A 72,089-nucleotide genomic window follows, 5' to 3' on the forward strand; every position below is an offset into this window, starting at 1 on the left:
CATAAATGAATACACCAAGGGCCCAATCGTGATTGCGCTTGGTGCCAATGTCAAAACACCCCCTGACTTCAATGGGGACAAAATCAAGCACCAAAGATTGAAATAAGTCCATGATGCAGAGGCCCTTGGCACAACCCATGATCCACATTAGGGCAGATCTAGGAGCCGTACCAGGGAAACTGCATCAGACACTGTCAGGGTCTCCAAGCTAACCTAAGGAAGCCACTGTGGACTGTAGCAGTGATGGCCAAGGGAGGACCCAGCAGCTCCAACTGAACACAAGAACTGGAGCTGCTAACCAAGCTCAATTTCCTCTCTCCGACTCCACCCATGTTCCCACATTTCTCCTCCTGAAAGCTGTGTGTGAAGTGGGTTTGACCCAAAGGAAACATATCCATTATTTCACACTTGGGTCAACGTACAGCCCAACTGAAAGCATCAGAACCCTCTGCAAGTCATACAGCTAAGTGCCAGTTACCCCAGGGCCTGATTCAACTCTAAATCACACTGGAGTGAATGCAGATAAATTCCATTGGTTGCCGTGAAATTACTCTAGATTCCCAGAGCAGAATTTGATCCTACCGGCAACACTGAAGTCAAAGGCAAAACTCCCACTGAGATTGAAGAGACCAGGATTTGGTTCAAACTGTTCTGTAAAGATATTGGAGTTAGATGAATAATTCCGGTCTTGATAAGTTGGTTCTGGAACAGTTTTTAGTCCCATTGAAGCCAATGACAAAACTCCCATTGACTTCAGTGGGTCAGAGTGGGGTAGAATCATAGAATATCAGGGTTGGAAGGGACCTCAGGAGGTCATCTAGTCCAACCCTCTGCTCAAACCAAGACCAACACCAACTAAATCATCCCAGCCGGGGTTTTGTCAAGCCTCGGCTATATTGGGTTGGGTTCATGTTCATGGGAAGCAGAGCTGCCTTGCCATTTTCACTACCAGCTCTGTAGAGGGGTAAAACATAACAGACCGTAGGTTCTCAACCTGAGAGTCAAAGCTGCCCTACTCTTCCCACTAGCTACATGTGCTGGAGCGAGTCCTGGGCTGGAAAAAGGAGAGGAAGCATCATGCAATGGCTAGGGCACTAGCTTCTGCCTTGGAAGACCAGGGTGCAATTCGCTGCTCTCCCTGTGCTTCAGGTCCCCATCTTTAAAATAGGGCAACAGACCTGTCCTACCTCACTGGGGTATAGTGAGAATTAATTCATTATGGATTATAAGGTGCCCAGATATTATGGAAATGGGGGCCAGAAAAGCACCAGGAGTAGCAAAGGTGAAGAACCACTGTGATATGCAGCATTGTGGTCGGTGTGCCAGCCCCAGGATTAGAGAGCGACAAGGTGGGGGAGGCAATATGAATCAGTGACTTCTGCTGGTGAACGAGACAAGCTTTTGAGCTACGCAGAGCTCTTCCTCATGTTTGGGAAAGGTCCTCCGAGTGTCATAGCTAAATACAAGGTAGAACAGATAGTTTAGCAAAAGTAGTTAGCACGTATTCTAAGGGCCCGTTTGAGGTGATTATTCCATTAACATTCCTGTAGTCAAAGGACAAAAAGGGGAGTTACTGGGTTACAGATGGTTGTATTAAGCGATAAACTTTGCTAGACACTAAAAGTCATGGTCTTCATAGGGATTTGTAGCTTATTACAGCAATCTGACAGAAGTTGGTCCAATAAAAGATATTTCTTCACCCACTTTGTCTCTCTAAACCACTGTGATGGACTATTTCCAACTACATAATATTAGCAGTCCTTTGATGATGATGATGCTACTTGAAAATCTAAAGATTTCTAGGGGACTTCTCTGTCTGTATTTGTATTTCAGTAGTATTTAAAGGCCCTGGTTAGGATCAAGATCCTATTGTAGTAGGGACTGTATTATATTCACATATGAAGAGACGATCCATGCCAACCAAAAAAAGTACAATCCCTTTCCCAAATTCCTTAAAATAGGAATGAATGAGGACTGTCACATGTTCTCTCTGAATGTGTTCATTTCTTCACAAAACTTGAATGGAAATCACTGTGACAGGTGAAGTCCTAGAAGCTAAGACCTGTTGCATCATTTCTGCAGTGCTGATCTGTTGAACACTGTGACTTTTCTGGTGCATGGTGAATATGGCAAAACATTCAATGAATTAAAAGATGCTGTTAGTCCAATGCTCATTTGGGGCCTGATCCAAAGGCCAGTGAAATCAATGGGAGTTTTGTCCATTGAGTTCACTGGGCTTCGTATCAGGTCCTTGATTCAAGCTTGAAAGCCAAGTTCCAAAACTTTTGCATCTAACACAGATGTGCGAGTGTGTAGGCTTTACACGCAGGAAGCTGTGAATGAATCTGTCCTCATGCCCTGCCAGTGTGACAGGGCAGCACTACTGCAGATGGGAAACTGAGGCATGGAGATCACATGGCTTGCCCAAGTTCAGTCAGGGAATCTGTGGCAGAGCTGGGAATTCAACCTAGATCCCCTGAGTCTCACTAGAGTGCCTGAACCACAAGACCACCTTTCCAAACCGAGAGAAGCTGATCAGTACTGCTAGAAAAACATAAGTCAACTGCAAAAGGAACTAAACCAAGTGGCAGAGCCGCAAAAGGAAAGACAAGTGAGAGAGTCTGAGATCCTTTGCTGCTGAATTTTACAAAGCTGAGTTAGGAGAAGCAGAGGAAGCGAAAAAAATTAGTATCAAGGATTATTTTTCCTGCAGTGCATAAGTGGTAGAACACAGAAGAAACTGGAATATTTTATGTCACCCCAGGAACTAGAGAGCAGTGCCTAGAAATACCCGCATTCCTGGGCACTTCTGCAGCCTTTTGTCTTTTGGTAAGTCTCTTCAATGTGCAAATAACAAAATCTAAATCGTCACCCACGTGTACAGCTACCAACCTTTAAAAGAAGTGGCTGGATCATTTTCCAGCAATGAAATGCTTTTCTCAAGCCAGCCAGCATCCCACAGTGTTTCCAATGAGCAGAGAGAATGTAAAAATCACAGGGAAGACCATGCCATAAAGGAATCTTAGGAAGGCAGGTATATGGATTTGTTCTCTGTGAATTTAAGCAGAACAGTTGCGAAGCCATAAAGGTTTATTTCCTGCTAAATTAATCCACGAGTGAATTTCAAACAAAGTTCCCCACCACTGGGACTAGTCATTCAGGCACCAGTTCAAGAAAGTACTTCAGAATGCGCTGAAGGCCATCCCTGTTCAGCAAAGCACATGCTTAACTTTACACATATGCGTGAGTCGGATTGAACCATGGCCTGACTGACTGACGTGATGTTTAATACTAAGGTTGGTCAAAAATCTTCCATCTATGCTGTTTCTCAGCATAACAGTTCTCTGACAAAATAAAATTCCTCACAAAAAGCATCAGCTTCCTGTGGAAAATTATGATTTTTTTTGGTCAAAAATCCTAAATGCCCCCAAACTGAAACATATTCCTTTGGAAATGCTGCCATTATGCCTCATGGGAGTTGCAGTTCAGTTACCTCATATGTCCCCATTCTCTTCTGTGGGCCAGGATCCCCAGCCAGACTACATCTGCCGTGCTGCACCATGGCCAGCAACTCCCGTGATGCACCAAGAAGGGAGACCATGGGGCATCATGGGAGATGTAGTCCAACCAGAGAGCTCAACTTATAGAGGAGAATGGGAGCTTGTGGCAACCAAACTACAACTCCCATGATGCACCACAGCAGCATATTTAAATTAGGGCTGTCAAGTGATTAAAAAAATTAATCATGATTAATCGCACTGTTAAACTATAATAGAATACCATTTATTTAAATATTTTTGAATGTTTTCTACATTTTCAAATATATTGATTTCAATTACAACACAGAATACAAAATGCACAGTGCTCAGTTTATATTTATTTTTATTACAAATATTTGCACTGTAAAAAAAACAAAAGAAATAGTATTTTTCAATTCACCTAATACAGGTACTGTAGTGCAATCTCTATCATGAAAGTTGAACTTACAAATGTAGAATTATGTACAAAAAATAAGTGCATTCAAAAATAAAACAATGTAAAACTTTAGAGCCTACAAGTCCACTCAGTCCTACTTCTTGTTCAGCCTATCGCTCAAACAAGTTTGTTTACATTTGCAGGATGTAATGCTGGCCACTTCTTGTTTACAATGTCACCTGAAAGTGAGAACAGGCATTCGCATGGCACTGTTGTAGCCAGCGTTGCAAGAGATTTATGTGCCAGATATGCTATGCATATGTCCCTTCATGCTTCGACCACCAATCCAGAGGACATGCGTCCATGCTGATGACGGGTTCTGCTCAATAACAATCCAAAGCAGAGTAGACCGATGCGTGTTCATTTTCATCATCTGAGCCAGGTGCCACCAGCAGAAGGTTGATTTTCTTTTTTTTTGTAGTTCGGGTTCTGTAGTTTCCAGATCATTGTTGCTCTTTTAAGACTTTTGAAAGCACGCTCGATATCTCGTCCCTCTCTGATTTTGGAGAGCACTTCAGATTCTTAAACCTTGAGTCAAGTGCAATACCTATTTTTAGAAATCTCATATTGGTACCTTCTTTGCATGTTGTCAGATCTGCAGTGAAAGTGTTCTTAAAAGGAACATGTGCTGGGTCATCCTCTGAGACTGCTATAAAATGAAATATATGGCAGAATGCAGGTAAAACAGAACAGGTGACATTCAATTCTCCCCCAAGGAGTTCAATCACATTTAATTAACGCATTATTTTTTTAATGAGCATCATCAGCATGGAAGCATGTCCTCTGGAATGGTGGCTGAAGCATGAAGGGGCATATGAATGTTTAGCATATGTGGCAAAAATACCTTGCAATACTGGCTACAAAAGTGCCATGAGAATGCCTGTTCTTACTTTCAGGTGACATTGTAAATAAGAAGCAGGCAGCATTATCTCCCGTAAATGTAAACTAACTTGTTTGTCTTAGTGATTGGCTGAACAAGAAGTAGGACTGAGTGGACTTGTAGGCTCTAAAGTTTTACATTGTTTTATTTTTGAGCGCAGTTATATAACAAAAAAAATATACATTGGTTAGTTACACTTTCACGATAAAGAGATTGCACTATAGTATTTGTATGAGGTGAATTGAAAAATACTATTTATTTTGTTTATCATTTTTACAGTACAAATAATTTTTAATCAAAAATAATAATATGAAGTGAGCATTGTACAGTTTTTATTCTGTGTTGCAATAGAAATCAATATACTTGAAAATGTAGAAAAACATCCAAAAATATTTAATAAATTTCAATTGGTATTTTATTGTTTAACAGTGCAATTAGTCACGATTAATTTTTTGAGCTAATCATGTGAGTTAACTGCAATTAATCGACAGCCCTAATTTAAATCAAAATATTTCAGTTTTCCACTGAATTTTTTTGGTATGCAAATATCCAATGAAAACTGAAATTGTCTATGGGAGAAACCTATTTTTTGACAAGCTCTCTGTAATATAAGGAAATATGGATGTTTCCATTCTAGCTTCGGCCTGAGTGATAAATACGCAGTAGAGTTCCGAAGAGCATCTAAAATCGGCAAATGTTCACCAGAGGTCTTATCCAAAACACGCTGAAGTCAATGGCAAAATTACAACAGGCTTTGGATCACACTCTAAATTAACATTTAGGAGTTCTTGACATCCCTCAAGTGTGAAAACTATCCTAAAGAAAATGAATACGTATTGAATGTTTTTTATTTGTGTATTTCTCCAAGTGAGCTGAGAGGATTCAGATCTGGACTTGCACTGCAAGCTAGTTGTTGGTAGATGACACCATAAGTCAAAAAAGGATGGAGTTTAGCTCCTTAAGCAACATTTTCCCCAGGTCGTGTGTTCAGATCAGCAGGGATATATTACAGGTAACGGTACTCATGGGCTTGTATCACTGATAAATATAGCTGGGGGGACAGGTGTCAGGGTGTTCTGGTTTAGAGCATCTTAAACAAGTCACTTCACCTTTTTGTCCTTCTCATTCCCCTTGGTCTGGCTTGTCTATGTAAAGCACTTCAAGGTAGGGATTGTTTTTCCACTATGTGTTTGTACAGCTCCGAGCACAAATGGGGCCCTGATCTTGACTGAGGCCTCTGAGCACTCCCATAACACACACACACACAAATAATATCATCGACCTGTTGTAACCAAACTTTATATTCCATCCACACCACAGACTTCCCTTGCATTCTTTCCGCTATCCTCCTTACCAGGAACCAGAGGCTGAAAAAAATTGATCTTTTGGCCTGAGTTCTCCTAATATTCTTGGTATATTTGAAATAATAGGGTAAAGTAGCAAATAGTTTATTTCTGTTACAAACTGAAGCTAATGGCAAAAATCCTCTTGACTTCAATTGGGAGCAGGATTGGGCCCATAATTCATTTTTTTATTAATAATAATAATAATAATGCTGCAGGATTTTGCTGAAAACATAAAAATAGCCAAACTATTGTAATTAAGCAAAAACAGAAAAGCAAGAAAGGGGGAGGGGAATCAAGCTTTCTCCATGTTTCATGACATTCAGCTCACCTTATGTTGGAGGATCAAAATTATAAAAGACGTGACATTGCAATCAAAGTATAAACTTTCTGTAGAGAGTTTCAAGTTGGGAGAGCTCTCTTGTCATGAATAAAAGGATTTGAGAAGACTCCAAAGAGGTGTTAAAAAGAAAGAGAAAGGGGGTGGTCCCTTTAAAGCAGGTACCTAAATCTGATCTGAACAAAAAGAAAAAAAAGAAAAAACCTTTAAGATGAAGGCTTTGCTAATAACATGTCCAGAAGATGGCTCCTGGCAAATTGCTTTGTTATTCTTGTCAAAAAAGTCCCTTGGAAGCAGTCAATTTTAAACCATATATCAAAATGATTAATTGCCCTTAAATGAGCAGATGTTGAAGTACCCTTGAATAGAGGCACAGAGGCTACAGCCTTTTTGGATTGCAAACATAATGTATTCATGGAGTTGGGAAAATATCATTAGGGCTATTAATTAGCTATAAGCACCCAAGGTTTGGTGACTCCAAGGTGTTCACATGAAAAAAAGCAAAAAAAGCTTAAGGGAGAACTGGTTGGCTGGAATAAGGTTAGCAGGTGTTTCCCACAGGGTTATATAGTCCAGATTTTAGGACTAGGGCAGAGAAGCCTTGCTCACTTCTGGGGAACTGTGTAGAATCCAGCATCAAGCAGATAATAGGTCCAGAATTCATGTCAAGGACATAGGATTTAGCAGAGGGACAGTACAGGCTCCAAACTACAGTGATCCCCATGGGGCTCACTGGAAGGGGAAAATAAAAGGACTAAATCTGACATGACATGGGGCTTTTATTTTTTAAAAAAATCAGTTCACATTAAATATTTGGAACACACTAAAGGTGAAGCAAATGTGGTATGAGAGTTGTGGGTGGGTGGTTGTATTGGGGAGCAGGTTTTTTTTGTTTAGAGATGTGTTGTGTGTTCCAAATTAGGAACTTTTATGGCAGTGTGGATCCTGGCGAAATATAAATTCTCTCCCCCTCCACTAATCTTGGACTTGCCTCCAAGTCTCCAAGAGCAAAAGAAGAAATACAGCAGCTATGGCTTGAGACATTTTAGTAACAGAAAATCCTTAAAAGTGAGCCTGTTTAGGACTTTTTCAAATACTGCATGGAATATATTTTCAATGAATTCATGGGGAGGGGGAGGGGAAGAAGGCAGGGGAAAAAAACTTTTAAAATCTGTTTAAGTTTATAAACAAGATTAAAGAAACAATGTCAAGGGTCTTATGGAAATGGTGACAGTGCCCCTTTAAATAACAGCAAGTGGAGATTTTCTATATCACTGTGCAGTTTAAATCTTTCTTGATGGACTGGACATTAGTCCTCCTTAAATCCTTCAGAAAGCTGCTTTAAGGGAAAAGGCTGAGAGGAATTTCTTCTCGCTTTAATTGCTTAAGAAACGGTTCCCACAATGAGCTGTGGCCTAGATTTGCTTCTCATTTGAGTTCTTATTTTTAAAAGTTCACAAGTTAATCCCCTTTCAGTCTCACACGAATGCAGTTGGCATAGAGGACAAAGTACTGGACAATGTCTGGAACATTTCAAACCAAAAAAAGATGCCCCGTCCCGAAAAACAAAACAAAACAAAAAGAAGTGGCCTTGATTTGGTTAAGTAGCTATTTTAAGACCCTGTTACCATTATAATTTGAGGTGACTATAAATCATTTTGAACTGTACCTGCCACAGATGCAAGGAGAGAGAGCTTGCAGTTGTTTGCAGTTTTCTATACGGTCCATATTCCAAGGGGTTAGACAAAAAAATAACTTTGGCGATCTAAAAATTAATTTGCGAACATATTTAGAACCTCTTGCTCCCCTGATTAGGATGCAAATAATTTACCAAAACTATGAAAGAAAGAGAGAGAGAGTTAGTTGTGTGTGTTTAATGCACTAACTGTTGAAAGCTTGAACAACTTGGGGTGTTTTTCTCCAGCTGATGCTGAACCATTAACACAAAATAATTTTCTCTTCAACATATGATTTTTATATTTGCTGGGTTAAAAAAAAAACAACCACCACCACCACCACGAAATAGGGAACTTATGTCAAAATTCACTTACAAATGGGAGAAAAGCACATACATTTCCTCTAACCTCATGCCGTGCTTATTCCACTGAAACTTTAAATGTAGCAGTTTCAAACGGAAAAGAATCAGTTGTATTTAACTTCTAGCTATTCAGGTGGATGTGGATTAATATTTACACGCACACACAAAACCCCCCGGAAGGGTCTATAATCACTTAGCAAAGATGGAAGGAATAGTCTTGAAAGGTGAGGTTTTTTTAATGACTAGACCCAATCAGTTAACCAAAATATTCCAGTTAATATTAATAAAATATTCTTTCCAACTGGAGAATGAATAGATTTTTTTCTCTCTCTCAAGCTTAAGATCAATAGCGTTTGGAGCGTGTGTGTGTCTCTCTCTGTGTGTGTTTCACTTTGGGTTGCAGAGGAAAACGTTCTAAATGAACATTTGCAATATTTGCTCCGCTCCTGTTTTTTTACAATGCTTGAAATAGAGATGCATATTTTTTTCCCCCAAGAAAAACAAAAATCCTGTCGCATGGACTTTAAACTGAAACTTTGTAGAGCAACTTATTTCCCTGGGTAAATAAAAGGGGAGGGGAGAATCGACAGGGAAGAAATGTTTTACCAAGTGACCCAACAAAATGAAATCATTTTTCAAAACGAAAACAAAGTATTTCTGACATTGTGTTCTTCTTTACTGTATAAATCGCATCCCTAGCGAGCTACAATGTACCAGTGTTTTAGAGGCAAACTGTGTCTATTTTCAATATAACTCTCTTTGGTTTATTTGTGCGTTGATATATTGCCCACATCTCTACATTAAAGCAGGGCATAAATACAATAGATCAGGTAGAAAAACTAGCCAGAAAGAACTATTTAATCAAGGTTTCAGAGTAGCAGCCGTGTTAGTCTGTATCAGCAAAAAGAAAAGGAGGACTTGTGGCACCTTAGAGACTCAAGTTACTCCCTCCAGTATATGCTAAATATATTGTTCATCTATTGGTCTAAATACGCAAAGAATTAAATGGAGCTGGTTACTTGTAAAGGTTGAGTTAAAAGCAGAAATCTGTTCATTTGATTTGTGATGCTGCACGTACACACTGGGGCGATATTTACTTTTCGGTTACCCTTTTGTCATTTCTTCTGCAAGAAAAAACTTAAAGCCAGCTAAAAATATCCTTTTGTCAGGACCTCCAGTTGCTAGGGAGGGAGAATATCGGGGATCCTATGCAGGGAGAATTGGGAACTGGGCATTATTATTCTGAGCTCTATGCAACAGTTCCGCCACCATCGATTAAACCCGTGTCATGGGCTCCCCACCTTACCCTCAATATTCAGTGACAGGAAGAGAAAGGGGACGACACCAAATAAATGAGAGGGCTCAAGTAAGTTGTTACAAACTTCCCAGGCGCTGTTATGCCCAGGAGAGAAGGTGGTTTGGAAAAGAGGGGGAGGACAGTGTCTTCCCAAATCCGAGATGCCCCTGGCACAACTCCCATTAACTACGCGTCCCCAGACAACCAAAAGTTCCTTCACCAGGGATTTTCTTGGGGCTGGTGTGGAGGAAGGGGGGGGGGAAGGGTCATGGCGATTTCGTGTGTCGTTTTGAAGAAAACGATTGATTGGGACGTGTCATATCTCTTCGTGCTCCGCCTATGCCATTGCCAGGGCATTTGATGAACTAATTTTATTTCACTTGAGTTGAGAGGAGACTGTGATTTAAAAACCGGGGAGAAACCCTGGGCGTTTTCATCCTAGAAATTTAAAAATCTACTATCTAAACGCGACCTTATTTGGTTGACGGTGAGTGGGTAGGCGCTTAGTTCCTCCGCTTTATGGCACCGTTCATCGGGGTGACAAGCACTTTGAACCAAACCTTAATGTCTCATTTTTTTAAAAAATCGGTTTAAAGTACAGGAGCTGGTGATCATTAATAATAGCAACAACAACCACAAAAACCCCGCCAACACCCTGTGTTTTGGTTCTCTTTTGCTGGGAGCCTGTTTGCCGCATGCAAACACTGCGGGGATGCTTTCTAGGGGGCACGTGTAGGAGAGAGGGAAATTGACACGAAAGGGATTAAACTCTTGGGTACCCTTCCAAGTGGCCCCGTTTTATTTCGCAATCGGACTCTGCCTGGCCAGAGAGGAAAATGTAAGAGTCGACGCTACGGGAAGGCTGGGGTTTTCCCCTCTACAAAACTGCCTCAGAGGCATGCGGACCCGTCCCCACCCTGTGTTCTTTGCACACCCACCCACCCCACAAGTTGGAAGTTGGGGTGGGGGACACAGGCGAAACTCAAATATCCCACGCACCACCTCCGGCTGAGGTTTGCTTTGCCTTTATTCACCATTCATACCCTGCCCTCTTCCAGCACGGGCTGTATCTGAATATATTTAAATAGATTTCCCCCCCACACCTCCTTCTGGGATATTCACTCGCTTTCCCCATCCCCCGGCAAAAATGACCCCTTGGGTATTCTGCGGCCCTGCACATACGAACACTTTCAGATGCGCCCCTCCCCCCTCTTTTGGGGCAGAATGTATACAAAATATGCAAACTTAAATTAAAAGGTACTTCCCTCTCCCCCTTCCCCCCACACCCCTTCTTTCTTGTTCCCTTAATTCCCTTGCCTAAACGGTTTTGCTCTGGGAGAAAAAATCTTTTCTATAGAAGGGAGAGGGGGGGAAAAACCCTTCAAGAAGAGAAGGGTATTATTGTTTTAATCCTCTTACCCGCAGTCATTTTAAAACAGGGTGTTTTGGAGCCTGAAATGGCGTCTTGTCTCCTCAATCCCATCCTAAATCCTTCTGGGCTGGGAGAGAATCGAAAGGCAAGTACCCTAGCATCTATTAGCAATCCCTCCAAAGGCTTTAAACTGCTCTTTGCTGCTGCAAAGGCATGACAAAGCTGAAAAGCAAATAAAACTAACGCTCCAGTTAGTCAACTCGGCCAAATAACTAGCCCTGAGAGCTGCCTTCAGACTGCAGACAGCCTGGAAGATACCTGCAAAGTTTAAGTGCAGGAGTATTCAGGGGAAAATGAGAGTAAAAAGCACAGGGAGAAAATATTAATATTTATTCCCTTCACATCCAGGCACTTAGCCTCTCCTATTTAATTTATTTTTCCTCCCTCTTGTTCCTCTCTTTGGACTGATGATTTGTGAAAACCAAATCTCTCACAGTCTGGTTGCGGCTTCTTTCCCTTAAGCAGGGGGCTGTATTGAAGTGGTCTACAAGTAACCACACATTCCGTCATCCTTACCTTGCTTGGAGTGTGCTCCTTGGAGGTCTTCCTACAATAGGGGAAGGGGCGTCGTTAATTTCCCCCCGGGTCCTCTTTGTTTTCTTTTGCAAGAAAGAATGATTAAAAACAACTAAAACATCGACAATGTTTCTAATAGACCCAGACTAGCCTCGACCTCTACAAATCTAGATAACCGCAAACTTCCCTGGGTTGGGGCTGTAGGATTCCCCACTAGGGCATAGGACAACTGCAAGCTCCACTCCCACATGGCGTGATACTTATAGAAAATATCGGAGATACACCTTGTTCCTTCTGCTTTCTCTTGGACACAGAAGCTGCCTGTGAGGGCAGAATCGGGCCCGTGGTATAACAAACGTGTTTACATCCCAGAGCCTGTAGAGATGGGTGGGCCTGGCTTCTTTAGCGTAGACCTGGCCAATGTCTTTGCGGTGTGGGAAATAAGACAGCTGTGTTCACTGAAATTTAAGAAAGTGTCCAGAAGTTTGGTTTCCACTGCGATCCTGGGAGGAAAGAAACCAAACTGGCCCCTTTATTCATATCTGAGGGCATTATGGGCGTTTGGATTTTCCCCATAAAGCAGGAGTCTACCTTAGAGTCCTCCTGATGCTTAACCTCAGCCAAAAGGGGTGGGTGGGGGGGTGTGTGTGTGGACATGTTTATAAATATGTACACACGTGTCTCTCTGTGTGTAGGCATGTTTATAAATATGTACTCACCTTCCCCACCCCAAATCAAATCTATGGCCCAGATTCCTCACATCCAGCTCTCAGTCCCTATACACAGGACAGAACAGTCTCCCCTCCTCCCACGACTGGCTTCCCATTATCTCCCAGTCATTGAATTAGGCGTTTACACCTGACTAGACTTGGAGTAAATGACTGGTAAGAAGTCTTATTAAAAAAAGAAAAGAAAAGAAAACCGGGGGTGGAGGGGAGCAGAGAGAAATGTATCCTCAAGCCCTGGTTTGATTGACAGGGTGAAGGACCATTGAAAATCTTGCAGGGTAGCTGCTAGGTCTGTGTGGAGCTCCTTTAAAAAATCCTTCCTCAATCCTCTCCCCCGGTAGATGGCAGCTTCGCTGGACCCTGAGACAACTTGGGAACAAGGCAGGAGAACAGAGGAAAGGGGGAGGCAGGGACAGCAAAGTGCTCAGACTCTTGCTCTTAAGGCACTACTCCGCTCCGCTGTCCCAGCCCCTCCGCTCCGAATCCGGTGTCTGGCTACACTCCAGAGTGAGACTTTACACCCGCCGCTTGACCGGTTCCACAGAAGAGATCCTAGGACAACATTCAAAAGGTAAGACGCTTTCTGATCTCCTCCAAGAAAAACACCAGTCACCAGGCGCTTTAACTTAAGCAGTAGGCTTCTCCTTACCTAGCACGCATGGTTTGCCGCTATAGGCGATCCATAAGCGCGGAAAGTTTGGTTTGGGGTGAGGCATTTTGCAGAAGGCTTAAGGGGAGTTACAGAGCGGCTTCTTTCTATTCAAATAAAGTTTTAGGACACGTTTTAAGTGTAGAGTTGTTGTTTTTTTTCTCCTTGTAGACACTTCAAACCCCTCCGGGTGTATTTGATGCCCTAACGAATCCTTTGAAGGAAGCAAATCAAATGTAGATGTGTGATTGAGGAAACTGGGGGGGGGGAGGGACCACTCTCACAACTCGAGTGCCATCAAAATCCTGTGCCATATGCTTGCCGATTTTGTGGAGTCTCTTAACTCGCCCCTTTGAGAGAGAAAGCTTTTTATTTGTTCTAGTTTTGCTTCATTTGGAATATATTAGTTTACTCCTAAATAAGGTCGTGGGGTATTTTTTCTTTTTTTAAAAAAAAAGACAAATTTCTTGCAGGTTTTTAAATGTAACTTTCAGCAGATGGCTACGTGAATAAAATTCAGACTCACTGATTCGTTTAGCTAAAGGTTAGGTTACACCGCATGTAAGGAAGCAGGTCACATATATGGGTTTTAATGCTTCATTTCCAATCTCTGAATGTCTGTCAACCTTCCTAGTTTTGGCAGTTCCCTCTTGAGCGCTCTAGATACACAATTAGAAAAGTGAGAGAGGTTGGTTTAGGTTTGGGCTTGTCTGTAAACACACTTGGCTTTTACCGCTCGAGTCTCTCTCTTTCCTCTTTCTCTCTTGTCTTTTTTTCTTTTTTGCCAAAGGGCCTACATAGCTAACAACGCATCTCTTCATTTATAGGAATCAAAGTAGGAGACTGTAAAATTCACCCTATTTACATAATGATGTTTTAATAAGCCAAACAGCCTGGTGAGAGAGAGCCGGAGGCAAAAATCAGACAGATTCTGGGAAGAGACAAAAAGCCCTTTGCACAAGAAAAGGGGGTGACGGATCCCAGTGTCACTAAAGCTCAGCAGTGGTTGGGACAGGTCTCTTCTGCCAGGTGGGCATCCGAATGGGAGTGAACATTCGGATTGTGCGTCTGACAGAGTATAAACAAAAACGAAGCCCAAACTGATCTGAAGTTTAACACCGAATTTCCCTCCTCCCGTGCCTTTTAAATATAGGTCCGCACAAGTAATAGTGAGCCCTGCAGGGAAAGAACTGCTCTCTCGCCACGAGTTATCTAACGCAGAACTTGAGCTGGGAGGGTAGAGACAAGACTCCGAGAAGCGCTCACTTAGGATGTGTATAAACTCAGGATTTGCATTGTCAGGCGCAGTTGATAAATGAAGGGCTCTGCAGTCGAAACCTATTTGCACCTCCATTATCCGGCGAACCAAATGGGGATCCGCATGCATATTTTACCGCAAAAGATCTCATACATCTCAGCCAGAGTCTTCCCTCAGGCCATGGCATAACAGATAGAGCAGGGAAGGAGAAGGATGGGGGCAGAGGGACACGGCATCCATTCATCGCCACTGCTTAGGCAGGGAAGTAAATGTTTAGCCAAGTACCTTCTGTCTAGGCAATCGGCCATTTACACCCTCCCATTCATCAGCAGCACACATGTGCTGAATGCATATACAGGGTGGGGGGGTGTGATACACGTCTCTCCCCTTACACACAGCACCATCACACGCGTGTGATTACAAGACACGTTACAGAACCTGCAAACGTGAGCATCTAAGTAACAGTGTCAAGTTCTTAACCACCAAACTCGACCAGGCAGTGGGGTTCTCATGCTCTGGGGGGAAGGGGGGAGGAAGGATGGGGTACAGAAGGGACAATGTAGAACACACACGCCTTTCCTTTTTCTGAGGAGCTCTCCTGATACAAATCCTGAAAGGGGGGTGCTCTTATGGGAATCTTTTCTCTGTGCCCTTGTCCTGAACGGGAAGCTGCTTGTGGGGGCGAGCCGACTCTCGGAAACTTTTGCTAGCTTCAGAAACAGGGACAAGTTGGAATCAGTTGTGCCTCTGAAGGGCAGTCTGCAAGCAGGCCTGCAGCTAAGTGATAACAGTTGGAATCAAGGGCTTTCCCTCTTAAGTGATACAATTATTAATCGAAGGGCATGCTTAATCCTAAAACGATCGAGCCGCTCCGGCTGTCTACTGCCAGGAAACTTCGCGGCCCCCGCAGAAAAGGTCCCGAGTTCTGGTTTTCATTCGAAATGTGCACGACTTGAAAAAAAATTAGCTTAAAGCGAACAACTTGGCCGCCTCTCTCTGACGCACCCAGATCAGGTGGGGAAACAACATAAATCCTCCACGTAGGCGCAGAAACCTCTGCCAGATGTAACTCGTCAAAACGATGGGAAAGGACGAGGCAAAGACCAATGCGCTTGCTTTTCCTGTGTAAAACCTTTATATTGGTATTTCTGATGTAAAGGAATCCTCTTCCAATAGGAAAAGCCCCTCCTTAGCCACATATTCTTATCTTAGAGCGATGGTTCATTATTCCAGCTACAGATTTTGGGGCACTTTTTGTCTATTGGACATTTCAGCCGAAAATATCCCATCTGTGCTTCTACACAAACACACGGTAGCTTGAATGCACTTAAGCTTTCTCCAACTACCCCTCTTTTCATCTATCATTTTGTACATGTTTCTGTTGAGACCGATTTGGAAGTAAGACAAAATCTGCGTGTGTATACAATGATCGGAAGTGTGTGTGTGTGTGAAATACATCTACACACACTTATATGGAATATTATTTAAAAACGATTTCACTCAAGTCTCAGATTCACTTTTTTTCTAACATGAAACAGGAGACTTTATTTCTAGCCTTTTAAATTCTTCAGTCCTTCCAGGGTGTACTTAATATTCACATTTAATTCTCTGGAGTGATTATTTATATCTTCGATGAAGCAGTTTAGTTCAGTTAAGGCAGAATATATATATATATATATATAGAATTTAAAACAAAAGCCCCCAAAACAGTTCCCAGGCCATCACCCCAGATGAGGTGAACTTCTGACACTGTTGACAACTTAACAAAATAAAACCTTCGGAGAAGGAGAAAACCGAACTGCTAATGTTATAGTCATTTAAACTCAGCATACTGTTTGGGCTAAATGCATCCCCCAGCATCTTAATTTCATTTTAGGGAATGCAAATCTGGCAGAAAAACTTTTTCCATGTCTCCCTAAATTCAGGACGAAGTGTGTGGTGACTGGTGTGGGGGGGGGGGGGAAGGATAATTATGTGACAGTTTGAGGGTTAGTTCTCAAAATTTTACTCTAATCTGATTACACCTCTGAAGCGGAAACACCATTTTGTCCACCTCTTCAGAAAACACACACAACTGCTGTGATGCAGCATGAGGACACTTTCCCGATCTTTGAACTGCTTTCTACTGTTAAATAATAATAATAATGATTAATTAAATCCCCTTCTGTTCCACTTGGTTGGCTCCTCAAGTTTTCCATGTAAATGACAGTAATAAATATCTAATCATGCCCCCCAGCTGTAGTCCGTTCTCTGAGCAGCCCTCATTAATGAAACATCAAGTCACAGAAAAGTTTGTTGGTTCCTGTAAACGATTTTTGAAACGTTATGAAAACAGTATTTAGGAAGTCATAAGAGGACAACGAAAACTGCCCAGAATTACAGTGCTGCTAATTTATTTTAAAACCAGAAAATGTACATTTGGGACATTTGCCTCATGGCTAGTTTCGCCTTCTAAATTAGTGACAGTGTATGCATACGAATCATCTTCCTTTTGGCATAGACTGCAAACAGCCTTGAATCATTTAGGGATTTTTTTAAAAAAAAACACAACCCAGCCGCCCTCTTTTGCAGTTCATCATTACGAATCTTTTAGAAATACCTTCAGAGCAAGCACACTTGTAGCACGTACCGTCTCCCAAACTCTCTCTCTTTTTGGAAAAAGGTTTACAGATAATTGCTAAATATACTGCTGTCAACGCACTGTTTTAAATCTCGTTATTCTAACTAAAAAAAAGAGCATTCCCGGAATAAAACCCACAGAAATGAAAGGTAAGAAAGGGCTGCGATGTATTGCAAAGTCTATTTTCTTTTGCAAATGAGAAAAGCAAAGAATTAAACGGAGAGTAGACAAAATAAATGGAGACTAGACAAAACAGAGGACAAATACAGAAGAGACAGAAAGTATAACCCCCTTTGCTTAAAGAATAAACAAACCAGCTTAAATCTGCACACGATCAGAACTGCACTTTTTAAAAGCATTTGAAACGGATCTCTTAAAACGAGATTGTCTCCAAGGGGTTGCTCCACAGAGAAGTGGCATGTGCCCATCAAAAGAATGGTTCCCAAACAACTAATAGGGCCATAAAGAGCTTTTAATGCTGATGATGAGAAGGATAAGGCTAAAATTAAACCATGAGAGTTGGATTTGTTCTCCTCACGCTAAACAAATGGAGTGATTACATTTCTTTCCAAACGCATCAGTCACACTACATTAAGAAGCAGAGAGCTAATTATCCCAATTAGGAGGCTGATTTATAATTAATGGCTTGGACCAAGTGATAATTGGATGTTAATGGATAACAGTTTTGTCTAGAAGTAGCCTCTAGCTTCCCCTAAGGCAGGGGTTGAGGGTGGTTCCCCCCCTCTTCCCCCTCCCCCATTCTCTCTTTCCTCCTACTTCTGCTGGCAGCACAAAGCAAATGAGGAAATAAATCTGTTATTAGCTGATTCAGTGATATCAATCATAATGGAAAGGGCTTGGGGGAATTGCTTTCAAGGCGGTTTTGTGGTTTGAGGCCTGATGCAAACAGGGAGCCAGAAGAAGTAGAATAAATACCAAGCAAAACTGCAAGAACAAACCTTCCAAGTCACTTGCCTACTTGGGATCCTCCCTAGCTTTGGGTGAAGTTATTTCAGGCGGACAGCCCAAGTCAACAGCAAATTGCCCCAGATCCTGTACACAGAACAGATGGCTATTGGTACAATCACTTGTAGGTTAGCTGGCTGTAATCTGACTCCTTATAACTAGAAATACTGCAATGGATTGTCAAAGGTGTCAGTCTTAAACTCATTCTGTTTCCATTTCTGGATTTCACCTCCCCAATTTGCTCCTGAATTTTAAAAATTCCTTCCCTGAGTTTATTTTTAGTGTCACTTCCTCCGGGTTTTAAATTGTGTCACCATCACACTCCAAATCCTATGATTCCAGGTAAGGGAAGACATGGGCAGTTTAAATGCCCAGAGCCTGAGGCTGATCTTGCTTTCACTTTTTTTTAGCACTACATTGATTTTAGGGGAGATTTAACTGATTTTGAGTCCTTGTTTGGGACAGCATCTAAGCAGGCATACTTAAATCCTCTTGAAACCATTCCTCAGCCTGGAGTGTGCAGTCAGTGGGACAAAAGCACATGCTTAAGTGCTGACCATTTGCCTGCGTCAGCGCCTTTACTGGTCTGATACCAGAATCTGGTAGCAGCTTCCTAACTTGTAATGGCAACCAAGCTTTCAGGAGAACCATTTTTTTCATTTCCCCCGATCTATGCAGTTTTAGGGCCAGATTCTGCTTCCATTTATGCCAGTGCACCCAGTGGAGTCACTCTGAATTTACTCCAATGTAATGTGAACACAGAATCTGGCTTCATGCCTCCGCTGCAAGCAGAGTACAAACTAAAGGTGTCTTCTACCAACCCCAACTCAAGAATGATGCATTAGAACGGGGGAAAGGTGCAGAAAAGGGCAGCAAAAATGATTAGGGGGGACGGAACAACTTCCATCTGAGGCGAGATGAAAAAGACTAGTCGGCTTAGAAAAGAGAGGGACGGCTAAGGGGGGATAGGCCAGAGGTCTATAAAATCATGTCTGGTGTGGAGAAAGTGAACAGGGAAGTGTTATTTATGCCTTCACATGACATAAGAACTGGGGTCACCCAATGAAATTACCAGGCTGCAGGTTTAAAACTAACAAAGGAAGTACGTCTTCACACAACACACCATCAACCTGCAGAACTCATTGCCAGGGGATGTTGTGAAGGCTAAAAGTCTAATTGGGTTCCAAAAAAGAATTAGATAAGTTCATGGAGGAGAGGTCGATCAACGGCTGTTAGCCAAGATGGTCAGGGGCACAACCCCATGCTCTGGGTGTCCCTAAACCTCCAACAGCCGGAAGCTTGAACTGGACAGCCGGGGATCACTTGATAATTGCCTTGTTCTGTTCATTCCCTCTGAAGCATCTGCCACCAGCCATTGTGGGAAGACAAGATACTGGGCTAGATGGACCATTGATCCGATCCTATATGGCCATTCTTATGTTCTTATTTCCACTTAACTGCACTCACAGCCCTGATCTAAATCAAGGTTACTGTCATGAGAAAAGTACCTGGGGGGATCGGGGTGTGTGATTGTCCTTACATTAGCTTTCTAACATTGTAACTTGATAGATTTCAATGGAGTTACTCTTGATCCTTCCTTGTGTGAAAGAAGGATCAGGGCTCTGCATCTCTCTGACCTTCAGGACACATCTCAAAGCTCCTCTTCCCTCCCTGGCATTTAAATAACTGGAAAGGTAAGGGTGGAAAAAATGTGGGAGGGGGTGAATTTGAGTTTTAAGTCACCTTGCTGATTGTTGGGGGTTATATTAACTTGTACTGCTGCAGTTAGAGATTTTTGCTGGTCTTTTTACACAGTCACAGATGCCTGAAGTATATGCAGACTGACAGGTTTCAGAGTACTAGCCGTGTTAGTCTGTATCCACAAAAAGAACAGGAGTACTTGTGGCACCTTAGAGACTAACAAATTTATTTGAGCATAAGCTTTCTTGAGCTACAGCTCACTTCATCAGATGTAGCTCACAGAAGCTTATGCTCAAATAAATTTGTAAGACTCTAAGGTGCCACAAGTCCTCCTTTTCTATATGCAGAGTGGCTCTTTCCTAGCCGATCGAATGAATCTAAATAAATCTTCAAGTGTCCCAATGAGAAGCTCCCCTTACCATTCTGGAGAGTCAATTGGTACCTGCTATAGTGCGCCGACAAATCTTACCACAGTCAGCAGGCAGTATGCATCTCTCTTTCCTTGGCATCAGCCTCGTTATCGGTGTCATAAAGGAACAGAACCAAATGTTAGAAGAGGCTCCCCTTTGGGTCCAGAGAAAGGGACAGTGGCAGGGTGGGCCAGGCGAGTTTTGCACAGCATTTGGTTTTGTAGCCAGCGGATGATTGCAATGGATTTTGTTCCCCAAACCAGCAATCTCTCCTAAACACCAAAAGCACCAGAGGAAAGAGGGTGAACTAGCTCAAAAGACACCGGACCTGAATGGGGACCTCTCTCACCTTCAGCTTTATCTTTTGGGTCAAGTTCAGAGAGATCAAAGCTAAAAGAAGCTGCCAAAAAAAAAAAAAAAACGGTATCAGCATGAACAGTATTAGGCCAAACTTTTCAAATCTGGTTGCGTGAAATTAGACTCCTAAATCCATATTTAGGTCCCTAAATAAAAGTAGCTTAATTTTTCAAAGGTGGTAGGTGCCTGGAGCTTCCATGGATTTCAATAGGATTCTGAGGTAGTGGGGACTTCTTTGAAACAAAGACACTTTTATTTAGGTGCCTACTTAGGTGAATACTCACTGATCAGTTCAGGAGTCTATATTTTGGTGTGAATTGTTCATTTGATTTTAAATGAAGGACTTAGATGTAAAAAAAAAAAAAATCACGGTGAGTGAAACGGGAATAGTCCCAGCGACATCATTAACTACTTTAAAAACAAAATCATGGGAGATCTTGTTGTAGGGAAAATGCAGATGAAAATTAAGAGACTGAAATAAGCCAAAATATTTTCATTGTTATATAGCTGCTGCTAAGGCTGACCTACTTTTCTGAGGTGCCCACTAGATGCCGATTATTGTGAAGATACAGAGGAGAAAGCAACCATTCCTCTTTGTGAGTTTCTATAAAAAGAGAAAAATGGGGATCTAAAAAACTAATTCAAGAAGTGCAAAGCTGCAATTTTTTTTAAAGCAATTACCTATCTATTACACGAATTTAACTGGTTGGGTTTGTTTTGAGTTAATCCAAACTCTTATTTTTACTGAAATAAGTGTACTGAAATCCATGGTTTCAGAGTAGCCGCCATGTTAGTCTGTATCCGATGAAGTGAGCTGTAGCTCACGAAAGCTTATGCTCAGATAAATTTGTTAGTCTCTAAGGTGCCACAAGTCCTCCTTTTCTTTTTATGAAATCAATGGGAAGCTTTCCATTGACCTCAGTGTGTGTTGGATCTGGCTCTATAAAACCACTATCGCAGATTGTACAGCAATGCATCTTCCATAGGACTCGGTGTCATGAGTTACAGGTATGGAGAAAGAAAAGGAGTACTTGTGGCACCTTAGAGACTAACCAATTTATTTGAGCATAAGCTTTCGTGAGCTACAGCTCACTTCATCAGATGCATACTGTGGAAACTGCAGAAGACATTATATACACAGAGACCATGAAACAATACCTCCTCCCACCCCACTCTCCTGCTGGTAATAGCTTATCTAAAGTGATCACTCTCCTTACAATGTGTATGATAATCAAGTTGGGCCATTTCCAGCACAAATCCAGGTTTTCTCACCCCCCCCCCTTTTCAAAAAACCACACACACAAACTCACTCTCCTGCTGGTAATAGCTTATCCAAAGTGACCACTCTCCTTACAATGTGTATGAAAATCAAGGTGGGCCATTTCCAGCACAAATCCAGGTTTTCTCACCCGTCCCCCCCACACACACACACAAACTCACCACTCTCCTGCTAGCAATAGCTCATCCAAACTGACCACTCTCCTTACAATGTATATGATAATCAAGGTGGGCCATTTCCAGCATAAATCCAAGTTTAACCAGAACGTCTGGGGGGCGAGGGGGGGTAGGAAAAAACAAGGAAAAATAGGCTACCTTGCATAACGACTTAGCCACTCCCAGTCTCTATTTAAGCCTGAATTAATAGTATCCAATTTGCAAATGAATTCCAATTCAGCAGTTTCTCGCTGGAGTCTGGATTTGAAGTTTTTTTGTTGTAAGATAGCGACCTTCATGTCTGTAATTGCGTGACCAGAGAGATTGAAGTGTTCTCCGACTGGTTTATGAATGTTATAATTCTTGACATCTGATTTGTGTCCATTTATTCAAATCAGATGTCAAGAATTATAACATTCATAAACCAGTCGGAGAACACTTCAATCTCTCTGGTCACGCAATTACAGACATGAAGGTCGCTATCTTACAACAAAAAAACTTCAAATCCAGACTCCAGCGAGAAACTGCTGAATTGGAATTCATTTGCAAATTGGATACTATTAATTCAGGCTTAAATAGAGACTGGGAGTGGCTAAGTCGTTATGCAAGGTAGCCTATTTCCCCTTGTTTTTTCCTCCCCCCTCCCCCTTCAGAAGTTCTGGTTAAACTTGGATTTATGCTGGAAATGGCCCACCTTGATTATCATACACATTGTAAGGAGAGTGGTCAGTTTGGATGAGCTATTGCCAGCAGGAGAGTGAGTTTGGGGGCGGGGGGTGAGAAAACCTGGATTTGTGCTGGAAATGGCCCACCTTGATTATCATGCACATTGTAGGGAGAGTGGTCACTTTGGATGAGCTATTCAGCAGGAGAGTGAGTTTGTGTGTGTGGTTTTTTGAAAAGGGGGGGGGATGAGAGAACCTGGATTTGTGCTGGAAATGGCCCACCTTGATTATCATGCACATTGTAGGGAGAGTGGTCACTTTGGATGAGCTATTCAGCAGGAGAGTGAGTTTGTGTGTGTGGTTTTTTGAAAAGGGGAGGGGGGTGAGAGAACCTGGATTTGTGCTGGAAATGGCCCACCTTGATTATCATACACATTGTAAAGAGTGGTCACTTTGGATGGGCTATTACCAGCAGGAGAGTGAGTTTGTGTGCGGGGGGGCGGAGGGTGAGAAAACCTGGATTTGTGCTGGAAATGGCCCAACTTGATGATCATACACATTGTAAGGAGAGTGATCACTTTACATAAGCTATTACCAGCAGGAGAGTGGGGTGGGAGGAGGTATTGTTTCATGGTCTCTGTGTATATAATGTCTTCTGCAGTTTCCACAGTATGCATCCGATGAAGTGAGCTGTAGCTCACGGAAGCTTATGCTCAAATAAATTGGTTAGTCTCTAAGGTGCCACAAGTCCTCCTTTTCTTTTTGCGAATACAGACTAACACGGCTGTTACTCTGAAACCTGTCAGGTATGGAGAAGAATACGGCAGGTAACATCACTTTGTTTTTTTACTTAGTTTGTATTTGGAGGGTGCATGCAAGAATCCTTTAGGATATTCTAAAAGACACTGTGAAATACAAGGTAGAATAATGGGATGGGGTGAGGGTGGAGAGGGGAAAAAATCCTAACAGATTAGTTTATTAGACCCTGGAATAGTGTCCCAAAGAGAGTGATGTAAAAACCCCATTGTTTTAAGTCTTTTAAAATTAAATTGTACAAAGCTCTGTAAGCAACAAAGCTGCAGTGATAAGGATGGGTCTCATGCGTTTATTCTGTCTCCAATTTCGGTGGTGCTAAAATGAACAGAGTAAACATGTGTCTGTTAAGGAGAAAGCAGCACTGTGCATCTCCTTGTAAGACATGAATGACACAGGGCTGTCATGCCTGGTATACATTACTTCCTACATTTTAAATTGCCTGCTGATGGGTAGAATTTACCCACCTATGCTAGATTCTTATATTGCATTCATCACAGTATCTGAGTGCTTAGAGGAATGGGAAGCATTAGATGAAGTTACAGTTATCTCCATCTGCTTTATTTCCATGTTGCTATTATTTAAAGTATTGATCCCATAATTAAGGTCACACAAATAGCCACAATAATTTTTTCCCCCTCCTGAACTGGTCATTGAGTATTCACCACAGCAGAAATGGTTTAAAGATTATTCCATGGGCAAGAGGGAAACTAGCATTAATCCAATGCCAAAATTGTGAAATCAAGCACTGAAAGGTCAGGAAAGAAGTTATGTACAAAAGCTTCTTCTCCTGGGACATTAAAATGTCCTGGAGTTGTAAGCATTGTTGGACAGTCCTAGAAACGTAGGGCTGGAAGAAACCTCAAGAGGTATCTCGTCCATCTCTGCACTGAGGCAGGATTATACCTAGACCACCCCGACAGGTGTTTGTTTAATCTGCTCTTTAAAAGCCTTCAAAGAAGGGGATTCCACAACCTCCCTAAGTAACCTGGTATTTGGCACATCTTTGCAAGTTTAGAATAAGGTAAAACACTTAATGGCATCCCATTCATCCAAACCAGCTTTAGTATGAGCAGAAACACCTAACAGAAAAGTCCATTGTGCATCGCATCCTCATTATTAGCAGTAATAAACCAAATAAAGCCTTAAGCCTATTATTCTGCTGAACATCCATGGGGAAAAAAAAATCTTTCTATGCTCATTAAGTTCTCCGCTTCTGAACTAGATTTCTTCAAAACTGGCTTATTCCTTAGATCTCTCTGAAATCTAGAAAACAAGCAATTTTTAAATTTTAAATTGATTTAGCTATGGGTGAGTTGTTTGTGCAAAAGATTTCTGATCAGAATGTAAGGGGAAAGTGTACATTGGAAAGCTATACATTTAAAACATACATAGACTGAACTCCAATGTCCGGATGCTTTCCAAGAGTCATCATAAGGTCCAACTCAAAAATAATTTATTTGCCAACATTATGAACAAGTCCAAAGGTGCCGGAACAACTTGCACAGTGGGAGTGCCGAGAGCCATTGAACCAAACTGTAAACCCTGTAGCTAACAGAAACCGCTTCAACCCCTAGTTCCAGCATCTATGTGAACAACTGTAAAAAGAGTGGTATCACTTCCACTTTAACGTAACGAATCAACGAGGCTACATAGCTGATTGCAAGATCAGAGCCCCAAGTCTGGAGCATTGAGGGTTTTTTCTCCAAGGAGGCATCTTATTACAAATAGGGGCCGTAGGTTCAAGCAGGGTGCCTAATTCCATGCACCTAAAGCCACATTTTGGCACAGAAATAGACAAACATGGGCACCCAGGTTCTCTAGTGGCAAGTGTCCATGGGCCCAGTTCTGTATGGCGCTGATCATGGCAAGGTGTTCTCAACTCCCACAGAGATCAGGATGACATCTCAGAGGATCAAACCCTAAGCTAACACTGAGGCATGATCTTCCATTTAATAGGAGTCAAATACACTGCAGTCACAATTACTTTGCAGACAGAATTAGCCAGAACTTTTCTCATGCTGGATGCCAGCATCCATACAGAACCGTGGGCTTTGAAAAGGTCTAGACCTGCCTATTTATGCAGTTTTGAAAACCCTACCTGCCACTTTTCAGAAAAGTCATGTCATTTGCCTTTAAAATAAGCCCATTTTACAGAAACAAATGGAGTGGTAGGCATCAGCCAGACAAACCTGTGCAAACAAGACTTGTGAACTGCCAGCCAGAAACATGAGAGTGGATTCTTTGGTTTTTTGCATATAAACTGTCAGGTTACACATCTAAACTGCTTGTAAATTGACAGTCACTTGATTGCACGGTGCTTTAATGCTAATGAAAGCCACAGCTGTGAGCCAATGTCCTATTTCAAACCAAAAAGGTGCAACATGGCTTGAGTTTTATGGGCCTTCAGACCTACCGGTGACATAGATTTATAACCGACCAGGCTACTGGAGTATTTGCATTTGAGCTCCATTAAATCTGAGAATGCAACCCAAGCTCTCCTCATCAACAGTTCTGCTGCAAACACTATATTATAACCCAGTAGATCAAGCAGCGTTACAGATTTAACTTCCACGACGGCACATTTACCATTATCCTTATGAAAACTGTCTTCAAACATTTCAGTTTTGTCCTGATCCTTCATGGCTGAAACCAGTGGTAGTTCTATTGTTGACTTCAGTGGAAGCAGGATGGGACTCGAAGACTGTGTCTACACTACGGCGGTAAATCGACCTAAGTTACACAACTCCAGCTATGTGAATAACGTAGCTGGAATCAGCACGGCTTAGGTCGACTTACTGAGGTGTCCACATGGAACTGGGTCAACGGGAGACACTCTCCTGTCGACTTACCTTACTTCTCTCATTCCCAGTGGTGTTCCAGGGTCAACCGGAGAGCGCTCCGCCGTTGATTTAGCGGGTCTTCACTACACCCGCTAAATCGACCCCTGGTGCATCCATCGCCGCAGCGTCGATCCTGCAGCAGTGTAGACCTAGCCTCAGTTTGGATCCAGAGTAAAATTCCTAATGCTTTTAACTTCCTTTGGCAGATAAGGAACGCTTGTTACTTTGACTAAGAATGTAAGAGCTTTGAATAAGATTGCGACTATATGGACACATTTTCCCAATTATTTGGTTTCATTTTTAGGGTAAGAATAAGGGAAAAGAAAGGGAGGCATAAAATATATATTTACACAAACCTACTGTACCTGTAAACACACAATTGAAATATTCAGTTGACAACTAGTGTGGTCAAAATAAGAGACTAGGTGTCAAGACAACACTCGGGTTCTAGTCCCAAGTAACTTGCCATCTGGTATTGCCAAACTTAAGCATTTGAAAATCAGGACTTGAGCCCCCAGAATCAGACAATTGGCTCAAAAATCAAGATTTTTAAAAATCATATTTGCAGGTTCCTTTTATTTGCCTTGGGCCACACTTTCATGCTTCTCTTTCTCTGGGAACACGAGAAACTTGCTTCCTTAAATGGAAGCAGAGAGTCTCCCATAGTCACATGACTTCAGGAGCTGGGGCTTTGGGGGGAAAATGCCGAGTATCATAAGAGTCATGATAAAAGTGCACAGCCTGGCAAACGCTGGCGGGGTGACCTTGTGCAAGTTCTCTCATTCCTTTGCACCCCAGCATACAAACTTGTAAAATCAATATAATCAGAGCTCCCTACCGCATAAGGGTATTATGAGGTTTGTGGAACATTTATGATACCCCTAGAGATCCTGGTATGATACCTAGAGTGAAAACGATTAGCATTATAAATATACTTCATATGGGGACATCGTTGTAGGGCCTAATCACAGCAGCCACACCATCAGAGGCTCGTTCACCTGCACATCTACCAATGTGATCTATGCCATCGTGTGCCAGCAATGCCCCTCGGCCATGTACATTGGCCAAACTGGACAGTCTCTACGTAAAAGAATAAATGGACACAAATCAGATGTCAAGAATTATAACATTCAAAAACCAGTCAGAGAACACTTCAATCTCTCTGGTCACTCGATTACAGACCTAAAAGTGGCAATTCTTCAACAACAAAACCTCAGAAACAGACTCCAACGAGAGACTGCTGAAATTGGAATTAATTTGCAAACTGGATACAATTAATTTAGGCTTGAATAGAGACTGGGAGTGGATGTGTCATTACACAAAGTAAAACTATTTCACCATGTTTATTCCCCCCCACCCACTCACTGTTCCTCAGACGTTCTTGTCAACTGCTGGAAATGGCCCACCTTGATTTTCACTACAAAAGGTCCCCCCCTACTGGTAATAGCTCACCTGACCTGATCACTCTCGTTACAGTGAGTATGGTAACACCCATTGGTTCATGTTCTCTGTGTCTCTAAATCTCCCCACTGTATTTTCCACTGAATGCATCTGATGAAGTGGGCTGTAGCTCACGAAAGCTTATGCTCAAATAAATGTGTTAGTCTCTAAGGTGCCATAAGTCCTCCTGTTCTTTTTATAAATATACTTGTTATGATATTCCTTAATCATAGCTCTCAAAACTATTGGACAATATAATTAAGATGAAAATCTGCCTAATATCTTATTCTGCGTATTTATATACAAGAGACTAGTGTACTGGGCCTATATGCAAATAATTCAAAATTTCTCTCACTAAAATGCTTCAAGATCTCATTATTGTTTTCTTAAAATGAAAAATACTGTCATGGTTTTAAGAGACCTTGGAAATGAATGGGATGGGGGCAGAGATCAGATGGGGGTGGTTATATCTAAATCATCTGCAAGAAGTTTGGATAGAATTTACAAAAATCCATGTAGAAATCTGTTTTTATTTTCTGTGGGTTTACACTTAGCTGAACAGATGAAGCTTAATTCTGGGATCATTCACATCAGTGCAAACCGGGATGGTATCTCAGTTTAAGTCCCTGTAATTACACAGGTGTAAAAATATTGCAGGTAATTCAGAATGGAGTGCCTCACTTTCCAGAGCTGTCCTCAATAACACCTTTATTCCAGTATTTTAACAAAATCCTTTGAATTTCATTTTTATGATGCATAACCCTCACTCTCTCTGAAGGTTGAATGAGGAAAATGATGGTTTTGCCATATTTCAAATAGTTATTTATACTACATCCACTGCAAAAAAAAAAAAGTTTCCTTAGACATTCAGCACATTCTCACAAGAGCAACAAAACTGATTGAAGACTTACTATTTATTATATGATGTGAATTTTGAACCATCTGGATCTTAAAGATTTAAGAAATAAAAGAAGAAATTGCGGAACATGTCTTGCAAGAGTCATTTATTTAGAGCTCCCCAGACATGTAATGAATTCAGCACCAAAGACGTACAAAACGTCATATCTGGGGTTAGAATGTGCCTTTTTGCATATATTTTGTCAGATAAGCATAAGCAGAGCAAGTCGCTATTTGTCTCACTGACTTAAAGTGTGGCTGTACCCTAAAAAAGGGAATAAAAAAAAAGCTAATAAAAATGGGTGAATATTCCCATTTCTTGCCATAATTTTATTTTCAGTGCACCTTATTGACTGGCTGCGATTGTGACAAAAGTGTTATGAATATGGAGATACCATCTTTTATTTCGGTGGGCTTTGAATCAGGCCCAAACTGCTGACCCAAAATTTGAGTTGCATTGAGCACTATATTAACAAATGGATTTTTCTGTGCCCTTTTAGTGAGGGATCCTGCATGATTAAATGTGTTGTTAATATGGAGCTAAATTTGCTCCATTTACTGCTAACCCTGCAAACTCAACCTGGAAATCAAGCTGAGTTCTTTCGGGCTCATGAGTCATCCCTAGTAATAAAGATTCTGAAACTGGAACTCAGTTAAGAATTCTGTTTATGATGCACAAGCCAGGCTAGACTCCATCTCCGATGGCTGCTTTTATTCTGCAGAGGTAATGCTGCTAAAAAAAAAATAAAAATCCATCAATAGCTTATTTTTTGTCACTGCATTAAGCAAACATAGCTCTCCTAACACACCCGGAGCAGTTCTGTTGTGGAAGAAGGAGCACGTTTTTGACAGTCACTCACCTGATTGTAATTGCACTGTAAACCCTGCCATCATTCTGTGCCTGGATCTCACGTTGAAGTTGCTGGGCTTTTGCAAACTAATTAGTGGCAGGTGGCTAGGTTATCAGATACTGGAGTGAGGAGCATGGTATAAATACCCAGAAGATCTCATCCAATGGAATCTTTTCCCTGACTCCAGTGGGCTTTGGAACAGACAGAGATGACGGATCTAAGTTGACGCTCCACTGAGTTCCATATTAACATTCATTTACCTGTGCCTTTAGTGACGTCCCCAACCTGAGGGATTGTGCAGGCTGCTCCTGGATTCCCCCCATAGCAACAGGAGCCAAGAGTCCTTTGCTCTGCTGGGAGGTGGCTGGGTGTTTTTAATGATCATCCCCATCTGGCTAGGAGACTGCAGCCTTTTCTCCCAGGGGCCAAAGCTATCCCCGTTTGTCACCTACAGAATATTATACTTCAGTGCAATCTACACACAGGCTACCTTTGAAGAGTGCTGGAAAATCCAGCTGGCGTAGATTGTGCCCGATTGCTCCTTCCTGTGATCCACACAGCGCTTTCACAGTTCGCACTGGCTTTTACAATTCTGCAGACTGCACTTTGCTCGGAGGTGCAACCCAATCTGCTGATTTTGAGCCTAGAGAGACCTAAGTGTGTTTTGGTCCTGGTTAACCTCCTCTCCTTACATGCTTTCACCACTAAAGAAACACTAGTCCACCTATGGCTCTGGAATTATTTCTGCCATTGCTCTATTAGCATCAAAATGTAAACTTTCAGCGCTTATTAAATAGGCATTACCAATAGGCACACATCACTGTAGTATCTGAGCAGCTGGCAAATATCAATGGATTAAGCCCTGCACCACCACTGTGAGGTGGGGAAGTATCGATTATCCCCTGTCATAGAAGGGAAACTGAGGCATAGAAGTACAATGACTGCTCCAAGAACCCCACACAGCTCAGAGCACTGTGTCTCAACCACAAGACCATCTTTCCCATCTAATTTCAGGATGTGTGATAAGCCCTGCAGAAGGAGAAAGCTTATCTACATGAGGAAATGGACCAGAAAAGCTGTTGCAGAATAGCGCCGAATGGGGGTGTTCTATTCTGGAATAAAAATCACACTATTCTAGAATAATTAGTTGTTTCCAAAGTGGAGTAATTATTCCCGAACAAAGTGACTTTTATATCAAAATAGAGGGTCCACACAAGGAGCTTGTTCTGTAATAGCTCTTTTGGTCAATTTCCCTGTGTAGACAAGACCTCAGACTTCCTCTTGAGGTTCGAATGGGAAAATAAATTGGATTTGCAGGCTGGAAGGAGTATATTTTTTTTAATGGACTTTGCTTTGTCAGTTTCATGTAAATTATATTTAAATATGGATTGCTCACTTAGACTACAATGGAGGCATTTTAATCAAATGACAAATTAAAGCAAGCGTACAAAATATTTCTACACTCAGATTTTTCAGTGCTGTAATAAATCTTTAGTTCTAGCTTTTCTTCACGCTATCAGGAACATCTCAGTGAGAATGTGTGTGTTTACCAATATACAATATATTGACGAAGTGCATATTTACATTTTTAAATAGACATTTCATTTTTTATTAGAAAACCTCCAGGAAGTTACTTTAATAATTTAAAAAAAAACAAACCAACAACCCAGGACGAAACCCTTTAACGAGGACGCAAGACATTTGTGTGTTTACTTTGCACATTTTGTACTTAGGACAGAATTACACCCCTGGATACCTGCATCAAATGCCTATCCAGCATTGATTGGGAACTTTGGCCCTGGCTCATTGAACAAATATATAGGGCGACATTGTCAGGCTAGTGTAAATCAGTGTAGCTCTGCTTACATCCCCTGAGACTCTAGCCCGACCAAAGTTCCCCATTCACACAAGCATATGGGCTACATCCTCAATTGGTGTAAACAGAACCACAGTGATTTACACCTGCTCAGGATCTGGCTCTCCACATCCCAGGGAAGCTATGTTAAACTGTACCACTTACCGTAATAGTCGCTCACTATACATGGGACCTAAACCCACCATTCCCACTCACACCAGTAATTCCACTGACTTGAGAAGGGGTGATTTGCATGAGCGAGGGATACTTGGGTAAGTAAGGGTTGAAGGATCAGGCCAACAAAAAGCATACACGTAGGGCCCAATCCTGCAAAGTCATAAGCATCAACCCCAGCTGAAATCACTGAGCTGAGAGCAATGAGCACCTTGCAATCCTCAGTTAGCTAGAGAGTTGGACCAGGCCCGATGGAAGTAAATGGCAGCCTTTCCTTGAAAACATCTTTGTTTACTAATCCCTACTACTCTGCTCAGCTCCAGTAAAACCCACTGTTCCCTGCAGTGTGCGTTACATATAGCAGCAGGACACACTTTTAAGTCCCAACCCCAAAATCCAATGGAAGTTCTGGATGCACAAGGAATGCATGGCTGGACCCTATAATGTTTACACTCATTGCAGACAACTAATTTATAAGAACCCCCGCAGTCCCCATTTCCTTTCTCCATGACTCAGACCCCTCTTGGCAGCTGTGGCATGCACACGCAGGAGTTGCATAGGAAAGGAAAGCTACACCCTATTATTTAGAAGATGAAGGTCCAAGCCCCATTTAATCAATGACAGCTTAGGATCTGCTCCTTTGCTGGCCGGCGTTAATTTACACAAAGTAACACCTAATCAAACTCTGCTTTTATTCTCCAATTGGCTGTGGTTATTACCCAGACCCTCCAGCCAGAGAGAGACATAAAAGATGCATTTGCAGATTTTGAAAATTAAAGCCATCTATACAGCCGATGGGGAGGATCAGCTTATTTGGTTGCTTAATGAAATATAAAGATTATTTTAACCAATGTAAGCACAATTCGACAGCTTGTGAAACCCAGCGGTGGCTTGATGAATGGCCTTCTCAATTTAAAAAAAAATCGCTGCATTGTGTCTTTTAAATATTTAATTTATTCCGTTTTGGAATGTGCATAGAGGTAAATGACAACGAAAGCGGGCCTACGTGCGATCTCGGTTAACTCACATCCGCTAGATTAAATAGCCTATGAACACAGAATGCCGATATCCCAGCCGGCTCTTTCATATTACTCTATCTGCCACTCTGTATTTACTAAAAAAAGAAAAGGAGGACTTGTGGCACCTTACAGACTAAAATTTATTTGAGCATAAGCTTTCGTGAGCTAAAGCTCACTTCATCAGATGCATGTAGCTCACGAAAGCTTATGCTCAAATAAATGTGTTAATCTCTAAGGTGCCACAAGTACTTCTTTTCTTTTTGCAGATACAGACTAACAAGGCTGCTACTCTGAAATCTGTATTTACTGTGCACGGTTACAAAGAAGTTACATCTGTCATCTGCCAATGCAGCATTCCAGACAGTTATTGAGAAAACTGGAACATCTATTGACTGGTTTCATGTTACTTTAACTATTTGTAAATCTCCTTTTTCAAATGTATGCCTTTTCTTCCAGGCCAGCAAGAAGAGTTTAACACAGAGAAAAGCCTTTTAACAACCAAATAAATAGAAATCTTACCAAAGAAAATGCTTTCCCATTGGAAAAAGTGGGCCTTTATGGAGCCTCACATCAGAACGGCCACATTGGGTCAGACCAAAGGCCCATCTAGCCCAGGATCCTGGCTTCTGACAGTGGCCAATGCCAGGTGCCCCAGAGGGAATGAACAGAACAGGCAGTCATCAAGTGATCTGTCCCCTGTCACCCACTCCCAGCTTCTGGCAAACAGAGGCTAGGGACAGCCAAAGCATGGGGTTGCATCCCTGCCCACCTTGGCTAATTGCCATTGATGAACCTATCCTCCATGAATAATCCTCTCCAATAATTCTGTCTTGCAAGGGGAATTTCCATTTCAGTGATGGTTTCCAAACACACCAGTTTATTTGGGATTCTAAGTTACAGCCAAAGGTGTACAAACTGCATTAGAAAATAAACTGATCCAAGCTCTGGTTCTGAAAACCTCCTATGCAGATCATGAACCTGGCTTACAGTTGTTTGTAAATACACTAGCTTTTAAGTTGGATGAGCAAATGCAGAAGCTGCCCAAGGTCAGATCCCTCAGCTGGTTCAAATTGTCTTGGTTCCACAGACTTCCGTGGAGCTACCCGGCTTATTATTTATTTTTACTCTAACTAAGAATCTGGCCCAAATACTCACTGATGCTGCTACCTATACCAGACTCGGGTTCTGAGTTCTCTGGCCCTGTTCACTAGTGTACGCTACTAGAAAATGTCCCCATATACGGAAGACTAGCAGAAGGCTTCTGCACTGCTTAAATCCCACTTAAGCTCCATTTTGAAGGCTTAAATTAGCACATAGGTTCTGTGTGCACTGTCTGTGCAAGAGAGAAATTTACCCTATAGCATGAGTGATGTGGGCGATATGTTGAGCTGCCAGCTAGTTTTCTTCAAATATAAGACTGAAGAACAGCCTTGAAGTGAATTTAGAACTGTTCAGTATGAAGGTTCTAACACCACAAACTGAATCTAGGTCCAGGATATGGCTGGTCTTGGATCAGGTTTCCATGGAGTAACTCGTCTAGAGTATTAGAAAGGCCTTTCCTTCAATGGTGACAATATGGATGGAGCTTTGTGGAAAACAGGCATATTTCCAGTCTGCCTATTGTTAATCCTGTCTGTCCTGATTTCAGTTTGTCTCATGATTGCACAAAATTACTCCAGCACTGTATAAAGCCTCAAGAATGTTTCGGACCTATGGAAATATCTCTGTGGTAAGGAACATTCCCTGCATCGATGCAGCAAAAGAACAAGATAGCTGAATAGGTCTTTTGATTCTAGTCACGAGTGAAAGACACCTAGTTTGCTCAGTAAGTGGGATCCCATAAACATCCTACTCTGTTGCAAACTCCCATAGAAAGCAATACAGCTTCTGATTCCAGATGCACAAAAGTTCTATGGATGCCTTATGAAGTCCTTGTAAGTTTAGGTTTAGATTTGCATTCCAGAAGTCCTCAGGCAATGAGACCTTTGACTGAGGATTCGCTCCCTCCTGTGTATTGAGATTCCTTTCCTTGGTGGTATAAATCTTTTACATAGAAAAATGAAAACTTGTTGGGGATAAAGGTGAAATTTAGAGAAAGAAGTTGTTGTTCTTTGAGTAATGATGGTTAATTTATTTGACACAATAGATGTATGCAAAGATAAGATTTAGGCTAAACTTTTGCCTTCAGATTCAGACCTCAAATTGAGGTCAATGAGACTTGGGCATGACCTCCAGCACCTGATGGTAGCTCAATGGTTTTCTTTCTCAGGCAGCCACTATCTTAAGCTGGTAAATAACCTAAAGAGAACTGTCCCAGCCACTTTCTCTTATTGTAGTTTCTCCATCCTCACTTGGTGACTGCTATTTCATCTCTATTTAACACCTTTTATTAGAGGATCTCAAATTCCTTTACAGACATGAGTTAATTCAACCTCCCAACACCGCCATGAGATTGGTATTAGCCCTATTTTACAGATGGAGAAACTAAGGCACAGCAAGGTAAAGTGACTTGTTTTGAGGTTGCCCAGTGAGTAAATAGCAGAAAAAAACAGGGGAGGGGGGGTTGGATAGTCTACAAAGCATGTCCTTGATATTGGGGAAACTGAGTCTCTCCAAATGCCAGATACACTCAATTATCAGCAATTTCACCACAAGTTTCTCACACACACACACAATTTTTTTGCCTTTCATTTAAATGTCACTTGGAAAAATTCTTTTTATTTCCTAATACTATTTTGGAGGATACATTCACATGCTGTTTCCTACGGTGGCAGGTAGGCCTCAGGGCAGATATTGTGCTGTTTTCATTGCTGACTTTAACCTCAGCATCGCTGTCTCAGGTCCCGAAGCTCACCGCAGTTCGAGGACCTTGCCATTCATTCAGTGGGCTTTGGGTCAAGACCCATGAGCCTTATTTGTATTTCACGTCAAAGCTTCCAAGGATCTAACTAATCAGACTGTTCAGAGAGGCCGGCAGCGATCGTCTAGTCTGACCACCCGTGTAAGCAGGCCACAGAACTTCCCTCTAAATAACTCCTTTGTATTGGAATGAATGAGTTTCTAACCAGGCCTTTTCTGCTTGGGTTGTTTTAGGGGTAGGCCACCATGCAGCACTATGGAGTGAACGGTTACTCTCTTCACGCCATGAATTCTCTGAGTGCCATGTACAACCTTCACCAGCAGGCAGCACAACAAGCCCAGCACGCCCCTGACTACAGACCCTCGGTGCATGCCCTCACGCTGGCGGAGAGACTGGCTGGTAAGAACAATTTATGGATTTTTGCATTGAGCCGGGCTCACGCTGAGCGAGACTCTTCCACTGTGCGGAATCTTACAGAGGCCTGGGTGTTCTATAGCAAACTATATAGATCCCCATGGACAAATATGGCTGGATCAGAGATACCTGGGTAGTCAACTCACCCCTGAGCACAGATACAAACTACGAGGCCCCCGCTAAAGACCCACTAGGTCCTTAGTGTGAAATTCACCCTGGGCAGAGGCCCAGTGCCCCATCTATGTCCTATTTCAGAGCGGAAGTGGGTTTGGAGTGGTGCATTGACCTTGTGCCAGCCATCGGCCCTGGGGTGAATTTCACCCGACGGGCTTAGATACTTGCTTATTCTCTACGTGGTACCATGTTGCCTCGTACACTTGAAGCCCTTGTCCCACCGAGGGCTTGCTCTCCTGCAAACCCTCTTCTCCCATCAGCACTTCTGATGTTGGATCCCTCCAGAGCATCCCTTGCCCGATCTGTCGCTCTGGGGTTTGGTACATCTATATCAGAGTGTAAGAGCTTCAGAAGAGGGACCATGTCACCATGTAGCCTTTGTAAAGCACTGTATCAATGTACAGCACTGTAGAAATACTGAAAGGAGAACTAAGCAGTGCAAGACACCCCACTTATTGGCTTGACAGGACGACGGTCGGGAGGCATAGGACAAAGTTAGCAGGGGCAGCAGACAAGAAAATGTCCCCTGTGGGACAGGGACTGTGTAGTGTGTGCCCAATGCAGGCTCTGACTCGTTGGAGGTCACTTCCTTGCGACTGCAGTACAAATCATGGACAGTAATAATAATGCCCTGATGTGGCAGTTGCTAGGGGGGCCTGCCCTGAAGAGCTCACAATCTAACGGGTTTGGCATGGAAAGGCAGATCTTGCTGAGCGGCAGCTGGAGGGCAATTGCATCCCGACCTGTGTTGCAAGAATGTATGAAAAACTAGTTGCTAAGTTGTAAGTAAAACTAGGCAATCTCCAGCTGACTGCCAGAACTCACTGATAAACTAGGGTTAGATGAAGATGAATCTCAAGAACTGTGGATAAGCATCTGGGTGTTTCCCTGGTCCTTGAGCGTATAAATGAGGGATAGACATCTCATGGAGGTGATGTGGTCTAGTGAATAGGGCAGGGGTTCTCAAACTGTGGGTCGGGACCCCATTTTAATGGGGTCGCCAGGGCTGGTGTTAGACTTCCTGGGGTCCGGGACCAAACTCCAATGGCTTCAGCTCTGGGCGACAGGGCTCAAGTTTCAGGCCCCCCTCCTGGGGCTGAAGCCCTTGGGCTTGGGCTTTGGCCCCGCCCATCCGGAGCAATGGTGCTCAGGCTTTGGCTCTCCCAGCCAGGGTAGCGGGGCTCGGATTTTGGCCCCCTTGCCCAGGGCATTGGGGTCAGGTGGGCTCAGGCTTTGGTCACCCTGGGGTCATGTAGCAATTGTGGTTCTCGAAAGGGGGTCGTGGTGCAAGGAAGTTTGAGTACCCCTGGAATAGGGCCAGGGTGAAAGTAATATTAAATTCTTACCAGTACAGGGGCCTGGCTCCAGGCCCCTGGAAGGGGCGGGGTCTTGAGAGGAAGAAGCGGGGCTGGGGGGGGGTCAGCCTCCTCCAGCCAGCCCATCCGCGCTGCCTGGCCCGTGCTGCCTGGGGTTCTGGCCACTGCCATGATGGTGGCGGCTGGGAGCCCTGGGCTATTTTAAATCACCAGCCCTGGGGCAGCTGCCCCTTTTGCCCCCCATCCATGAGCAGCCCGGGAGGGGGTGGGGGGGCAAAAGGAGTAGCGACGTTAACGTCGGCTGGGTACGGGTCGGTATCGGCTTCTTACTGGCACACTATACCGGCCCACTTTCGCCCCTAAAGAGGGCAAAGGATTGGGAGTCAGGAGGGCCTGATTCCGTGACCTTGGGCAAGTCACCTTCCCTTCCGTGGGCCTGTTTCACCTCTTACCCTTTGTCTATTTAGTTTGTAAGCTGTTGGAGGCAGGGACTGTTTCACTAGGTGTTTATATAGCAGATAGTAAACTTGGGGGCCTCAAGGTGCTACTGTAATACACAGAATAAGGATCTCTTGGAAGGCTTCTGACCAGGAAATCCCAAGAAAACAGCTTAGCTCATACACTGTGGTTTTACATTTCTGGCCCTAGCTATAAACAAACAGGCAAACACAGGGGTGGCTGAAATCAGCGGGGGGAAGCTATTCAGACTCCTTTCACTGATATTCAGAGCAAAGATTCAAGTTGGTTTCTGGCTACTTATTTTATCTCAACCTTTTGTTAACAAAGAGAACTAATCTGGATAATTTCAGTAAATTAGTCAAACTGTCCTCTTCGGATTCAAATATACCTTCCACCAATCTGGTGAGCGGCAGAGGGGACCTGGCTTCAGTTTACACCGAAGCAAGCAGGCTCCAAACGTGATTACTTAGTTCACATTTTGTTACCACTGAATATCTTTTAGCGCAGGGTTATAGATCACACTTGCCTTCCGGGGACAGTAGGAATAAGCCAGCACAAAAGCAAACAACCTTAAATTGGAAAACAGAGGTTTCAGATTGTAACTGCAAAGCCTCACCTGCAATTCATAATCTCCTCCTTGCACTGAACCTGAAAACATAGTTAAAGCATTGAAATAATTGTTGTCTAGATCCTTGTTAGTAGCCAAATTAAATATTTGAGCCACCACCTCTGAGAAACTGGCAGGTTTAACCTCCACTGTGGAATGTTGGGAATATTCCAGCCAGTAGATGTTAAACCATGGTCTCTCCTCCTTGGTTTTGATACCCGATGTATTAAAGTTAGATGCCATGGGACTTAACAAAAATATTGTAGGGATCTCTTGTCCTGAAAGAATATTCCTTTCCTCAGAAAAGCAGCCAGGCAGCATTGTGAGGTATTTCTGAATGCATAAAGGATACTTGCTGCCTTCTCCTACAAAAGTGGCTGTATTACTGGCATCTAATAACTCATTGCTTCCTTGAATGCAGAGGTCTCTTTGTTTTGTATTCTTCTGGAAACTTTTAGCCTGATTGAGCCTTCCCTGGGTCACCAAAACCACTCTTACTTTGGCAATAGTCTGGGGAAGCATCATAGAATCTGGCCTAGAATGAAACAGCTGGAAGTTTGGAACTGGAATATTCAAATAACGCAAAGCTCATTTGCTACGCTCGTTAACTAACATATTTGGAACCAAACTGTGTGGTTCTGGGGTTGGCCTGACAGCCGGCTTTGTTTTATTGTTTACATTCATGCCATGGGACTTACGACAAAAGCTCACATAAATAGCAACGCCCGCAAAACAAGAGTCTTACTCTGCCTGTGTAAAATTAGGTTTGCTTTCTAGTGTGTCCATTCCCTCTGTCTGAACGATCACATTCTTAGCTGTATTAAAAATGATGCCATAGACTATTAAAGCTGGAATTTAAACAGGAAAAAAAATCAAATGTATTTCTCATTCAGGCTCTTTGTTTACTTCTTTTGCACTTCATCTTAGACCGGGAATCACTACTGCTCCATTTAGCTCTGATTCCCATGCGCGACCACAGTGTTGCGTTTGGGTTGCAGAATTTAAAATAAAACCAGCCTATTTTCATTTTCATTGACTTTTCAAAAACCAACCCTAAACACATGTCTACTCCTGGTAGCTTTCATAAACCCCTCTTATTTATTGAGCTTTTAGTGGCAGAATCGAGAGGCCTGATTTTTTCCAGCCCATACCTAATTTTTTGCATCCCCAGTTTAGTGGGCACAAACAAACTGAAGGCATAATCTGTATCCTTGAGACACCTAACGAGCTCATCTGCTTGGAAAGGACGGGTGAGTCAGTGACTAGGACTCCGGACTGGTACTCAGGAGAGCTGGTTCTGTCACGGAACGTCGGCAAGTCACTTCAGTTTCCCCTCCCATTCTTTGTGTGTCTTGCCTATTTTAAAAGTAAGCTCTTCGGGACCAGGTCTGTCTCTCTCTATCTCTCTATACAGTTATTTTAAAGAGTCCTCTAAAACATGGAGGCTAAAAAGAAGACAAGGTTATAAAAGTTAAGCCCCTTTTGTCCTTGAAATTGTCTAGCAAACTTTAGCCTTCTATAAACAACCATTAAAATCTCAAATTTGGGTCACACCTAAGTTGGCATGGGGTCCCTTTAAAATCCATCTTTTGCATCAAGTCCAATTAGCTGGGTTAACTCCTCCCCATCAGCACCCTGTTGGTCTTGTATGTCCTCTGAGACACAGAATCAGAGGACTAGAAGGGACCTCATGAGGTCATCTAGTCCAGTCCCCTACAGTCATGGCAGGACTAAGTAATTATCTAGACCATCTAAACCATCCCTGAAAGGTGTCTGTCTAACCTGCTCTTAAAAATCTCCAATGATGGAGATTCCACAACCTCCCTAGGCAATTTATTCCAGTGCTTAAACACCCTGACAGCTAGGAAGTTTTTCCTAATGTCCAACCTAAACCGCCCTCGCTGCAATTTAAGCCCATTGCTTCTTGTCTATCCTCAGAGGTTAAGGTTTTCTCCCTCTTCCTCATAAAAACCTTTTATGTACTTAAAAACTGTTATCATGTCCCCTCTCTGTCTTCTCTTCTCCAAACTAAACAAACCCAATTTTTTCAATCTTCCCTCATAGGTCATGTTTTCTAGACCTTTAATTATTTTTGTTGCTCTGCTCTGGACTTTCTCCAATTTGTCCACATCTTTCCTGAAATATGGAGCCCAGAACTTGACACAATACTCCAGTTGAGGCCTAATCAGTGCGGAGTAGAGCGGAAGAATTACTTCTCATGTCTTGCTTACAACACTCCTGCTAACACGTCCTAGAATTATGTTTGCTTTTTTTGCAACAGTGTTACACTGTTGACTCATATTTATCTTGTGATCCACTATGACCCCAAGATCCCTTTCCACAGTATTCCTTCCTAGGTAGTCATTTCCCATTTTGTATGTATGCAACTGATTGTTCTTCCTAAGTGGAGTACTTTTCATTTGTCCGTACTGAATTTCATCCTATTTACTTCAGACCATTTCTCCAGTTTGTCCAGATCATTTTGAATTTTAATCCTATCCTCCAAAGCACTTGCAACCCCTTCCAGTTTGGTATCGTCCACAAACTTGATAAGTGTGTACTCCGTATGCCATTATCTAAATCACTGATGAAGATATTGAACAGAACAGAAACCAAAACTGATCCCTGCGGGACCCCACTCAATATGTCCTTCCAGCTTGAATGTGAACCACTAATAATACTCTTTGGGAAGGGTTTTCCAACCAGTTCTGCACCCACCTTATAGTAACTCTATCTAGGTTGTATTTCCCTAGTTTTTTTCTGAGAAGGTCATGTGAGACAGTATCAAAAGCCTTACTAAAATCAAGATAGACCATGTCTACCACTTCCCTCCTATCCACAAGACTTATTACCCTGCCAAAGAACATGGGTTGATGTGGGGGGAGTTGAGAGGATGGGAACATATAGGCCTACTTTCACTAAAGCGTCCCTATTTAAAAAAGCACTTAAGCCTGTGCATTGAAATCAATGGGACTTAAGTATATGTGTATGTGTTTTCCTGTATCAGGGCCCGTGACCTTAAAGTCTGGCTCTCCAACTTAGTGCTCTGAGGACAGTGATAAGCTATATATGAGAGACAACAAAAGCCAAAGTGACCTCTAGTTCTGACAGCAGTGTGCCTCCTAACAGCTGGACCCCAAAAAACCCCCAAAACAAAACAGAACAGAGGCAGCTGTTTTATGAGTTACATGTCCTCACCCCATTAATTGACACAGAGCCTGACTCTGCAGAATTGAAGCTAGTGGACTTCAATGAGAACAAGATCAGGGCCACTGGGAGAACTGCTCCACCTTTAGGCCACAATCCCCACCTCCTTGTTTGTTTCGTGCCAGTGACGGGCCTTATTTCAGATGTCAACATGCAAATTCCAATAATTAAATTGGCCACTTTTCTTGTCTTCCAACGGCTGTACATTTCAAGACATCATTTTGGAGGCCCGTTATGGATCCCAGCATCGCAAACAGAGGAGAAGCCGCACAGCCTTCACTGCCCAACAACTGGAAGCCCTGGAGAAGACTTTCCAGAAGACTCACTATCCAGATGTGGTGATGCGGGAACGACTGGCCATGTGCACCAACCTACCAGAAGCCAGAGTACAGGTATCCACATTCTACCTTGCTTGCTCTAATAGGGCTATTTAAGAGCTATACGAATAGGGCCCACTGGGTTGGCTTGATCTGTAGTTCTTTCAAAATGCTTCCATAGTAACCAAAGGAGGAGGGTTTTCTCTGCAGCAAAAACTGGACTTAAATCTTTCCTTCAGACTCAGGGAGCTGCAAAAGAAACAATCCACACACACATTTTTGAGGGTTTGTGTTGTCTGAGGGTAGCCCTGGCTTTCATTTGTGCTTCCAACTCTCTTTGGAGGGGAAATGGCCACAAAAGTCAACTTATTTATTTATTTACTTATATGACTGTTTCTCTGGCATCCTCAGAGGCCTGGGAGCACAAGTAATTCCAGCTGTTCCCTCCCAACCATGTCAATATTTATAACATCTCAGACCATCTGTCCAACATTTTCTGTTCTCCTCCAGTGAAACAAATAACGAGAGCTGGTCGGGAAATTTTTCACAAAACTTTTTGCAGTGGAAACTGCCAATTCATCCGAATTGAAATTGTTTGAAAGAGGTGGTTGGTTATGAGGGGTTTTTCAGTTTGAATTAAAAAAAAATAATAATAAAAAAAGCTTAGAAATTGTCAAAATGAGATGTTTTCAAAACAAAAAAACAAAATTTGAAAAGTTCTAGGTTTTGGATCAACATTACTCTTCTTGAGAAATTTATCTTTTAAAAAAGGAAAATAGAAAGGACAAAAATCAGAACCAAAACAGAATTGTCCAAACAAAACCTCATTTTGATGGACCTGAGCTGAATTTATTATTTGTTCCTGAAAATTTGAGATGGACTTTTTGTCACAATTTGAGGTGAAAATATTCTTCAAAATCTCAAATCCTTGTGGGATGGGAAAACCACTTCTCACCTAGCCCTACAAATACGAATGTGTCGCATGACTTAATGATAGTATGAATGCCTGCTCAGTATGGGTTTAAGGTGCTACATAGCAGGCCAGCCTTAAAGGAGACAAATGGGAAGGGGACATGAGCTTTCAATCTAGCGGAAAAAGATATAACATGATTGGATGGCTGGAAGTTGAAGTTCAACACATTCAGGCTAAATAAGGTGTAAATTCTTGATGGTAAGAGCAATTAACCATTGGAACAATTTACCAAAAGTTGTGCTGGATTCGCAATCATTGATTTTTAAACTCAAATTGGATGTTTTTCTCAAAGATCTGCTCTAGGAATTACTTGGGGGAAGTTCTGCAACCTGGGGCTATACAAGAGATCAGACTAGATGATCACAATGGTCCCTTCGGGCTTTGGAATCTACGAATTACAATCTTGAGCAGGTTGTCTCCTGAATTTATTCCCAAATTGAGATACATTGGGATATTGTGTTGAAAAGGTCTCTCTCTCACACACACACACACACCATGACTTGGAGCTGTGAACAGAGGTTGTACGAGTATTAGCAATTGGATATTTTCCTGTAACTTAGGAGTAAGAACCTTTGACTTTGCTCCAAAGGGTTATTGGTTCAATTCCCACCAAGGAAACTTCCTTCACCACCTGACCTGGCATACTAGAGTCAAATGTCCCATGATATCAGATACAAACGTCCTGCTGTATAGCTTTAATGGATTAGACCAGATATCTTAATGTGAGACATGGCATCACACAGATGATATATATTTGGCCCAGCCAGGGTACAAACCACTTGAGACCTGGTTCCCAGTTCAGTCTCGAAACACCACAATACCACAACAGACGTGCATTCATCATAGAGGGGGCTTGCATACAACATATATAACAAAATCAGTTAAATTGCAAAATTTATCATTTTGTTTTGTGGTAGCACTTAGAGTCCACACTCAGGGATCAAGGTATTACTGCTAGTTAATATGCATGCACATACTTCATGCCCCAAACAGCTTACAGTCTAGAGACTCTAGAGTATTCTAGTGTACAGAACACTGAGACTCAGGACATGTGGGCTCTAGTCCCAGCTCTGCCACTGGCCTCTTAGGTGACCTTGGGCAAGTCACTTCCCCCCTCTGTGCCTCAGTTCCCCCATCTGTAAAGTGGGGATAAGACTATAGACCTACATTGTAAAGAGCTCTGAGATCTCCTGAGATGAAAAGCACTACATAAGAAGTTGTTGTTATTTAAATCCATTCAGCTAATCATTCAAGACAAATAATCTAAAGTGTTGGCAGTAATTAATGCATATGTATGTCCTCTATAGTATGACTTATTCTGACTGTGTTTCTGTGTAGTTTTGGTACAAATTAACGTGATATAGGCTGTTTTTGGAAAGCTAGCGAAACATTGTGCTCTCTACCTATTTAATATCTCAGGTCTGTGGGTAACAGGCATGGTTTAATACATCACGTGTGATTTTTTTTTTCTTGACGGAGCTGTGTTTTCTTAAAGAACCAGCATTAAGTCTTGGGATTTTAAACATATCTAAGGGAGTTAGGCCCCCAAATTCCATTGAAATGCAGTGGTGCCTGGGGTTCTCTTCAAAATCCCAGTCTATTTGACTTTTTGATTTTTGCATTAACTGGGGTTTTTATCCTGTCTCCCTGGGGCTGTTTGCGCTACGAAGGTTTGGTTTAAGAACAGAAGAGCCAAATTCCGGAAGAAACAGCGCAGCCTCCAGAAGGAGCAGCTGCAGAAGCAGAAGGACTCAGAAGGGAGCCACGGCGAGGGGAAGACAGAAGCTCTTGTGCTGGAAAGCCAGACGTCCACCCCTGACACAGACAAGCCACAGAGCCAGCCGAGCGCAGTGAGCACGGAGCTGAACCTCACCTTGTCGGAGCAGTCGGCCAGCGAGTCCGCAGCGGAGGACCAGACGGACAGAGAGGAGGACTTTAAGAACCCCTTGGAGGAGTCCAAAGCAGACAAAGGTCCCGGTGTGGAGAGCAAGGCTCTGAACTGCAAGATAGCCAGTCCAAAAGCAGGTGAGGGTCAATGTGCGTGTGGAGGCCTGGTCACAGGGCCAGATTGGGAGCCAAGCATTTGTAATCCCAGAGGCTGAGTATTGGCTAGTGCAGTATGATATGCCCTAGATCATGGGCTTCCCCCAGCCTGGAAGCGGGAGGTCACAATCCCCGGGGAGGAAAACAAACTGGTCCAGGTGTGTGATGACCATTCTTCCTTTCTTTATGTCTAGACGCGATGCAGGGAGGTCCTCTCTGTTGTAACATGGGGTCCCAGTGCAGAGAGGGCTGAGATCTCCCTGTTAGATTAGATGAGAACAGGAGAACACTGCTCAGTGACAGCATGCCATTCACAGGCATACTGGGCACACACTTCCCCATTGGATAAGAGTCCAAATGCCCCCTGGGGAATACACACTTGCTAAAAAACCTGGCTCCCTCTCGCAAGCCAGGTCTGCCAGGCACTTTAATGAGGTAGGTGCCAGTTGTGTGTGACCCAGTAGGGCAAACATGACCAAAGAGTTTAGCACAGAAATAGTTCATAGTATGGAATCAGAATCTCCTCTCCTGATGGACTGTAATGGCTTGTAAAGGGTCAGAAAGGGGTCAAATCCTAGCCCTCCAAGAGCTTGTTATGAATATGCCACAAAACCTGCAAGACAGACAACCAGGCCTATTTTCTCCAGAGAAGACAGTGGCAGGTTTGCTCATGCCTGGCCAATGCATTTCCCCACTAAACACAGAACAAATATGTCCATCCTTCTCACATGTAAACCCTCTCAAGAATGAAGTGGAAAGCCCCAGGGATACAGAGATGGCCCTTACTGAGGAACATAGAAATTGACAGACTGTATCCAGCTAGTGAGCCATCTAATCTTGACTCTGATGGTGGCCAGCTCTTGCAGTGGGCAGCTATAGAAGAATCTGCCCATGGCAAGTTTCTTCCTAGTGTTCATCAGTTAGAGATTGGCTTATAACATGAAACATGAGAGTTTATGCCTCTTCCAAATTATTATTAATTATTATTATTGATTTTGAATATTCAGTCCTTTTGGGACTCCTGTTTATCTGTCAGTTTCAGAGATATCTTGTGGCAATGAGTTCCCCAGGCCAATTTGTGCCTTCTGTGGAAAAAGTATTTCCTTTCTGGTCAGATTTAAATTGGTCACTTTTCAATTTCCTTGAATGACATCCCCAACCCTGCACCCTTCCCATTCTTGTATTTTGACAAAAGGTGTCTTGAATGGTGTCTTGAAAGGTGTCTTGAGTGGTGCCATTTGGAAGAGTATTATAGGGCCCCAGTCTCGCTTGCTTGGGTTTCTCCACCATGGACCCAAGGTCTCCTCTGAACAGTCAGTATGGAAAAATCCGTGCTCCATTCTGGTTCTATTGTGTTTTCACAATAATAGCCCCACTTTGTCGCTTTCCATGGGCTTGTCTGAGCCTTGCCTGGAAAGGATCAGGGGAGGCAGTTACAGGAACGCTGGTCCAGATAATTAATTCATCAACACCCTCGCTGCAATTTGGCTTCTGGTTAATTAGCGCTCAAATGTGTGAGGTGATTTGCATACTCTGTCCCTGCTCCAGAGAACTTAGTTTGTATAAAAGGTCCACTGCACCCCTCTCCTTCCTCCTTCTCTGTAAATCAGCTGCCACATATGTCTAACCTCAACCACCACCCTCCTTAGGGAGATTGTTCTATTCAGCTACCACATATGTCTAACCCCCCTCCCTACATCTTGTCTTCTAACACAGACTCTCCCATCAGCGCCACGGTGACGCCTTCCTCCAGCAGCGGCATGCCTCAGACTCGCTCCTACTCCTCCTCACCTCTGAGCCTCTTCCGTCTCCAGGAGCAATTTCGCCAGCACATGGCAGCCACTAACAACTTGGTCCATTACTCCTCCTTTGAAATGGGGACCCCATCGGCCATGCCCTACTTGGGCATGAATGTCAACATGGCGCCCCTCAGCTCTCTCCACTGCCAGTCGTATTACCAGTCGCTTTCCCACGCCCAGCAGGTCTGGTCTTCGCCCATCTTGCAGGCGTCTAGCTCCCTCCCTACCCTGAACAGTAAAACGACAAGTATTGAGAATCTAAGGCTCCGGGCAAAGCAGCACGCTGCCTCCCTCGGACTCGACACCTTACCAAACTGACCGCAAGGCAGCAGGGGAATGCCTACCCTACCGTCAGCCACAAGAGAAGGCACCTTCCGCTGGCACTAAACGTGTGGCTCTTTTGTCAATGCACAGCTCTCATCTCCACCTGGATCAAGGTGCTCCCTTTCGGGGGATACTTTAAATCCTTTACTTCTTCACTCGCTCCATTTTACTGCTCCTGCCCCCTATTTAATAAGGAAGGAAAGAGGGCATGTACTTAGATGTTAAAAAACTCTCCTGAGGACCGAGACGTTAAAACTAATGTCCAGAAAGATCCCTCTTTCGCTGATACTGTGATAATGTGCCGACTGTGATTTTTGTTTTGTTTTTGTTCTCTGGAAAACCTAGTCCCCCCCACCCACCCCAGTTTCGTACTGTATATAGATTCTATTGTTGAAAACATCCTTCACTTGTGTGTTGCTGTCTGTGATGCCTTATGCAGAACTATGGAGCATTTTGCTCTTTCCTCCCTCCCCCTTCCTTTCAGATTTATACTTGTAGTAGCTAGAATCAAAATTACAATCCAAAAAAAACCCCGCAAGCTCTGAGTGGGTGGTGCTTTTTTGGCTAGAGTTCTGAATGAGTCTAGCAAGAGAAATTCAGAGAAAAGATTCTGAATGCCATTATCATATCTTCTCCAGTTCTCCATTAAAAGCAATCCTGCAAACACCAGGAAATGATGTAAAGGGTTGTTTCCTGTTAAAGCACTTCCTGATGGTAGGGACTTTTTTTTTTTTTTTAAGCACTTCTTCGAAGACAGAGGATAAAGAATTTGCCACTGGGCTCTGATGGTTAGAGAGCAAGGAAAAAGGAAAGCACTGGATTTTGTCAAATTCACAAGACTTTTACCGAGGTTGCTGCAGCTTTGTTCTTCACTGAAGTGTACACCCTGCTATTTATAAATGATGTGTAAAAAAGCATTTTGGTCTAACTTGGACAACAAAGAACAATAAAAAGTTGGTATGAACTCCTGCTGTGTTCATACACCATTTGCATTATGTGGCGGTTCCTCAAAACCGTGATTAATTCAAGCTGTGTTTAGGAAAACTGCCTCCGTGCCAAATTCTGTCCTCAGACCACAAACCCTGGGGGCTCCCCTGCTTGTCTCAGAAACTGACTAAGTAGAGAATGAATGCAGATAGGCTAGAGATGGACCTGAACCAATACCCAGATCTGAACACTCCTGAGCTTAGGAGATGACTTAAATCCAAACCCAGAGGCGGATCTCAATTTTGCAAATGGCCATTCCTCTCGGTAGAAGGCCAAACCAAAATCCCAGATCCAGACATCCTGCAACCCAGTGGGATGCTGAAGATCTGAATCAAAATTATACATGAGCCTGATCATCGCTGATACTGTTAATGGAGCTATGCCAGTTTACACCAGCTAAAATCTGGCCCATGTGTGATTCGTGTGTGTGTGTGTATGTACACACATACACACCATGGATATCTGATGAACTAAAAGCTTTTATTGATTTCTGTTTTGCCTAGCTCTGTTCCATTACCAGTGTGATTACACCAGCACAGAGGATAATGGCCAACTTACTTCTCTAAATGTGGAAAAAAGAATACAACCTGCTTGACTACAACAGTCTCTCTCAAGCTGTTCTGCTCAAAGTCTCTCTCGGTGAGTTACCAGTGGTGACCAGACCTGGTTGGGAAATGATTTCCCTCCCCCTCTTTGAAAAATTTCAACAAGAACTCTTTTCCCCCATGGGGGTGAGTTATTGAAGACACATTTTCAACAAAAGTGGAAATAAGTTTGTGTAAACTTCAGTTCAGTCAAACGTTTTGATGGAAAATGTTAATTCGGCTCGAGTGGTTGACAGGATTACGCACGTCACCGACGCTGCAAGATGCAGCCCTATACCGGGTATTTTGTCTGGGATCTTCAAAGAACCCAAACCATATTGGCACCCTCTCCCTGAGGCCTTCTTGAAAATCCCAGTCTTTATTTTTTATAGCACTTGGGTCCTGCCACCCAAAATGACAGACACCAAATATGAGCTTTAATTTTATTTTCCCCCAAATTACCTCTTTGTTTCCTCTCCTCCCATACTCCTACTGCCCTAAGGATGATGGTGGGTAGGTGTGAAGATGGTTTTAATACAGCAGAGCAACTGAAAAGCATTTTAAGCACCCAAGGCTAAATTTTGCCCCCAGAACTGAGCTGATGAGGTACTCAAGCTGTTTTTTCCTTCCCTCTCATGCTCACACACCAACTTTGATGGCATACCAGGAAGGGTGATAGAGCGAGACATCGAGAAGGGTGGCCTAAGGGACATGACATTCAATTCTGATATGGTGCGACTGGAGTCAGTGACATCCCTTTGCAGGTCAGGACACTAATATCGTTACGCTACGGGATATAGAAACACACCATAGAAGATTACAAGGATCAAAATCTATCAGTGCCCGACCTCTGCCTGTAGCCCTCAGCAAGCTCAGGAAATGGAGTGTGGCAGATACACCCACCTGACCCTACAATAAACTTCCCTCAGTCCTCCAGAGGAAGCAGAAACTTCCCTAAGGTTCTTGTCATCTTGCCTCAGGAAGATCGCAGTGTAGCAATCCATTGAACCTTATGTGTATCATGTTACATATCTAATCCCATTTATCTCCGGAGATAGCATTGGTATCCAAGAGACAGGTCCTGTTCTGAGCACTGAGTTCCTTCCCTTCTCTGCTCGGGTCACTCCATTAAAATCAATAGAGTGACACATGGATAAAACTGGAGCAACAGAACAGTGAGTCAGACTCCTGGTCTTCTTTTAATCCTAATGGCAGCTGATCCAGGGGCAGAGAATTTCAATCTTCATCACTCTCTAGGGAGGAATCTTTCCAAGTTGTACATTTTTGTTTATTTCCAGGACTGTCTATGCCAAATTTGCCGGTGTAGCCCACAACCATAAATACCTAAGGAAGACAGATCATGTATCCCACTCCCAGGAGATGTAGGTATGCAAATAAATTAGATTCCTGTTCCAAATCACTCCTCATTTCAGTTTGACAAAATCTGGTACCCTTGTTCCATCTTCTCTTACATTCAACCAAACTAGACTGCATTTCAAAGTTTTGATGAATTTTCAAAAACAAAACTGAGGAAAACTTTCAATGATCTTTTTGGAAGATTTCCCCCTTTTTAACTCCCACCACCACCACCACCACTTTAAATCAGCCATAGATCTGGTCAAAATTTTCTGGTTCACAATTTTTCCCCTTTGATCACTTGTTCGCATGAGATGTTGACACGCCACGTGTACATCACATGTAGTGCAGATACTAAGACCCAAATGTCACTTAAGTAGAAGACAGTGTAATGATCAGTGCAGAGAGCACCTCCCAAGTTAGACGGTGCTATATCTTTATCTTGCTTTCAAGTTGTTGTCCTAGCATTCCAAGCAGAAGTAGTGCACTGAAAAAAACAAAAACAAACCCTACGCCTCTCCCACCATCACCCTGACAGTGTCACTACGCTGGGGCTGAATGAAATGTTTGGTTTTTTTTTTTACTTAGCAGGGTTTTGTAGTCCACAGCGAACGGTCAAATATTAACTTTTATGGTTTATGTAATTGTTTGGGGAGAAGAATATTCCCCAAACAAAACGCATAGCATAGATGTTGGAATGAACATGCTGGCTTCCTTATCGATGACTAGGCAAGGACCTCCAGAATCTCCACAACTTCTATTTTACATGGGCCATGAAAAGAATATGAACCGGGGGACTGTGTCAATGTGCATGAGATTTTTGTTTTCCCCTCTAGCTCTGCTCATATTACCTTCCCTCTGCACCACATATGGCCAAAACCTACAATTTTGCGTTCAGAATAGATTTTCCAAGTACGAGCCCATCCTGTGAATTGCTGCGAGCCTCTATGCCTCATAGGATCAGATCCCACCTGAGAAAACTACTGAGTAAAAGGGTTAAAACAATGCAGAGTAGGAGTTTGCAGTAAGACTGACTAACTTGTGATGCAAGGAAAATGTCCTGGGACCAATGAAATCAGTGGGAGTTTTGTTCTAAGTAAAAGAGTGTAGAATTAGATGCTTAGAGAAGAAATGCTGATTCTGAGTAGGCCTGCTACCATAGAAGGTTCTTTTAGTGCTGGTTGGGAGGGGAAAAGGCAGGGGATTTATTTGCAAACAATCTTTGAAATTCCTGAATTTAAAATAAAAGGGGCAAATTTTGTCTGCATTTCTTTTCCCCCCCAAAAATTCAAAATTTCCAATTTGAAACATTTCAGGCAGGTCTACAGATGGTTGAAAAAACTGCAAATGTTACATCAACATTATTATTTTTTTACTTTAAAAATTTCAACATCTGAAGAATTTCTGCCGGTTCTAGGTTCTTGTAACCATGGCAGCCAAACAGACTTGTGCATCTCTGATCAGGAAACACCCAAGTGGCACGGGCATAAGTGGGGAATTTGGGGCTGTTTTCTACCCTGGAGCATTGCATCAGACTCTCATTGACATGACAGAGTTTTTAACAAAGACTGGAGACAAAAAGATGGTCCTTGGAGTTTAATGTGTGAAAGGATTAAACAAACCTTTATGAAGGAAAACCAAAATCAAAACCACCATGATATAAAGGTCTAATTATACAGCCAAAACTAGTGAATTCAGAGAATTTTCCTTTTGGCTATACAAGCTGTGTTAGTCTTTTTACCCCTTGTGTGCCTCTTTGCCGGTCTTTACAATTTACTCTGGTTGGAGACAAAAAGCCTGTGTTGTTTGATACATCTAAACAACTATTTATTTCTTAAGTGACTGAGGTTCACACCAAAGCACAATGATAGACTCGGGAAAGAGAAAAGGCGAAGGAATCCTACCACAGCAACTGGGAAGGATTCTCCATCAGATTCAAAACCAAATCTAGTAACAATTAACATTCTGTATATTCAACAGATGTTCTGTAGATCCACTGTTTTGTACTTGACCATATGGCCAGAGCCACTCAATTCGTTCTCAGATTTCTCACACTACGCCAAGGGACAGCTTTAACCTTGATTTAAAGACAAAGAGGCCAAAGTCTCCACTCCCGTAAATGAGTTGCAACTCCATTGACTCCAATGGACCTGTGCTGACCTATGCCCAAAAGTGTCAACCAGGTTCAGGATTGGCCACTTGCATGAAATCTTATCGGTGTCTACGAGCCCCGGGGAGCGAAATCAGTTATTACTTATCAAAGCTGGAGGAGGAACCAGACTCTGCTCTCAATTGTATTGGTGTAAAATTGGAGTAATTCCAGCATCTTCACTGGAGTAATGCCAGATTCACATCTATGTAACTGAGAACAAAACCCAGCCCGAGAATACAGCATATTTGTAGTATACTCAAAATAGACCATCTTTCCAGCCTAGATGATCTACTACACACCCAGTGAAACAGCCATTTGTAAATTGTTTGATAAAGACATTAATTAGCTCCACAGGAAGTTAATCTCCTGTTTGGTGTACTATTCATGGCCACACCTTTCATAACCTTTCTAGCTATTGAGAAGGGCTGCCGTATGCTGCTGAAGTTTAGATGTGTCTTTGCAGTTTAAAGTAATTTTTTAGTATTTCTTCTCCAAGAGTATTGATGGCCCTTTTGACTACTGACCAGAGTTGTCCAGTTAGCTCCAAAGTGTAACCATGTGTGTGTCAAACATATCTTGCAAAGGAACAAAGACTTTTAAAGGGAAAAAAATCAAAGTTATGTACTGTACAAACTGCTGTAAAATTAAGCTGTAATGTAACAATTTGTGCTTTAGAAGTCACTCTCTGCAAACCCAAACATGTGTATATTTATTTATTCTGATAGCTAAAAGAAAAACCAAGAATTTATATTCATTTTGAAAAAGCGGCCGCATGATACTATGTACCACTTGTGCCAGTCTTGCTTTCTGTATAGTTAGTGCTTGTTTTCATACTCAGCTAATAAAAAAAAATGCAAGGAAAGCTTGTTTGCCCCTCGCAAGTCATTCATTAAAAGTGATTTGGGCGGATCGACAGAAATTGAGGTGGTGAGTGGCCTGAATTGTTTTGTGCTGGCTTTGTGGCCATTTTGGCTGAATATCATCATTATTATGCCAAGGTTGTTACAAGGAGGAGGGAGAAAAATTGTTCTCGTTAACCTCTGAGGACAGGATAAGAAGCAATGGGCTTAAATTGCAGCAATGGCGGCTTAGGTTGGCCATTAGGAAAAACTTTCTGTCAAGGTGGTTAAGCACTGGAACAAATTGCCTAGGGAGGTTTTGGAATCTCCATCATTGGAGATTTTTAAGAGCAAGTCAGACAGACACCTCTCAGGGTCTAGATAATACTTAGTCCTTCCATGAGTGCAGAGGACTGGACTAGGTGACCTCTCAAGGTCCCTTCCAGTCCTATGATTCTATTGTGTATGGGGAAATTTCCTAATGCAGAGGAACTTGCACATGGTAAAAAGCCCCATAGTTGAGTCAATTAGGAGACCAGACCAGACAAAACCCTAGAGAACACAGAGTAGGGAACCTTCATTGACAGCTGGGTATAGAATAGCCAACTGTAGTCGGGCCACCATTCATTTCACTCTCTCTTGTGGCCAGAGGTGTTTCCACAGGGCCCTCTGTCTGCCCCCTCAGGAGTGCTGTACAGTCTCTCTCAGGATAGTCATCAGCCATCCCCGGAAACTGAGTCAGTAGCCCAAAGTAATTCAAAATAGTCCTCAGCGTCCCAAACACAAGGTCCATTCTAGCAGCCCCATAGCTTGGGCCCATCTCCACCACGCTGGTTGACTGCGGAGCCTTTATTCTATCTAGCAGAAGCCTAGCATTCCGGCTCTGCCTTCCTTCCTCGGTCAGCACGCACCCAGTGCTCAGAGGCAGCGTGCGATGTCACGCTGTGCGGAGGGTACCATTTTAGTTTCTGTATAAATGCCAAAATGGTATTCCGGCCCCACTACCCCTTTGCCCAGGACCACCTCTTCTCTTCCAGTTTCGGGCAGCTCCTGAGCTCATGCTTACACCAACATCCCTGGGACAGCGTCTTCTGCCCCAGCCTTTAGTCTTTAAGGGCCAGTACACCCCATCACACCAACCTAACTGGTTATTTCCAGCTGCCATGTTTCAGAATCACTGTTTCTAACACACTGGGGTCATACATACCAGGGCTTCTTCAGCTGAATGACAAGAAAGCTTTATTGTGCCAACGTATTTAGGCTACACCACGTACATGGCTGGTTCAGAGGACTTGCCTCTCAGAGTAAAGGAGGAACCTGTTCCTACGACAGCACGACGATGTGCTCTTTCTTGTTCCAGGCAAAGTCACAGTTTAGCCCAAAGAATGACAAATGATGGTTGCTGGCAAGTCTCAGGGAAGTGAAGAAGAAATCTATATAAAACTCTTTCTCTGCTATTAACTCCAGGTTCATTTGGACAAGGAGACCAATCTATCTAGCCAGTGAAAAGTGTACAGATGGTGTGCAGCGAGCAGTAACACACCTGCCCTATTTGTGAGTTAAAAGGCCTAATCCAATGCCCAGTTAATCCAATGGAAAGACTCACTTTTCCAAACTTTTTCTGACTAAATTTACCAACATTCAAGTTTTCAATTAAACTTTATTGCTGAATAACAATAAAAAAAAATCGGACCAAACTTTCACAAATATCTTTGTCCTTGTTTTCAAAACACTTCCGAATTTTGAAATTTTCAGAAAAGATATTGAAATTTTGGCAAAGAAATGCAAATTATGTCATAATAAATAATTACTAGCTAGCGCCTATTGCATTTTCATCCACAGATCTCAAAGAGTTTTATATTGGACAGGATCATTATCCCCGCTTTACATATGGGAAAACTGAGGCAGAGAGCGTGATGCCACTTGTCACCCAGGAAACCAGTGACAGAGTCAGGAACAGAACATTTTTTTCTAAACAGACCTTTGAACAATTCCCAACCAACTCTAGCTATAACACAGTTGTCCCCTGCCCCAGGTATAGGGTGACCAAACAGCAAGTGTGAAAAATCGGGACACTTTTTTTTGAGTGTGGTGATGAAGTATAAGACGAAGCCCCTAATACCGGGACATGTGGTCACCCTACTCAAAATATAACACACTAAAAAGCTGCAGTACAGATAGAACCGGCAGTGGGCTAAAGTCTTGGTCAATTCCTGGTTTCAACGTGGCTGTTGAGAGACATACGGGTTCTGACTCTATTTTGATCATAATGGCACCTGGTGAGAGGACAACTGCCCTGTGACTGGGCCCTCTGACTCTGTTACAACAGGGAGTCGACAGGGCCAAAGGCTCAATCAACCCCTTCTGAGACTGGAATCTATAGTTCCAGGAAATCATACCTGATGCCTAGGCCAGGAAAGCCATCCCCTAAAATTACTGACAGGTTTGTTCCAGAAAAATATGTCAGAGAAAAAATAAGACTATTTGAGAAAGATTCAGAGCTCAATATTAAGAGCATATGTGGTATTTTGATCCATTTCCATAACGCATACATAATATTTGCTGTAGGAAGGGGGAATTAAAAAAAAACCCAACCACAGTTAATATTCTCCCATGGATACCCCATTTGCTGATTCCTCTTCAAACTGTGTAATTGGGTGTCTCCGGCAATGTGATGAAATGTGCCACAAACATCAAAAAACGGTGCCGAATTAAATCTGCTTTTCATAATCTCCTCTCATTTCCCAGACCTGAGACATTTTATTCAATTTTTCCTGTCTAAGTTGATATGTAAAGCCATATAAACATATCAATGCAAATAAATACATATATATTTTTCAAACTCTCATAAAAATGCACTCCTGACTAAGATTCACATCCAGTGTCTACCACATCGTTGCTGCTCAATGTAATTCAATTTTTTGTTGTGTGTTGCGTTACTTCTAAGAATGTCTAGGGAGCTGCATGGTACTGATTTTGGTTTTGTTCCCAGGTTCCCGTCTATCCGTCATGTTTTGACTTTATTATCTGACCCTGATTAAAAATCTTTCCCATTTGCATTAACAGTTAAAAAAAATCTATGCCAACTACCCTTAATATTATTCAAAATAAGGAAAGAAAATGGGATCCTATTAGATGCTGGAGTTGTCTATATTTTCATAGATTAATGCTGGAAGGGACCATTATATGATCATCTACTCTGACGTCCTGCATAACACACATCAGAGAATTTCATCCTACATTAATAAATTCAGTGTGTACATTTTTCAAAAGCGATTAAGTGATTTAGGTGTCTGGAACATAAACACCTAAATCACTTAGGTCCAGATCCTCACAGGAATTTCCATTGCTGTCTATGGGAGTTAGCCAGATTTATAAAGGGACTTAGGCACCTGTTTTGGCACATTCCCCCATATGGTCAGGGTTCTGCTGTGCCCCCTGCCACCTGTTTTTTTGGGGTATGTGGTGGCGTTGTAAAAACACTCTTGTTGCTCAGCCTAATGAAATAAGTGGATATGAATCCTGATATCAGTTCTACTTCTAGAGAAATTCCCTTAGGGTATTGTCACCTTAATGACTCTAGACAGACACTCCTACTTTACAGTTTCGGGGCCTAATCTGCAATACCCCCTATAGCGAGTAATCCTTGTGTCTGTGGCAGGAGTTGCACGGGAGAAGACTCTCACACTGGTAGTGGCAAGACTGTAGAGAAGGGGAGAGAGGAGCTGATGATGGAAGGGTAAGAACGCATCCTACCTAGACTGTGCTTATCATCTTAGTGGCTAAGGTCCCGATCCTGCAAAGAACTGACCCATGAGCTTAACTTGAATTACACGATTAGTCTCACTGAGTCCAGTGAAGCTGCTCACGTACACAAACATGTATGAGTCTGTGTACGCAGGCCTTGGTCTCTCTAGTGTTACCAGCACAGCCCTGAGGCTTGCCCTTGATTGGTGGCACCTTCCTCGTCACCCATCCCTTAACGGGTATGTCTGGGTTCGAAACAAAGCAAGCTCACCAGGATAGGGACAGAGAGCCCATATGCTCAGGGTTTAGCTGATCGCCATATTTGGGGTCGGGAAGGAATTTTCCTCCAGGGCAGATTGGAAGAGGCCCTGGAGGTTTTTTGCCTTCCTTTGTAGCATGGGGCCCCATTCTCTGCTACTTGAAGTCTTTAAACCACGATTTGAGGACTTCAATAGCTCAGACACAGGTGAGAGGTTTTTCACCGGAGTGGGTGGGTGAAATTCTGTGGCCTGTGTTGTGCAGGAGGTCAGACTAGATGATCATAATGGCCCCTTCTGACCTTAATATCTATGAATCTATGAAACAAAGCAAGCTCACCAGGGTAGGGACAGAGAGCTTGCCAGCTGCCTGGGAGACACCCTTGCTGCCCAGTTCGGTAGCAGGGCAAAGAGATTCCCTTGAGCTGTAACTCGTTACCAACACATCCTGTCTTTATTAGTAAAGCAAGATATTGCTTTGCTAGATTCACTGTATCCACACAAAAATACATGGGAGACTCAATAAAAGGGGAGGATGGGTGTTGGGGGAGGGAGGGGAAATAACAGTGCTAAACAACCAATAGGAAGTGTGATTCTGCTTGGGGTTTCAGTCTCCTCGGAGACTAACACTTCCTCCATATTTTCAAGCTTTTTCTTACAGGAATCAGAATGGGAAAATCAGGGGAAAGTTTTCCCACTCTATTACATGAAAGGGAAATGCAGGTAGTTTTATATTTATCAATGTGAAACAGAAATACAAGTTCATTAATTATGGTAAATCCCATCCACGACCGTTTTTTCACTCCATCGTAAGAATAATATGCTCTTTTATAGCACGTTTTCTTCATTGATCTCAAAGCTAAAGTATTTTTATTCCCATTTTAGTAGTAGCGAAACTGAGGCACAGAGTGATGAAGTGACTTGCCAAGGGCCACTCAGCAAGCCAGTGGCAGAGCCAGGAACAGAAGCCAGGTGTCTCCTGACTCCCTGTGGAATGCTATAGCCAGTGGACCACACTGCCTGTCACACCATAGATTGTTCTTCCATATGCCAAGGCATTCCCACTCCATCACTGGAAAAGCAGTGTTGTGTGATGGATAAGAGACAGGCCTGAGACTCACAAGACCTGAGTTCTAGTCCCACCTCACCTCCTGACCTGACATGTGACAAGTCACTTCCTTGGTCTCCATCCCTACCCTTTGTCCATCTTGCCTAATTAGACTGTAAATTCTTTGGGGGCATGGACCATCTCTTACTATGTACCTACCACAAAGGGGCCCTGATCTCAGTTGGGGCCTGAAGCTACTTCTGGAATACTAAATAATAAGACTCACTTCTGTAGCTACATTGTCATAAAACAAACAAAAATACTGAATTTATTTTTGTTTAAAAGTGCTCCTCCAAGCTGCACACTAGCCTTTGCCCATGTGATCTCAACAACGTAACCACAATAGACTCATAGACTAAAGCCAGAAGGGACATCATGATCTTCTTGTCTGACCTCCTGAACATTGTCGACCACAGAACCCCACCCATTCTCTAAGTAATCTCTCTCCTCACACCTCCCAAATTCTGCTAACATGTTTGCCTAAAATCCCCATCACAGAACCTCACCCACCCACTAAGTCTCTTAACTTCTCTGCCTCGGTTTCCTCTAACTATAAATTGGGGACAATAGCAATTCCCCACCTCACAGAGAGGTTGTGAGGATTACTACAGTAATTGGGTATAGGTATATCTTACATAGGATTAAGTAGCTGGTTGAAATTTTTCACTTGATTTTTTTTTTTTTTGAAATGCAGTTTCAGGTTAATAAGAAATAAAACAAACGTCTTTGGTCCAAATTCTTGATTTTTGTTGAAAAAATTCAAAACCAAAATCAAAATCTGTTTTTCATTTTCACTGAAACATTCTGGGAGGGGCGAGGGGAGGGAGAGAATCTCCACTGGCATTTGTGTCGTTCCACAACTTTTTTGCAGAAATAAAACTGGAACTTGCCGACCCGTTGTTGTGCAAACTAACTTGAGCTCATCTTTCAGAACCCACCAGGGATGCCAAGTTTATCCTGATCGAGGTCATCTGCTGTGGACAGACCTGTGTACGGTGGGGTAGATTTATTGTTACGCCTGAGACTGGCTTAGCACGGGAGAGTCAGGAAACATTACAGCTCCGTGAATCTCTCTCCTCACACCTCCCAAATCCTGCTAACATGTTTGCCTAAGATCCCCATCACACCCACCTTAAAGAAAGGCATTCTGATCTATGGTGAAACATGACACATCCCTGAACCCACAATAACACTGTAATTCCCACCCCACTCACCCCATGTTGGAGCCTACGACCCAAGCAGGAATGTTTCTGAAGTAGGACCAAAAAAAAAAAAATTACATTAGTGACTAACAAAGGGTTGAAGAACCAGTGAAGCAGAAGGGAGAGAGAATTAGTTTTGCTTTCAGACACACACACACTCAAAGGTGTCAGGGCTGCCTAAAAATAATACCTCTATCTCAGCCAAGCTTCTCTAACCTGTTTAAACAGAGAGATCAGAGATGTGCTTTTGATTTCAGACAATTCCCCAATGTTGTTTGCTTGCTTTGCTCTCACCTGTGCTTTAACCTCCCAGGGAGCTTGCCTTTTTTGCCTCACACAACTGTGTTGTTATAACCCTGGCCATATGAACCAGGGAAGGGTCAAGATTTTCACAAGTTCTCAAGCACACGAAAGTGGGGCCTGATTTTCAGAACTGCTCAGCGGTCCCCAGCAGCTTCCGTTGAGAGCAACAGGAAAAAGCCGGGCCCTAGGTATGTCATTCTGCCTCAGGATTTCAATTTAACAACAAACTCACCTGAGCTAAATTCCGGAGCTCACCTCATAGAATCCGTTCCCCTTTGATGTGACTGGAAGCTCCTAAACCCTGACGATAACCAGTTATTGAAATAAACACGTTAGAGGCTCATTTACCCTAAAGGCCTTCTTGTCTCCTGAGATGGCCATACACAGGTTTCTGGTGACCAGGGTCCTGCTCCAGTTCTATATGCTGAAGCCCTAAGCTGACAACACCCCAAAGCTGGTCCTAGACAGGTGCGTGGCCTGGACCGGCAGCCAGAGCACCTCAGCTGCTGTGATGGGAGATGAGAGGGAAAAGTGGTCTTTCAGATGGGTGCCAGACAATTAGGGCTTGGGCTGCTGCTCACCCTGTTTGTTGTTTATATCCCTGGCTTCAGTCCTGCATTTGGGCTAATAGTCATGGTGCACATGTAGGATTTTTGGTTCTTGTAACCTGGCTTGAAGGCCCCACTGATTTAACTCCCCTGTCCCTCTAATTAATCCAGCTCCCTCTAGCTGCCAGATTATTTCTGGAACCTTTTCCTGGGGTCATAGAATGATAGAACATCAGGGTTGGAAGGGACCTCAGGAGGTCATCCAGTCCAACCCCCTGCTCAAAGCAGGACCAGCCCCAGATCCCTAAATGGCCCCCTCAAGGATTGAACTCACAACCCTGGGTTTAGCAGGCCAATGCTCAAACCACTGAGCTACCCCTCCCCCCAAGGGGCCCCATCCTGCTGAGCACTCTCTGCTCCGCCAGAGGTGAGAGTGAGGTGGTGACATTCAGCGCCTGGCAGAATCGGGGCCTGACATGTAACTGTCTGCCTGTTCCTGCTGGAACCTACGCTCCTTGCACAAGGTGATCTTCCTACCAGCTGCCTTTACAGTACAGACCAGGAGAGGCCTCGCTACCATGGGGACGAATCCTGCAGCCCTCACGCAAGGCCCCAGCCAGCTCCCACTGAAGTCAATGGAAAGACTCCCAAGGTCTTCAGTGGAAGGTGTTCGGACGCACAAGCCCAGCTGCCGCTGACCTCTGTCGGAGCGGTGCCGGAGCCAGGGCTCCATAGACCGTAGACAGGACACAGAATCCTTAGCCGTTAGGCAAAGCAGGCTTGGTTCTCCTCTCAGCTACAGGGGTATAGATCGAGAACATGACAAACTGGAGGGCAAGGAGAGTTGGATTCCATGTCTCCGCCCCCTTCTATTGTTGTGACGAAACCCCTGAGATAAGGCATGTCGTGAGAGGTCTCCTTTCATGAGCGGCCTGTATGGACTGGATCATCGCACGACACGTATAATTACGCTAACAGCCCCACTGTAGGAAGTTTATAAAGCGCCAGGTCTGGGCCTCGCATTCTGTACCAATCCGCTACATGCTAACTCTGGGAAGGATGGGGTTACAGAGGGTAACACAGGACAGCCACAACAAACACACAAGTGTTGTGAACTGAATGAACTGCTCCTCCCAGAGGCCAGAGATTATCCCCTCGTAATACCCCATGATGCCTGTACTTGGCTGCTGGGAAAACCAGGTTTGGCTCACCCCTGCGTGGCACACAGAACCCTCCTCACTAATTCTCTGTCTAAAGTATTCATGCCCTCCCCCCATTACCACAATATCTGAGCATCTTTAATGCATTTGCCCCCACAACCTCCTGGGAGGCAGGGCTGACTATCCCCATTGCACAGATGGGGAACTGTGGCACAGAGAGACTAAGGGACTTGCCCAAGGCACAGAAGAAGGTTGGTGATGGGTCAGGGTTGAACCCACATCTCCTGAGTCCCAGGCGAGCAGCCTAAGCACTGGACAGCCTCCCTCCCTTCCAACAGGTAAAGGTCACTGGGCCCAATCTAAAGCCCATCAAAATCAACAGGGATCTTTCCACTGAGTTCAATGGGCTGTGGATCGGGCCCTTCTATACCAATCACGGCAGTGCCTGACAAAACCTTAGACAGGAACTGGAGCATCACTGGAGCAAATACTGCTCAGTTACGAGGCCAAATAACTTGTAGCCTTTATGTAAAAAAGCATTCCAATGGGACTGTCTCTTTATTCTGTGTTTGTACAGCACCTAGCACATTGGACTGAGGCTCCTAAATGCTACTGAAATACAAACAGTAGCAATGGCCCAAGTTGCTACAGAGTAACAATGTTTGGGGGATCTTCATGTTCACAGTGTTTGGGGGATCTTCCACCCTAAACAGAAGATGGTCAGCATTGGCACGGGGGGAATAGTGAAAAAGCACATTCCCTAAAATAATGATTGACAGGAGGGAAATTGTCATGCGTGGGGCTTTGCTGTTGTGATGGATTTTCCATGCTCAGGTTCTGCGGCGATGGGTGGCAGTATAAAACCCACCCTGTAGATGATAAACTCTTTGTGAGAGTTGTTCGACCAGCGCTATTTTAAAATGATAGACTGGAGAACCAAAACAATCCCAGCTGCCAAGACAGTGATGGCTGGGGTCAACGGTGGGGGATGGCTGGTGCACATCACTTTCATGAATAGAGCTTCCCAGGTTTCCTATGCCCATTGGATGTGCCTGTGGGAGGGTCCTTCCGCCCCTCACTTCCCTACCCCCATTGTGACACACCAGTTAATTGCCACCAGTGGCAGCAACCCAGGGAGTGCTAGGGGAGAGCTCCCGACACGCCCAGCATTGTAACCACAGCTCAGAGGGCACAGGGCCACAAATGCTCCAGTTGCTACAAAGTGTGTGTGTGGGGGGGTGCGTGGGTGGGATGGGGCGGGGAGGGGGCAGAGATTCGGAAGATATAAACCTTGAGCGCGTATCTGCATTGCCGTTTACTTTTCTCTAGCAGAACATTTTTAGACTGAACGAAAAGAGCCTAACACGACACAGGCGGAAGGAGATTGCTCCGAGCATAAGCAGGGAACACATGGATGGGAGAGGGATGCAGAGAGGGAACAAATCTTCTGTCCTTCGTGGGGATATAAGAGTACTAGACTAAGCTGCGGCAGACATGCTTTCGATTCCCATCTCTGCCATAGACTCCCTGTGTGACCTTGAGCAAGTCACTTAATCTCTCCGTGTCCCCGTTCCCCACGTGTAAAATTAGGTTAGTAACCCTTCTTTTCTCCCAGCCATCGTGTGTCTTATGTATTTACACCATACAATCTGGGCAGGGACTGTCTGTTCTTACGTCTCTGCACAGCGCCTAAGACGATGGGGCCATGATTTTGGCTGGATCTCTAGGCACAGCCCATAATACAAAGAAATAATCTCAAAGTCCAGATAGGTAGAATTAGATAGAGGAAAGGGAATGATAGGAAGGAAGGAGGGATGGGAAGAGTGGAGAGTGATGTGTTTAACAGGGAACTGCAGAATGGCTACCAGTCACAGATGAGCACTAATCGATATTTTTTCATCTAAATATTTTTTTAGACCATAAATGGGTTTTCAAGCAACAATTTTTGCAGAAAAATTCCATTTTGGTTCTTTTTTTTTTTTTTTTTTTTGCCAAACAATTGGAAACTGAAATTTGACTAGTTTCAAACAACTGATGTTTTTCCCATGGGAAACCTGCGGGGGGGAAGGGGCAGGGGAAAGGGACAAATTTTTTTAAAAATTCCCATGAAAAATATTGGCATTTTCAATCAGCTTTACATTACTTTCCAGCAAGTTGTCTGGCTGTGGCATCAGGACCTCAATTTTGCACAGCACTTCAGGACGGGCGCATCTCGGTCTCAGAAGTGCCTTGCTGAATCAGACCTCCGCTCAGCGACGCCAAACGGAACTTCAAACAATAACTTTCGCAATGTGACTGCGGTGCCTCTGGTCTGGAGAAGGTTCAGGCAGAGCAAAAATGGGCACCGTTTTCTTTTTAAGGATGGAGTCGAATACACACGCCAGCCCAAACGTCGGATGCACTGGAAAAATTCCTGCACTGTCACGCTTCGCTAATAAATTGTCATGCTATGGAAAGAGTTCAAAATAATTTTTTGCTCACGTTTGTCTTTGGGTTCCTTGCCAAACCTACATCAAGAATTGGAGCAGAAGTATCAGCAGCAAATAGTTAAATATATATATATATAAAGACCCCCCGAAATTGGGGGAAATTGCTTCCTGTCAGATATCACCTATTCCAAGTGAGACAGAAATACATGTAATCTTGTAAAATGAAGGCCAACGACAGACCTGTACCTGCCTTAGATGAATAAGTATCCCATTATCATGAAAAATGACAGCCGCAGGCTGTGATTATGCCACTATTGTATTCTAAACAGCATGGTTTGTCAAACGGAATAAATCCTCGCACAATAAACATTTATTTTTTTAAATCCAGTTTGAAGCCAAACACACAATTTATTATTTTGCTTAACATCGCGCGCTCTGTTTTACTGGTTAGTGGGCAAATAGCACCGTGTTTAAGCATGTGTTTAGAATCAGCCGTGCTATTTGCCAACCCTGCAAACCTGGGGTGGCAAATAACACAGGAGCAACTTTACTCATGTGAGTAAACCCCACTGACCTCAGCAGAGTTAAAATGGTGTAAAGCCACTTAAAAGCACATTGGAATCATGCAGCCCTAAAGAGGATTGGCAGGTGTTGAGAAATGAAATATTTATCTTTGCGGTTTTGGTTCAGTACCATGAGACGGCTGCTTTGAACGCTCTGTGGCCTGGAGAAGGGAGAGTATTTCACAGTATGTTAAGTTGTACCGAATGGGAAAGATTTTGATGCCTAATAATTTCATTCTTGTGCTGGTTGTTTATACAAACATCCCCACATGCTGTTACTCTCATTAACCATTGTGGGCACAGAAGAGCAGAGGTGTCCCCCCCCCCCCATTTTTAAAAAGTATTTGACTCAGGTAGCTTCTCCCTTATTGGAGGATGCCTTCAGTCCAACTTTTATATCACATCAGTATTGGTTACAAGAGGAATACAAGAAGAAGGAAATAAAGACAGGAGCTATACCAGTTTGAGAATGATTATTGGGTTTATAAGGTCTAAACTTACGGCAGTATGTAAAGTGCTGATGCCGCACGCCCGGTTAGTGTGGATATAAACAGCAGTGTAGACGGAGAGGCCCAGCTTAGCTGAGTAGAGTAGACTAGAGTGCCTTACACACCTGAACCCCCCCAGTATATACCCTACACAAGCTTTCTACATTCCCAAGCAGGGCCTCCTAGTCTACACTGCTTCCCTGTTGCCTCCCCTTCACCAGAACCTTTCACTGCCGCGTGTAGCTACACTTGCCTATGCTCTACACGTCACCATGACTGTAGTAGACATAGCCATAATATCACACACAAGGTCCAATCAGAGCCCTATTGTGCAAGGGGCTGTACATACCCAGAACGAAAAGATAGTGGTGCATATTTTGTTGATACAAAGCGCTAAAAGGTCAAATTCATCCTTGCTGTTAACTCCATCAACTTCAAAATATTTACAGGACTAATTACCGCTTTCCGGCATCAGTTGACCTGAGGCTCTGAGACTCAGTGCTGTGGGTTTTTTATTGCAGTGTCGACATTCTCTCCATTCCCCATCTGCACAGTGGATATAATAGTCCTTCCTTTTGTCCATTTTGTCTATGTAGTTTGTGATCTCGTTGTCCCTTATTACTGTGTGTGTGCATTGAGTTACACAATGGAGTCTGATCATCACAGAGGTCACTGTACTACAAATTAAAATATTAATAAGTATGAATATTGGATATAAAGAGACACTGTCAAAATAAAAATCATTGACCCAAGCCTTATTTAAGGCCAAACTCCGAGTGAAATAGACAAGAACGGCGTAAAAGACTGCAGAACGTGGCCTCGGATTTTGAAAGAAAAATTGTTGTTTGTGTTACTAAAAATAAACCCATGGACAATTAAAAAGGAAAGAACTTTAAAAATTGAATGTATATTTCATCATTTTTGCTGGCTGTTTAACTTTCCTGCATTTCACTCAGCTTGGGCAGGGAAACCAGATCAGTGAGTTTCACTTCCCGGTTCTAGTTAGTTTCAGTTCCCAGTCCTAATCAGGAGACAGGCCCTAAAAATCGTGAGATTGGCTTAAAAACCATGAGATTTGTAATAAATAATAAATGTGGGGTTCTTTTTCTCTGACTTCTGGTTCTGAGCCTGTAGGTTACACTCAGGTCATGTGTTCTATCTTTTCACTGTAACCATGAGGGCTAGAAACCCTTTTTTTTTTAAATGAAAGCTAAGATTCTCACATGTTCACAAGATTCCAGGAGCTGGGGCTTTAAGAAAAACACCACAATATTGCGAGAGCTGGCAACACTGAGTTTCTGTTTCTGATGCACTAATGCAATGCCGCTAGTCCTGGGTTTCTGGTGCTTGTGTGAATTTTGTTTTTTAATTATTATTAACGCACCCCATACACTGTTTTCACTGAAATTTAAAAACAAAATTAATGAAAATATTTCTATTCATTTCATGTAGATTTCGTCAAACTTAAAACAAAAATCTAAATTCTAGGATGAAACAAAATTTGCAGTTTCCCTTCAAAGGGCTTGAATATTTTTATCCATTTCTCTCTTTCGCTACCTAATTTCTACTGGTACATCCTATGCCCTGAAGAAAGCACTTTCCGATCTTCTATTCTTTGAAAGATCATTGATTACACTTCATCTGCTCTCGCATTTTCAAACAGGTCGTGTATGTTTAACATAGAGCGAATAAAGGGCCTGTTTATCCAGATGGTTTAGAAAGTGCTAATGCTGGTCCGGACCTTATGAAGAAAGGATCCAGTAAATCTTTGCAGCTATTAGGTTCATAGCTAAATCAAAGCTTTGAAATTTACAGGTGAAAAAGTTGAGACTCCCTCTGGTCTTAGCTTTCTGAGGCTAGCACCTGAATATTTCCCATGTAGATTTCATCCAGTTTGAACATTACAGACCAGTATATCCGAGATGGTGCATTTTTATTATTGTTATGTAGAGATGAGTCCCACCCTCCTCCTGCCCCCCCGAAAAATCGCCAGAATTTCTAAACTTTCAAAAGCATTTGCATTTCATTGGTTTGCAAACCCGACCAATGTTTTGGTTTCCAAAATGTTCTGCTGTTCTGGAACTTTGTTGTTTTCCAAATAAGAAACTTTGGGGGAAATTAAACATGTTCAAATTAAACAAACACCACCATGTGACCAGTCTGACCAATTGGAGTTGCTACTGTAAAATTGGTACTCCTTTAATACCTCAGCCATAGCCTTTTCTGACTTATTTTCAAGCAACAGGGGGGCCCATGTCCGCAACCTAGAACTCCCAGGAATCCCTGCCTAACTCTGTTGTATATCTGAGCATCATCTGCTCCATCGGGTGGAATTTCCAATATCACATCTCCCCATTCAAAGCAATGATTATTCTTTCATCATTACACTGAAAGCTTTACGTGAAGGGGAGGGCGCGGAGAGGGGGGAGAAATCCCATCTGGGACAAAAGAGTCCCACCACCCTAGGCCGATAAGGAACTTTAGCCCTATTCACAACCTGACAAGCGCTGGTAGAATATGATCCTAATCCTGTTTCCAACATTCTTTTCGCCACTCGGCCTCCCAATTCCATGCTGTATTCTTCTAACTGTCGCTTTAGCAAATCCCCCAAATAGAATTACTAGGGAGATAAACATCAAAGGGGATTCAGAAATCTACAGTAGGTTCACACAGCAGGAGAAAGAGGGGCTGGTGGAAAGACACCGCCCACCTCGTTGCGTTTTTCTCTGATTGCATTCCAAAGCTTTTCGGACTCTCTCCTGCGCTCTGAAGATCAGCCATCCAGACCTGCCCAGCGTTATGTTGTTATGTCTATTACAGTAGCGCCTCAAGGGCCCCCAATTGAGATCAGTGCTCTGGAGTGCTAGGCACTGTACATCCACATAGTAAGAGACAGTCCCTGCCCCAAAGAACTTGCACAATCAAAATAGAGAAGATAAAGGAAGAATATTTTATAGACAGGGATCTGAGGCCCAGGAATATTAAATCATCTGCCCAAGGTCACACAAATGTCTGTTGCAGAGCTCAGAACTGAACCTAGATGTCATGAGTTCCAATCCAGGGCCTTAATCACAAAAGCCACCTCTCCTTTCTATAGTGCGGCTCCAGCCAGGATCAGGACCCATAGTGCACAGCACTGTACATAAACATAAAAATCAGGTGCCCTGCCCCAAAAAGCCTTGTAATATAAGAACTGTCTTATGTCACTCAGTTCTGTCATTCACTCAGCATCATTTCTGGGGAATGAGCCACTGTCTGAGGCCACGAACAGCATTTAAATTTGCCATCCAGTCGGCTTTTAGGTCTGTAGGTTCCAAACCCCAGTCAGTTAGAAACTGATTTGATAGGCGCTGAGAGATAGAATCATAAAATATCAGGGTTGGAAGGGACCTCAGGAGGACATCTAGTCCAACCCTCTGCTCAAAGCAGGACCAATCCCTAATTTTTGCCCCAATCCCTAAATGCCCCCCTCAAGGATTGAACTCACAACCCTGGGTTTAGTAGGCCAATGCTCAAACCACTGAGCTATGATGTCCTTTTCACAACTTCCTTTTTCAGGCTAAAACCACAATTTTAACAGGTTTTTAAAAGTTGAGACTAAAAAGAATCAGCAGCCCAGGAAATAGAGGTGGGAAGAAAATAGAAAAGAGAGAGTTTGAGCTCAGTGTAAATGTGAAATTGCCCTAGATCCAGAGAGACGGTGATTCCAGTAGAACCCTATGTGAGAATAGCCACGGCTGGGAGTATAAAGGTAATAATTAAAAACAAAGCGGAGGATGATCAAACACGGCACTCCAACACAAAAGGAAATAGGCAACAGCTACTCTGTACCATATATTATGAGGCCAGAAGGCACTATTGTGATCATCCAATTTGACCTCCTGGACAGAATAGAAAGCCTCAAGAAAGGTCTGTCTCCTGCCCTGTCAAGCTTAAACTTTATGGCAGAAAGTTCCATTGTGCCGGAGGAGCAGAGCTGTTGACCACAATATTCACCTGAGAGCTTCAGGTGATCTGGGTCTCTCAGGGATGGCCTAGATAATACTTAGTCCTGCCATGAGTGCAGGGGACTGGACTAAATGACCTCTCGAGGTCTCTTCCAGTCCTATGATTCTATCTTTTAGACACGCTGGACCCAGCTCATTGAATGCCTTGAAGACAAGGACCGAGACCTGATTCAGTATTCTATGGAAGCCAGTGTGGAAAGTTGGGGAAAGGTCCTTCCTGGTCATTCATTTGCAGTATGTCCTTTCAAATTTGAGTGGAATTTGTCAGTGAGCTGTTAAGACGTTGCCCTTGGAAAACCCGATGCTATCCACACACTTTCACCCATATTAAGCCTCTTCCTTTTGTTTAGGGGCCTTGTTTGCTCATCTGGCTCTCACCTGACATGTTTTTTCTCCAGTGAAAATTGAGGGAAAAGCATGGAGGCTCTAGGGTTTACACAAAAACACCAGCTCGTTCAGGCCAGAGATGGAAGAGAGATGCTGTTGCCAGTGGATTAATGTAGAAGATTTCTCCTTTAACCAAGACTAGGTTCAAATCTGCATAGGGGAGCTTGCATCCTAGTGTCCATACAGGCTAATTATAATGTTCTTGCAATTATATAGGGCCTCTCATCCTGCAACATTCCATGCTTCTTTGCTGTTTATTCACAGGGGACAAGAAACAGTGAATCCGGACACACAGAGCTGCTGCTTGATGATCTCTTTTGGGCAAGAGGGAACCGGCAGGGAGTTCTGCCCCTACAACTCCAGATCTTGCGAGATCTGTATAGAGGGCCTCATGCCTCCAAGCCCCCCCTAGCTATTGCCATGGGCCCCCAAAGTCCTCCTGGGGTCAGGGTGTTCACTGAGTAACAGGAAAACTAACTCTCATTGATGGGCTGAGTCATCCCTCTGGAAGCTAAGAGGAGGATTTGGTTTTGTACCAGGATCATGCCACTCATCACTGGGACGGAACACAGCAGCTGTTCAACAGGGCAGAGCATGAGCCAAGTGCAGGGCAGAGCATGAGCCGAGTGCAGGGCAGCAAAGATGAATCCTGTACCCAGTTGTAAACGCAGGGGGAATTCAGTCCAGCAAGACTGGATGTCTTTCTAAAAAATAGGCTCTCGTTCAATCAGATGTTATGGCCTGTGTAATAGACTCATAGAAATGTAGGCCTGGAAGGGACCTTCAGAGGTCATCTAATCCACCCCCCTGCGCTAAGGCAGTACCAAGGAAACCTAGATTGTCCCTGCCAGGTCCAACCTGTTCTTAAAAACCTCCAATGATGGGGATTCCACAACCTCCCATGGAAGCCGATTTCAGAGCTTAACGACCCTGATAGTTAGAAAGATTTTCTTAATATCTAACCTAACTCTCCCTTGCTGTAGATGAAGCCCATTGCTTCTTATCCTGCCTTCAGTGGACACGGAGAACATTTGATCATTGTCCTCTTCATAACAGCCCTTAACATATTTGAAGACTGTTATCAGACCTCCCCTTAGTTTTCTCTTCTCAGGACTAACCATGACCGTTTTGGGGGTTTTTTGTAACTCTCCTCATAGGTGAAGTTTTATCATTTTTGTAGCTGTCCTCTGGACTCTGTCTTCTGGAGTCTCTCCATTGACTTTAATGGCAGTTGAATCAGGTCCTTTGATCTGCCAGATGAGCCCATGAGAGAACAGAAATCTGTTCCTTTTTTTGAGTTTACACCACAACTTTCATTTGCCTTTGCAGTATTCTGGACGGAGGATGTTGCATCACCACAAATTGCTTCGTACAGTCCAGATGGTTTGCATTTGCCTACAAACTTTTTGCCTTAACCGGAATATTTCATTTAAATTGTCGCTTTAATTTTCACATTCCAGCTGCAGTCGATTCCTTCTGTTTAACACACTTCATATTTACGGTGCTACTTCCAGAGAAAGCTGGGACTGATGCTGTTTCAAATTCCAAGAACTCACCTCATCCAATGAGAAAAAAGCTTTAATCACAATACAGCACAGACATTCTACCATTTGCCATTTGGTCCTAAGCAACCTTTATCAGGGTTTGACAGCAAAGCACCCTGATTTGCATCAGATGATGCAAGTTCTGCACTTGGAAATCTTTAGCAACCAGACAATACCAAATTATCCTGAAACATAAACTTAGTACGGCAGAAGGGACGCAGGGTGTGATTTGGTTCAGTGTTTCCTTCTTAAATATTTAAAGTGAATTCCATACCAACAAATGGCACCTTATTAAGGACACTAAAGTACTCACTGCAGCTTTTGAATTTCACAAAAGATTAAAGTTGAAATTGTGAAATTAAAAAAGCATATTTTAATGGCAGTTTCATTAATTTCCCTCCATTTTTCAACCTACTGTAGAGCTGAACCATTTTTTCAATATTTTGTTTTTTATAAAAGGGGTGGGATGGAGAATTTTGCAAACAAAAAATCTTGATCAGCTCTTAATAAGCACTTTAGACACTGCAGTAGCATTATGCTAAACTGTGGTGGTTTGGACTATTATTACAGAATTAGATGCAGGAGTGAGGTCAGATTGACAAGCCAGGAGAGGCTGTAAGAACAGGCACAGAGAGGAGTTCCTAGGATGATCAGGGGAATGGAGGGCTGATCGTATGAGAGGAGACTAAGCCCTGGTCTACACTGGGGGTAGGTGAATAACGTAGCTGAAGTCGACGTACTTAGATCTACTTACCACGGTGTCTTCACTGCGGTAAGTTGACTGCTGACGCTCCCCTGTTGACACCACCTGCGCCTCTCATGCCGGTGGAGTACCGCAGTCAATGGGAGAACGCTTGGCGGTCGATTTATCACATCTTCACTAGACGCGATAAATCGACCCCTGCTGGATCAATCGCTCCGGAGGTAAGTGTGGACATGCCCTAAGGCCTGGTCTATGCTAGAAAATTAAGTTGGCTTACCTACGTCACCCAGGGGTGGGAAAAATCCACACTGCTGAGCTGCATAGTTAAGCCGACCTAACCGCTAGTGTAGACAACACTCAGTCAATGGAAGAATTCTCCTGTAAACCTAGCTACCACCTCTCGGGGAGACAGAACCCCTCCTGTCAATGTAGGTAGCATCCACAGTGTAGGTAGAAGCCCTACAGCAGTGATGCTGTGCCGCTGTAGCATTTCAAGTGTGGACAAGCACTAGGAGTTTAATCTCAGAAAATGATGTCTGAGATGGGATCTGATTGCTCTGTATAAATACATCAGAGGTAAACACCAAGGAAGGGGAAGAGCTATTGAAGTAGAGGACAATGTTGGCACGAGAACAAATGGGGATAAACTGGCCCTGACTGGAAATGAGAAGGTTTCCTACCATCAGAGGGGTGAGGCTCGGGAACAGCCTCCCAATAGGAGTTGTGAGGAC

General features: G+C 43.2%; 1 protein-coding gene across 1 annotated transcript; it reads left to right on the forward strand.

Annotated features, from left to right (window-relative positions):
* Positions 1-12,915: 12,915 nt before the first annotated feature.
* Positions 12,916-47,322, forward strand: DMBX1 (diencephalon/mesencephalon homeobox 1). The gene is made up of 5 exons (XM_084637853.1): positions 12,916-13,120; positions 35,595-35,760; positions 41,752-41,930; positions 44,499-44,853; positions 46,588-47,322. The coding sequence occupies exons 2-5, from the start codon at positions 35,607-35,609 to the stop codon at positions 46,986-46,988; spliced, it is 1,089 nt and encodes a 362-aa protein (XP_084493979.1). The 5' UTR covers positions 12,916-13,120; positions 35,595-35,606; the 3' UTR covers positions 46,989-47,322.
* Positions 47,323-72,089: the final 24,767 nt, after the last annotated feature.

Source organism: Lepidochelys olivacea (genome assembly GCF_965140295.1).
Source record: "Lepidochelys olivacea isolate rLepOli2 genome assembly, chromosome: 8".
NCBI classification, from domain to species: Eukaryota; Metazoa; Chordata; order Testudines; family Cheloniidae; genus Lepidochelys; species Lepidochelys olivacea.

Coding starts and splice junctions, on each gene's coding strand:
- DMBX1 (XM_084637853.1), top strand. CDS start 35,607: ATGCAGCACTATGGAGTGAACGGTTACTCTCTTCACGCCATGAATTCT. Junction 35,761..41,751: donor GCTGGCGGAGAGACTGGCTG/GTAAGAACAATT, acceptor GTACATTTCAAG/ACATCATTTTGGAGGCCCGT. Junction 44,854..46,587: donor GATAGCCAGTCCAAAAGCAG/GTGAGGGTCAAT, acceptor CTTCTAACACAG/ACTCTCCCATCAGCGCCACG.